Genomic DNA, 72,089 nt, shown 5'->3' on the forward strand with positions numbered 1-72,089 from the left:
ATTACTGAGCTCTGATTCGTTTTGGATAAATTCTATTATGTCTAGTTCTTTTATATATGTATTAAATTGTATTACCTTATGTTTATGTTCGTAAGGGAAAATAACTTCGTCTTTGTCTAAGTGGATTTCTACTTTATTTTTCTTTAAAAAATCAATTCCTAGTATGCAACCCCGAATCAGTTTTGGTATTATAAGAAAGTCAATTTCTAAATGAATATTTTTTATTTTTACTTCTGCTCTGAACTGTTTTTTAACTTTAAGTGATTTTTCACCGATAAAACCGCATGCTTGGAATCCAATTACTGGAAGGGTAGGGAAAATTTTCCATGCATCGTTATATTTTTCATAAGTGTCTTCGGATATACATGTGAGTTTACTCCCCGTATTTATTAAGGCCTCTAGTTCAACGCCTTTTATCTCAATATTGATTTTTGGGCATAAAAAAGCTTTATTGGTTAACTGATTTTCGCTGTGTGGTTCTTCTAGCAGTGTTTGTCTTAAATCTTCGAATACTGTATGTATTTCTGGTTTGACTACTGAATGACTTTTTATTTGATTTTTATGGCAAATTGAGTAGGAATGGCATGCATTTGTAACAATGTTAGACTTATTCTCATTAGTTACTTTTTTTTCAAGCTGGTTATCAAATGGAACCAAAACTGTATATGTACGGGGTATCAAACATTCTTGAGCCTTGATAAGTAGATTCCCTTGATTAATGTTAATTTTCGACATTATTTTTAAATTTTTATTTCCATGTGGTAGCATGGTAGTGTGTAAGGTGTTTATGTTATTTTTTTGTTCGGGCTTGGATTCATAATTTTTTAATATACTTGTCTTTGTAATGCCCCCTCTGATCGTTGTATCCCATAAACTATAGGTTTGATAAGCCTTAGGGGTTTGGGATACAACGTCTATTCGTTTTCCTGATTTGGGATCTCTTCAATTAAATTTATTTGAGTTCCCTGGGTCCCTCGATTGTATGAGCTACTTTGTGGTCTTTCTACGTATGGTCGATTGGAACTATTATTGTTGTTGTTGGTTTGTTGGCCTGAGTTCGTATTTCGGTTTATGGTGGTATTACTTGTATTGTTACCGCGGTCACGCCAATTGCTATTGGGAGGGTTTGGTGTTGAGGCTCAGAAGTTGCTATGATTCCGCGTAGGGCTTGAGTTTATTTGTCTCCCGGAATCTATGTATGAATTTTCTCGAATCAAAATTAAGCTATTTAACGCGCCTACTGCATCCATAGAATCTAAGAGTTTTATGAGATCGTCAATTTTGTTAATTCCCCGAAGAATTATAGACTGCTGTATGACTTCGTCAAAATGATTTGCGAATTTCTCAACGGCCTCCGCTTCAGTGGGTGGTGCTGATAACATTCTCACGTAACTATACAAATTTAAAACGTATTCACTACAGCTCGTATTATTTGTGGCTTCGTATGTATTCCATTCGAGCGCTCGACGAACTTTAGCTTGTACCGTCGCGTTCCAATATTTATTCAAAAATAAAGTTTCAAAATCATTCATGGAATTTATTCTTTCTTCGGTGTGCTCAAACCAATCAAGTGCCGGGCCTTTTAATGCTTGAGATAATACTAATTTAATCGTGTCAGTTTCTATGGAAGTTATTTCAATGTAAGTTTTTAAGGCTTTAAGGAATTTGATTGGTCGATCACTTGCAGCTGCGCTAAAAGTGGGTAAATCTACTTTTAATTGAGAAACTCCTCTGCCTTGTACGTTATTTAATTTTCGGGTGATGATCGATTCCACGTCTTTTTTGTGTTGGGCGATAGCCTCGTATATGCGATCATCTTCCTGTTCTAAATTGACTATGGCTTGTGTTTGTGCCGTGACTGTTTGATTGAGTTTTTGGAATGTTTGTGTTGTTTTCCCTATGTTTAGTGCGAGTTGATCGAATTGTTTATTTAAGTTATCGAGTATTTCTGATTGTCTAATAAGTTCTGCCTGACGTTGTGCGTTTTTAGTACGTATTTGATTTTGTGTTTGTGTGAGTCGTTCTATATGGGTCTCCAGTGCATCGTACGTATGTGTAAGTCACATCGATTGTTCTTTCAGTGTGTTCGTTTGTGTGATGACTTTATTTACTTTGTCAATAATTTGTTCCGAATTATTCTCGAGGTTGAGAGGTAGGATTTCAGCCATTAGCTGCTTTTGGACCCCTATGACCTCGAAAATATTTCCATCATTTCCACCCACTGTATTTGGCTAAGGTGACTCCTCTAATGGAAAAATTCCACTAAAGTTATCTTCGTTTTCCCCGTGGATCTGAGCCGTTACTTGTTGTGTTTCTTTATTACTGCCCCCTCGTCGTGTTTTAACCATTTTAAAGGGGAACAAATAATACAAAACTTTTAATAAAATTTAATAATGTGTTTATTTATAATATAATACAAGCCAAAGTGGTACTAAACTTTTCTGTGACTTTATGATCACTTTTCAAATTCTCTCCCGATTCAAATTCGTTTATAAAATCCCGTAGTGCTCGATAATTCGGGAGTTTTTTATAAATATGTGTAATTTCCAAATCAAGGAAGGTAAAGTATCTGTTAAAATTACAATCAGTTAAATAAAATTTGTTGAGTTCGTTGGTTATTTGGGTAAGGTCTTTTTGTCGGACTGATTTTAATTTATTTATTTTTCTGTTAATAGTATCTATTACTGGCTCTAGGGAATATATGTGTGTGATTTGTGCTTCGAGTTCTAGTAGTTGTTGTTTTTGTGAAGCGTTTTCTCTCTCGAGCTCCTCAATTCGTCGCACTATTGCCTGATAATGGAGCCCAGAGTACGCAGTTGGCTTATTATTAGCCTTGGATTTTGGCATCTATAACATATTGCAGGGAAACTAATGTAAAATTTTTTTTTTTTTTGCACTTATTTAAACACTCCCTCTTACAATTGCGAGTCCCACCAGGGGTACCATTTATGACTTTCCTTTCTTCGAGTATAACCCTGGTTGATATGTGGTGTTAACAATCGGCTAAGAATATTATCTGTACCGAGGAAACTCTAAGATTAGGAACTAACATACAAACAATGATTGTGTTTATATGTCGGAAGGTGGGTTCATTGCCCTGTGTAAAAGAGCAAAATTGCTCAAATTGCCGATTATATACAATACTTACAAATATTTATTATCAAGTTTCAAAATTTATCTGTTAAATAATCAATGAATTTCTGCACCATATACAGCAATTGTTTATTGATTATTACTTTATTGAGTTCTCCTGAATATTCCCTTAATTTAATCAATAAAATAATTTAATATCTGTTTCAACTTATTCAATATTTTTCTAATCTAATATCTTTTTTATTTTATTCCTGTCCCTTTTTGGGGTTCAGATAATATTCTCAGTTTATTGAACGATTTTAAATCTTAACAGCTATTTTTCTAGTTTTTATCTTAAACTATAAAAAGGAACTCGCAATCTTATGTGGAGGGGAAGGTTTGCTTGAATAAGTACAATCAATTTATTTTTAATTATCTTATATTTATTCAATCATATGATTCTAAGGAAATTATATCTTAAATTTTTACATGTATTAATTTTATTTGAGTGATCGCAATTTTTTACGTTAATAATAAAAAACAATATATAATATACTCGACAATTCGCTTAAAATTTATCCGCCTTTTTAATAGAAAATTTTACAAAAATGACAATTTGAATTTTCCCTCCTTAGTTTCTCTGCTTGAACACGTTAGGTTAGACTAATGCGAAATTTTATTACAACCGCGGAAAGTTAGTGTTAGGTAACTACGTATCCGACCAAGTCACGTAAGGTTAGGTCGTTCTCAGGGCCCTTGGGTGTCTTGAGCACTGCTCAAATCATCAACCCAGGAACTTCGCCTAAGAACGTGGTCGCTAACCCTAGTGCCTCGACTACTTGGAGATGCGTCGTCTCCACGCTTAAAGCGGTCGAGCACCGAAAGTCCAAGTAGGTACTGGTTAGTGGAAGTGTTACCTTGTTGGTGGTGGACACACTTACTTTTCAGCTATCGGCCTTCGTAATTCGTCTCCTTCTCTCCCTTCGTGCTCGTCGCGGTATTGTACCGGTGCACGGGAAAGTTCCAGGTCTGGGTGAGCAACGGATATACCGCGTCCCAGGCTCGCTGGAAGATGAACTGCCTTTGCATTGCGCAATGGTGCCTTTTATGCTAACGTTATTTCCTTTTAAGTAGCAGGTTTTCCCGCGCTCTAGCATTTTCTTAACGTACTAGACGCACATTCCCCGCGCGCGGCGTTCAAATTTGAAAAGGAATTTTTTATAAAATGAAATATATGTATGTACAAAAAAAAATTGAATTGTCTATTAGACGGATTTTTTATTATTAGAAAATATAATAAATAAAAGAATATAAGTATAAATGTAAAGCTCGTATTATAAATTCTAGATAGTAGAAGTGCCCCCTTGCAATGTTAAAGTAATCTGTTGGTTTAAAACAGTGCAGCCAGTAACAAGAAGAGAGAAATTTTTAACGAAATCTCAGCGTATAACCAACAAACAACTATTTGACAGCATCGTTTATCTTGCATCAGACTCATCTTTAAATGCTTATCCAGGCTCATGGCTTATCTATAACATGTCACCTTGTAATACATTACGTATATACACACAAAGCATCCAACCACTTACATACATTTCGATGCTCTTTATTGAGGTAAATCAATTATTGACATCTTCTTATCTTAAAAGCTAACGTTGAAGAATATGTAGAGAGCTATGACAAAAGAGGCTTTTGCACTACAGAACTATTAGGACGATTTTACAGAAAGGTGAAGGATACTTTTTTTATGAGGTTATTAGGTAATGGTTTTTTTTTTCTCAAATCTTAGACGTAAGAACCAAGCAAAACAGTTGCTAATTGACAACAAAACAATTCTCAAATATTGTTGGAAGCATGCTTGTGACTGATAAACTCTCACTACGCCGTATCAGTAGTGCCAGCAGAAGACTAGTTTAAAAATGTAAACACTTCCGTGCGTTTCATGGCTATGCTTTTTTTTTTTTTTCTTTCACTTCTTTATGGCAGGATTCTGGCTGCTATTTAGAGCTAACGCCATCTCTGGTCACCCAAAAAAAAGCAACGTGCGATGTTGCCATTCAGGGTATGTACCTCCGTACGTGGAATAAATCACTTATACTTGGGTTCACATACTTTTACTTTTCCACATAATACACTTTTGTGGCCAAAAATACTTCTGATGGTACACGGTACCTAAATTTTCAAAGTTTTTTTAATACGTTATCTTTCAACGATACGTGTTCGTTGAAAGAGTATGTTACTTTTCTACGTTGACACCCTTGCTAGCATACATTGATCCTAATGCTAATTCTAACCTTAATATGTTTATTTGTCCACATACGTATATGTAGTAATTAAATCTACATATAGGTCCTATAGGTGCAGTATATAAAATATATTTCCATGCAATTTTAAGAAATTTTCAAAAACGAAAGGAAGCAATCAGTAATTGTAGAAAAAATTATTTAGTTATGTTATTTTACTTTAGAATTTTTATTAACCATGAAACTATAATAGATGTTTCATTCTTAATAAATTAATAGTCATTTTTTACCAATTTTTTTTTTCGTATTTTTACACTTAATATCAGTTGCGACGAAACTGTTCTAGATTAAAGCTTACTCTTAGACAGGAGCTAATACAATTTAAAAATTAGTTCTAGTTCATGATATAGGGAATATTAAGGTCGCATTTGCAGTTAAAACTTGATTTAAGCACTAATTTCACAAAACTGTTATTCTTGACGCCTGATCCCAACACTACCCACTCTAAATCATCATAGAAATTACATTATCTAATAAGCCCATCACTTTCATATTGTAGTAGGATACACTAAATTTTAAAGTTTGTTTTAGTCATTTTGTGCTTTATATAACGTCTGGTTTGAATTTCTAAAGCTGCTTATTTCTATGCTTGATTTGGAAGATATGTCAAGTTTTAGTATTTTTTTTTATTGTAAAATCATGTGTATTACTACTGACATTTATAAATTTTGAAAAAAATGCTTCTGAATAAGCACTCTTCATGACAGAGGTCTCAGCACACTTTAAAAAAAACTGGAAGTTGTTGGTGATTCTTGCCTATTATAGAGTGATCAAACCTTTTATAGCGAAATATTCGGTTAATTTAGACGTGCACTATATATTGTTGTCTTCTTTAACGAGATAATAGATATGCATGTATAGATCATATTTAGTAGCTACAGTTTTAAAATTATTCGTTCAACAAATAATAATACTACATCAATTTTGTTTATCCAGGATACCTTAATTTATCTCCTGAGAAGTGGAAAGTAACATGTCTTAATAGTTTTTTTAACTGTTTGTACATCCTTTACAGACACACAGAGTGACTTGCAGGTGGTATTGTTGCTTTTAATCAACACGCAAATAAAAAAAAATAATCGAATACCTGTATGTAACAACGATTGTTCTTATAAATAAGACTTTTAACGAAAAAAATAATAATGTCTTACACTTTTTACGTTATCGTATTCTTTTTTTTTTTTTTTTTTTCTTAAATAAATACCTACTTACGTAGTATATTTATTTCTTAGGCTTTATTGTAAACGAGTACATACAGCCTTGGTACAGTAAGGCACATTTTACATTATAATAGTTACATATTACAAGTAATTGGTCACATATTACATTATTAAATACACATTATTGGATACACTTTATATTTTGTTGGTTCGGTGATGATGTCACATAGACCACCTCGAGAGCAAAGGATCTATGTGGTAGGCAATTTTTGCTTCGAGAAAGTCGCTCAAACCCTTCACGAGGAGTATTGCGTGGTGAAAAAGCACATGTGAAAATTTACAGAAGTACTTGCTTGGGAGAGTCGAACTGGCCGGGAAACGAACCCGCAGTCTCCCGCGTGCCGTCCCACAAACCAGCCGACCGAGCCACCGCGCGCTCGTTATCTTATTCTTAAAATGATCTCTCGCAGGCTTTCAGGCTTTGCATACATAAACCATAAAGTATTTGTTTGCTATAATTTTTTCGCCTCAAGTTGTACATATAGTAGTCAAAGAGTAACAGAGAAGCAATTGTGGGGCAGGTCTACATATGATTGGTGCATCAATTTACACGAAGTTGAAAGTTGCTTACAAGTTAAGTTGAATAGGTGGCAGCCATCAATGTATTAGCTGTATTAAATGCTGCTGGATTTTTAGGCAAGTGACGTTACATCATGAGAGTACAAAAAAGACAAATGATATGACAACACGTGACAATTATACGTATATTTTTCTGGTGTTCTATAATGTCACGTCACTTCACTAAAAATCTCGTTATTGAATACACCTATAACAGGTCAGATTTTTGATATAGAAGTTTTTTTTCCAGATGTACAATTACTATGACTTTGACATTATTAAATTAGAGAAAAAATCAATTCTTTCAAATTTTATGAGTATAGAGACGTCGTAGTAAAAATAAGCAGAAGATAAAAATAGTAATTAAGAGGGGGTTAACTCAAGGTTGCCTTTAACAAAAGCTAACTTAAATTTTCTTCAAGAAAGAGCTAACTTAGATACACAGAGCATACGAGTTTGCGCATTTGTAAAGATTATTTTAAATCAGTACTTTTATTAAAACATGTTTTAGTTAAACCTGTTTTGAACACCGTTTTGAGTTAAATTTTTTGTGTCTGTGGTGTCGTTGTATTAAAATTTGGATTAGTGGTCGTAAAAAAAAAAAAAAATTAAAAAAAATTTTCACTCATGTTACTTAAGTCAAGTGTTCCGTAAATGAAGCTATGTCATAAGTTAATCTCTAAAGTTTTGTTGAGTCATATTTATACATAAAACGATATGACATTTCAAAACTACAAGTGTAAACTAGTAGTAAATACTAGAAATAAGAGCTACTAAGCCTATGATTAAGAAATATAATATTTTTTCTTTTAGGCAACTAAGTAAATATTATACTTTAATATTTTATTACTCGTATTTACTAAGATACTTAATTTTATATTTTAAAAACAATAATTCGTATCGTGCATTACAAGATCTCAATAAATAAAAAAGATACCAATAGAACTGCACAAGAACCTTATACTGACACACAGACGCTACAGTAAAGTTACAGTTTCGTGGATTAAATGAGTAGATAGACTAGGCCAATACGAGCACAAACCGAGTCCAGCACACGTCCCCCTCCCTGCCCACGTTTCTGAGCGTGCGTGGACAGCCACGACTCTACACGAAGCGCTAGGGGTTGTGCACAGCTTCCTTCTCTCTAATTAGCCTGTAGTAGAGAGCGTTGTTTTGTATGTATGGATAAAAGAGTCCCAACCACACGTTCATATCTGTGAGGTATGACAAATAAGTGTTATCTTTTCAAAGTAATACGTGTACACATCTACATGTTCATCTACACACATAAACAAATACTTACGTACGATGCGTGTATGTATATATTTTTAAAAAGATTTTTTTATTTAAAAAGTACAGGGTAGGACTAGAGTTACAAATGTAGCACTGTATCTTTAGATCGAGTGGTCCTTGGCTTTAATTTGACTATGTATAGACTTTTTTAATGGGTGGACTGTTTATGCACAGCAGAAATGGACTGTTTACACTCAGCAGAAATGTAATCTGCAAATAGCAGTAGCAGCAGTAAAATCAGCAGTAGGAGTTATTTTGTATTATTACCTTTCTACGTATAACTAAAAGATCCAACGATACACTTACCTGTAGGGTACATCAGCAGCCAGAACTATCTTTTATTTTAAACTGAAGTGCCTCAGCCATACGCTTTTTGAGGTGCTTCACAACCAATACTATTTCTAAGAGAGGGTTCATCTGAATAGATACGAACACGAATGGGACAAAGATGGAATTTTTAAATTATAAGGTAATAAGTTTCGTTAAAAACAAATTTTATAAAACTTTTCCACCATTTGTTTTTTAAGCAATAAAAATATTTATCTTACGATATTTTGATAAAATTTAATTTGTATATAATACTTGGACATACTTTTTTTGTATAATACTTCGACATACTGTTTTTTTCTTCTTCCCTCCATTGATGCTACTCTTCCTCTTTCTTTTTTTGTTGACAGTTATCGAGTTTTTAAATTCAACTGGTGGTGGTAGTGGTGGAAGTGGTGGCATATTATCCTGCTGACTGAGGTTTTTAGTTGATAAATCCAGAGCCTGCAATACATCACTATTCAGGCCAACTATTTGCGACGCTGCCTCGGACATCATCAATTGTTTGACCGGTGACAATGTAAAATCAATTATTGGTGGTGATGCAGATGGCGGTGACAGTGATGTTGCCCGATGATTAGTATGCTGCTTTTCAAAGATCTCCGTAAAAGAAAGAGTTGGGCTTGATGGTGACATCAACGGCAAAAGTGTATTTAGTATCACTGGTGGTATAGGGTCAACATTCGGCAACGTTGCCTTTGATACTATTGTTTTTTTTATCGGTGACCACGTAAGGTCAATTATGGGCGGCAGTTTAGGAGGTGATAGTGATATCTGACGTCTAGCGATTTCATGCTGCTCATCGAACTCCACCGTAAATGAAGGGGTAGGACTTACAGGTGTTATCGGTGGAAAGGGTCCATCGAGTAATAACGGTGATATTGGGTGAGTGACCAATCTCTGTCAAAACAAATAATCGTCGTTGCGGTCATCCCTTTGCAAATATTCAACTAACTTACCCAGCTCTTCTTTAACTAGCAGTGATGCAAAAAGGCGATCAGCGATGAACAGCCCTGCATCCTGGAAGTTATGTGGTTGCAGCAGCAATAGATGGTCAGCGACGACATATCCTGCATCCTAAGAGTTAGTGCTTGGTGAAGACTCAAAAAACTGCTTGCAGACTTCTATTTCCAAACGCTCCGTCAGGGTAAAAGATACTTGGCGAGAATCCATGTCGATGAATGAATGAATTTCTGAGGGACTGACACCTCATTTAAATAGACAGTCGAACAGCTACGCCGAAAAATTACAGTATTAGAAAAGAATGCAATTATGTCTGCTACTATCTCTCTTCTTCAAATCCAAATAGCATTATACATATGGAAATTTATGAGAAGAGGAAAACTGCGTCTTGCATCTATTGGACCATCATTGAGCAAAAATTCATAAGCAAAGGAAAATTTTATTAGAAAAAGATACAATTATGACTGTATCTATCACTCTTCTTTAAATGTAAACAGCATTATACATGGAAAACCTAATGAGTAGGGAAGAACTGCATTTTGCAGCCATTCAACTATCATTGTCCAAAAATTCATGCGTAGGGGAAATCGCACATCCAAAATACACCCTCCTCCCCCACCTAATACATACATGTGTATGTACGCAAGTTAGTCAATCACTTGATTTTCTTCGAGTAGCAAAATTAATTTACCCACTTCTACAACAGCATTCAAGGAAGCAACAAGTCTGGAAGAGAAAAACAGCAAACAAGGAGCTCAATTCCAGAAGGAAAAGAAATATCCACGGTAGCCGAAACAGAAGCAACAGTAAAGGAAGTGGTCCATAAATTTTATGCAGCAAAAGTAAGAGTGCCTCGATTTTAGAATCATGAAATGTACTTCTTGTTTTCCCTTACATAGTTGGCTAAATCTGTATTCCTAAAGCTGTTTTTACTTTTCCCCAAACTCTCTTGGCTAAAAGTATCTCTCTGAAAAACTTTTCCTAGAAAAAATATTTTTCATAATTTTTTTCTGACACATACTGAAGCTACTAAAATTTTTTTTTTTTCAAACTAAAAATATTTTTCTGTCGCAGTTTATTTTATCCATCTATGTACGTTTCATACAAACTGCCTTTCATAAATTATTTTTACTTTTCTTGTACGTGATTTAACGCAACAAAGGTGAGAGTGCTTCGATTTTAAAATCCTAAAATATTTTTCTCTTACACAGTCAACCAAATCTGCTCTTCTAAAATTATTTCTACTTTTTTTTCATACTTGCTTGACTAAAACTCTTCGTAGTGAAAATATTTTTTTCTGACACATTTTACTGTAGCTACTAAAATTATCTTTTTTTTTCAAACTAAAACTGTTTTTTTCTCACAGTTTATTACATCCATCTAAATATGTTTAATACAAACTGCCTTTCATAAATTATTTTTACTTTTCTTATACGTGATTTGTCGCAGCAAAGGTAAGAGTGCTTTGATATTAAAACTCTAAAATATTTTTCTCTTGCAAAGTTAACCAAATCGGTACTTCTAAAATTATTTTTACTTTTTTTCATACTCGCTTGACTAAAACTTTTCGTAATGAAAATATTTTTTTCCGACACATTTTACTGTAGTTACTAAAATTTTTTTTTAAACTAAAAATATTTTTTCTCATAGTTTATTATATCAATCTACATACGTTTGATACCAACTGCTTTTTATAAATTGTTTTCTACTTTTTCTTATACGCGCTCAACTAGTACTATATTCCTAAAAAAAAGTTTCCTAGTAAATATATTTTTTCTGGCACATTCATCGTTTACTTATTTTTATTCTCAAAGTGAAAATTACTTTTTCTTTCACGTAATTAATTATATCAACTACATATGTTTTATTCACACTGCCTTTAAATTTTTTTTTTATTTTGCAAACATAAATTTTTTTTGTTCGTTTTAGCTCGACGCAACTCTTATACCTTTTCATTAGCAAGAAAATAGCTACGATAAAAAGCAGTAGCAAGCAGTGTGCCATAAAGTTACAAGGACTAAAGTATCCCACGAAACCTATCCAGCAGCAGTAAAGGTAAGTTATCTGTATTACAATCATTGCTTTTATTTTCTCTTTCTAAGACGTATTGTAAAAGAATACTTTTACTTTCTACTGCAGCCATGATTATCCTACGATAAATTTCAACCATTTCTCAGATATAAAAAAAGTATTTTTGTTTTTTAAGTAATACATAATGCAGTGTTCATTCACGTACTCCTACTGTTTTTTTTTTTTTTTTACAGCATTATGATGATCGAGACAACATCAAATTATCATTCAGGACAAAATTCAACATCAAGGTCTAAAGATTGATCAGCAGAAGAAAAAGGAACAAAAAAGATAGAAAAAAAGTATCTTTTAATATTTTCAAGTTTTTCCAATTTTACTTGCTCATAATGTAACATCACTTTTAAACTCAAACATTTTTTTACAGATCAGATGCCAGTATTATTTAATGATGTCTATGATCAAGTTTGCAAAAATTTCATCCCGCTGCCACCACCAGTATGACCAATTCAATCAGATAGACCTTTATGGTGGCTCTTTGATGAAGAGGAAGAGGACGAATTACCTTATCAAAATTGAACACAATCAGAAGAAAAATTAGAAGTGCCAGAAACAAGAGAAGACGATGTCCCTCTAATACCACCTACAATTGAAGAAATAGAAGTAAAAAATATACCACTACCATTTCCTATATCATGGAGCGAGAAAGTAGAGCTGTAAAAGCAACTACCACCATCTCCTCCATCATCAATACCACCATTACCACCAGCTCCGACACTACCATCACCATTTAAAGAATCACCGCCACTACCATTATCACCAACACTACCACCAACATCATCATATCAGCAGCAGCATCAGCAGTCTCCATTATCGATTCAACCGCTGCCAGAGAATATTGAGGAATGAACAGAAGATTATTTAAAAAAAATATATATTTATAAGAAACCAAATCTTGCTTAAGCAGCAGGAGTTAAAAATAAGGGCTGGTGATATCATAAAAATGATGAAGGTACGGTTAAAAATAATCGAAAATAATTGAAAAAAATTAGAAGAAAAAAAGAAGCATCAAGCTGCCCAGCTAAAAAAACGATAGAGTCGAAAGAAAAGAAAAAAAAAAGAGAAACTTTTGAAAATAAAGAAAAAAATATGAATTAAAAAAAAAGTGATAGTTGAATAATGAACATTATATTTGTAATTTTGTAAGAATATAACTGTATTATTAAACGTAATAAGTATATTTTTCAATGTTTTTAAATATTGAGTCTTTTGCTTCAACATAAGGTTTACCGCAATTATTAATTATCTTTTTGTTGGATGTTAATACTTTTTTAATATCTATAATATTATCATAGCTGTAATACTGACATCTTGTAAGGTATTTACCACCATCCTAAGTCATCTCTTTCTATCATTGACACACACTCATACGCACATACATACACACATACTTTCCTCCCCTATTTAAATATGCTTTTTGATAAACTCTGAAGGCATTTAAAGAAGTTTAAGTTGACAGAGCAGCTCATTTAAACCCAGTGACTCGATTACTAAACTTCCTCCTGCAAGAAGTCATGGCTACTGTACAGCATTTCAAGGATTCGGCTACCTGCCTGTGGCAATTATACCAACAAGTTGTTGAAAGTAAAGTCAATGCTGCTCGAGTTCAAAGACTGTTAGATTGTCATCTCGTAACATTGAAGGATACTGATACTTTTAGTAGGAGTTGCACTTGCAACAAAGTTAACAACCTCTGAAAAACCTAAATTTCAGGCAGCTGTGGCATTACTCAAAACTACCGTACCATTTCCTTATGACCATTTGGAAATAGTAGTAGCAGAGAGAATATTTATAGAAGAACCTCAAGTTTTTGTGTCAGACAGTCAGCAAGAAGTGACAGCAGCAGTCAAAGCATTCGAAAATGAACCTGCAATTTTTGTACCAGAAAGTATACAAAAAGCAGGCCTTGTCATAAGCGTCCAAGGTGAAGGTGTGACAGAAGCGGGCCCTACAACAAGCATTCAAGATGAACGTATGATAGAAGTGACAGCAGCTCCCGTTCTTCAGGATGATAGATCAGTAAATTTAAATGACGTTAATAGTGCATTTGAAAAACGCAATACGATAGCTTTGATCGTAAATTTAAAACACCTAGATCTGAAAAAGTTTTTCAAAGACGCTAAACATCAGTTTGTAAAACGGATCCATCGATCTCTTAGTGAATATGAAGCGTTAAAAGTAAATACAGTGTTGGCAGCTGAATATATAACAGTTAAAGATAATTTTGAAAATGTAGATTTAAAATACTTTAACACAAAGTCGCAAGCTATATCCCAGACAACAGACTTGAATGAGTGGTTTGATGTGAATGTACAACAGCCAATAGAAAAAAATATGGATGATTTTAGTGACAAAGAATCAGGCTGGTCTTTGCTTTCAATTTTGAATTTAGTTGTGAATATTAATAAACTTAATCCTATGCGAAGTAGTTCTTTTATAGATTTGCCAGGTTACATAAAAAACAGAAATGCTTGTGTGAATGTAGTGAGCAGAGACGTTCAGTGTTTTAAATAATATTCTGTCACCAATACATTCCACAAAAAGAAATCCAAATCGGGTCTCGAACTATGTTCAGTATGAAAACAGGTTAAACTTTGATGGAATTAATTTTCCTGTTAACCCAAAGCACATAAGAAAATTCGAAAACCAAAACAAAGTATCGGTGAATTTATATTTTTTTAAAAAGAGGAGTGATGTATACAATGTTTTTCCCAGTCACTAAATAATAAATAAAAAAGAAGTCCATGTAAATTTTTTACTTCTTGAAAGCTTCTATGTAGATCATAAAGAAGATGATAATATGAATGAAGGTAATAATTATTTAAACGAAGAATTTCAATATCATTACGTTTGGATAAAAAATTTATCCCACTTGGTATGTAAACAATTATCTAAACATGGACATGCAGAACATATATGTGATCGTTGCTTTCACTATTTTTCGTCAAAACAAAAGTTAAAAAAGCATGAGGTCAATCGCAAAATTCTAAATAAGTGCAAAATTACACTGCCCAATAGAAATCAGAAAGATGATATACTACAATTCAAAAATTTTACGTATAAAAACAAAGTACCTTTTGTTGTATGTGCAGACTTTAAGTGTTTGCTAGAGCCTACAAAGAGCAGTCGTGCTTATCAAAGTCATAGAGCATTCAGTATTGGTTATTTTGTTAAGTGCTCTTACGACGATAGCAAATCAGAATATAAGAGTTATAGAAAAAGTGACGGAAGCGATGATGAAACACCTGCTAAGTAGTTTGTTCGTTCTCTGTATCTTCTTGCTCTTAAACTAGAAGAATTATACAAAAATCCTATAAAAATGACAAATTTGACACTTGAAGAACAGTTTAAATATAATGAAGCTTCTTTGTGTCACATATGCAACCAACCACTTAGCTTAGATGACATAAGAGTTAAAGATCACTGTCATCTCACTGGGAAGTAAGTGTACTTTTTTAAACATATTATATCATGAAGCGTACAATATTTTTTTATCTTAGATACCGTGGTCCTGCTCATAACAAATGCAATCTTAATCATCAAGACTCAAGAATGATACTCGTAATTTTTCACAACTTGAGAAGATATGATTCGCATTTGTTTGTAAAAGAACTTGCTACATGCTGCTCGGAAAGAATCCAGCTTCTACCACAAACAAAAGAAAAATACATTTCATTTACAAAATATGTGGAAGGGACTGATGTCAGTCTTCGATTCATTGATTCCTTAAAGCTTATGACTTTATCTCTTGATAAATTGTCATCTTATTAAAGGAATTAAGAATATTGGAAACAGTATTTTCAAATGATGGTCATTACTTTACAGATCAAACAAATTTATTTTAAAAAAAAGGTGTGTACCCTTACGATTCTACATCTTCTTTTCACAAACTTAAGGAACGTAGGCTGCCATCAAAAGAAAGTTTCTACAGCAGCTTACTCGAAGCCCATATCAGTGATGAAGAATATGAACATGCTATAAATATTTGGAATACTTTTAACATACAAACACTTTGGCAGTATTCTGACTTATATTTAAAAACAGATGTATTGTTACTAGTTGAATTATTTGAAAACTTTAGAAATAATTGTCTTGAGGCATATCATTTAGATCCAGCTCATTATTACACAACGCCTGGCCTAACATGGGACGCGATGTTAAAATTTACGAATGTGAGTAATATGTGCAAAGTATTAGGATCGTTACACATATGTAATTTACATAAATAAAATTATAATTACAGGGAAAATTGGGACTGTTGACTGACATAGATATGGTTATGTTCATCGAGCGTGGAATTCGTGGTGGTAAAAGCCAATGTTGCAATTGGTATGCCAAGGCCAATAATTCGTACAAGAAAGAAGGCTATGAAGCTAATAAAAGTGATAAATATTTGATGTATTATGATGTTAATAATTTGTATGGATGGGCTATGACCAAACCATTGCCTTATGGAGGCTTTAAATGGATTCCAAATGTTAGTCCAGTTGGTATTTTGAACGTGGCAGATAATGGAGAAATAGGTTACATACTTGAAGTGGACCTTAAATATCCTTAGACTCTTTATGATGCTTATAAGGATCTACTTTTTTGTGCTGAGCACATCGTACCTCCAGCGTTTAAGCAAAGAAAGTTGATGACTACACTATACGATAAACAACGATATGTGATCTACTATCGCGTGCTCAAACAAGCCGTTAGCCATGGTCTTCGCATAAAAAAAGTTCATAGAGTTTTACAGTGCAATCAAAGTCCATGGTTATAGAAATATATAGACTTAAACAGTGAAAAGCGTAAAAATGCAACGAATGACTTTGAGAAAATGATATATAAATTATTTAATAATGCTGTGTATAGAAAAACGATGGAGAATGAGCGCAAACGTATTAATGTCAAGCTTATTAATAAATGGGAAGGACGTTACGGTGCTGAGAGTTATATCGCTCGACCAAATTTCCACAGCTGTTACATATTTAATGAGCAGTTAGTGGCTATACAGTTATTACGCACTGAAATCACCATCAAGAAGCCATTATATGTTGGATTGAATTTCTTGGACCTATCTAAAACACTTGTATATCAATTTCATTATGACTTTATGAAAAGTCAAATGGCAGATCAATGCAAACTTTTATACACAGACACCAACAGTCTTCTGTATGAAATATCAAATAACAATATCTACAATGTGATGCGTGAAAATATCATAGAATTCGACACATGGGACTATCCTATCAATAATGATTTTAACATGCCTCGTGGTAATAAAAAAATTGTTGGCTTTATGAAGGATGAGTGCAATGGGACAGTCATGTTGGAATTCGTAGGATTGAGGAGCAAAATGTATAGTGTAAGAATTCAAGACCAAAAGCCATTGAAAAAAGCCAAGGGTGTCAAGAGCTCAGTAGTAAATGCTATGATAGACTCTGATGATTACATCAAGTACTTATGTGAAAATTCTAGTATGACTCGAGAGAAAAAAAGTATCAAGTCACGACATCATCAGCTCTTTACAGAAAAAAAAACAAAAATTGCGCTCAGTGCGCACGATGACAAACGCTATTTTTAATCTGGTTTTACTGACACCCCACCATGAAGTCATTACAGCATAGTGGAGAGGGGATTAGTAAACCAAGGTAAAGAGCTAGAAGGAGGAAAGACAGCTTATCTGATCAAAAATAAAGAAGTAGGAATCAAAACAGCAAATCAGAATAAAGAAACAGGAAGAGAGAAGACTGCTCATCTAAAGCCATCTAAAATAGAGGGGGAAGATGCAGTTGAGGGGCAAGCCACAGTAAAGGAGCTAGCTCCATATAAGGGAGTGTTACAGTCAGCAGAGCGCATTATACTACAAGCCAGAGGTTCAAATAGGACTGGACTGAAAAGACAACAAGAGCCCCTATCGCCATCAGTAGTCGTTTCAGACAACATTACACCAAATAAAAAGTCTAGACTTGATACAGGTTAGCATGATTTTTCTTAAATTTTTTTCTTAAAAAGCAAAAAAAAAAAAAAAAAATCATGAAAAAACTGTTACAGATGAATCTTGCACAACTTAATAACATCGCTAACACAGGTTTTCTGCCGAAGAAAAAAATTTCCAACATGATTCCACACAAGAAATATATGGTGACCAAACTGAGGAATGTCAACACTAGATTTAGGCCAACAGTAGAAGCTGAGTTGGCTGACGATTTTCAAATATTTTTACCGTTTAAAATATGCATGGCTCTGTATGATAATGATGACTTTTATAACGAACTACTGGATGCTGTTAATAGGCTTATATTATATTTAATGTACAATGGAAAACATATTGTATTTTATTATAATTAAGAATAAGTAAATAAAATTACAATTTCTCTCAAATTTGAAGTATTTATTTCTCGAATACACTTCCTGTTACAGTTAGAACGATTTTTTTCTTAACATAATATTCCATTTTAATACATTATATTGAACAAAGTTTTCTAAACATATTTTTTTTTAATTGAAAAAGTTTCATTGTAATAATTTATTTGATCAATTATATAAAAAATATTCTTTTACTTACTGTGGACAAAAATTTTTTCATAAAATACGCTTATAATTCAAACTATTGTAATTGTTGTTGAAACCCAACCACTTTACAAAAACTTTCTGTCCACGTCTTCGAAGAATTTTTTCCACGAGGTACATATCAGGGTTTTTTGTTTTTTGCAGTTCCTGCTCATTAAAACCTCCGGAGATAAGTTGATCTCGATAATCTTTGAGACGATACGTAGTTGGATTTGTTTCTGCTACATGAGTGATTGTAAATAATTCTGTTGACCAATGAGGAGTATAGCCTTTTTCAAATACTTGTTTTATTTTGCTCACGCGTACTTTATTACCAACTTTGAATTTTGGTTTCGGTTTGCTGCTACGTTTGCATCTTTTTTTAAATTTTCTTAGGACTTGAATTTCGTTTTCAGTAATAACATCTTTTGGTTTCATACCAATAGCTTGATGTTTTCTATGATTATTCAATTCAATCAACAATTGTGAAACATGAAACCATTTGTTATCACCTTATGAGCTTAATTGTTTCCACATAATGTCTTTGAAAGTACGAGTGAATCGCTTGCATATAGATGCTTTGAGGTTGCTGTAGGTTGAGTATAAGTTTATTTTGTATTTTTGCATTAGATTTCGACACTTAAAATTGTAGAATTCCTTGCCGTGATCAGTTTGCAAGTTTACTGGCACCCTTCTGTCCTTTAATATAGACTGCATCGCTGTTAACACTATTTCACCTGTTTTTTTCTTCATCGGTACAGCCCATGGATACTTTGAAAAAACATTTATTACAGTAAGTATATACCTGTAACCTTTGTTTTTACTAGCGTAAGGCTGCATCTTGACAAGGTCTACTTGCCAAGTCTCATGTAAGCCACGCACGTCAAATTTTCGACGAGGATAATTACGTCTTGCGGCATTGTAAAGTTCCTTGACAACTCGTTCCATGTGTTAAATGTCTAAATTTATTTTTGTGAATCAGCTTGCATAAATGTTAATTTTTTTATTAAATTGTATACGAAAATTCAAATGATATCAATTTCTTTTACAATACTTATAATTTTTTTAGTTAAGTAAGCACGATTTCTAGCATCTCGAGGTTGTTTCGATGCTGCAACATTGCACAATCTTTTATTATTTAAGTCATACTGTCCATCTGCAGTAAGTTTGTATCTGACACCTGGAGGACCTTCGGTAACACCTTTACTCCTACCTAGTTTACGAAAAAATACATCAACACTCATTGTGATACTAAAAAAAAATGACTGCTCACCTTAATATATGTACACTGCCTCACGTAGCTCTTCAATAATTAATATTATTTCATTGTCATGACTTGGATTTCCTACCAATCTTTCAGCTGTCAGTAATTGTAAGCAATCTACAAGTTTGTTGGGATTGTCCCAGTGCACGTAATCTACATGCTGCATTTTTTGAGCGATTTTGTACTGTGGTAATAATGATCGTCCGTTTTTACTTGGAATGCCATCGAACATAAGAGCAGTGATTTTATTAAATTTATGACTATTATGTTGCCTAATAGGGTCATTTTTATCAAATCCTCTTCTATGAACACTCGAAATTTTTAAAAGCATGTAATATTTTTGCATATTCTCTTTCGTTGTAAGATTTGTATTCGGGTTTTTTTTTATCAATAGCTCCATTAATCCGTCAGTCATTGGAAATTCGAGTTTGTCCATTGTAATTTTGTTATTATCAAAATATATTGGTAAATTCTCAAGTTTATATGTTTTTTTTTCTTTTCGTACCCCATACATCAAATCCAATAACTTTTTTTGATCATTATCAAGCATTTGCAAATATGAGTTCCACGATAAGTTTTCATTGATTTCAACATTGTTAGACATATATTAAATAGTTTTATTCATTTTATCAGTATCTTCATTCATATTATCATCACTAACACTGACAGCAGACTCGAACATCGTGCTATTATTTTCGTTGGGTGGTTCTTTAGTTCTTGCTTTCGAAACATTTTTATTTTTATTGTTATTTAAATAGTTATAGATTACAGATAAATTTCTTTCATTTTTCTTGGTTGTAGTCACAATTTCCTGTAAAGGATCTGTTATTGGTTTAAAAGTTTTGCTTGGGAACTTTTCAACTACATCTTTTTCAAACTTTTACTATCTGTACTTTTTTTTCACGGTGTCTTTTGCCTGTACTAATTGATTAAGTACGTATTCTTTTCCTTCATACATATTGATGCTTTAAAGGCTTTTGTTGGACTACAAATTTTTGCTATGTATCTCTTATATTTGAAGCAAAATTGTAAAAATTTTCTCTATATCGACCATTTTTTATCTGTACATCCTTGTTTATAACAACAAAACCGTACCGATCATTATTCCAACAGCTAGAGCATAACTTTTTAAATTTAGTATGTGGCATATCTGAATTTACATGATCATTGTACACATGTCTCAAATTAACTTCATCCTGATGAAATAATACTTAAAAATTTACGTTGTTTCTTACAAGATGTTTTAATACTTGAGCACATGACTGACAAAGATAGAAATAGTCTACATTTTTATGTTTTTCCATGCAGAAAAAGTAAATGCAGAAAAAGGCTTTTCCATAATCTTGTTTTTCACAAGCTATATCATCAAAATCGTAAAAGAGTTTGGTAAGGCATTATCTGGTGAGACCATTGCTTCGCGTTCACTGAACGGTAAGTACTTCACATCATCTGTAGGTTCTAATAGCTTTTTTAAAAATTTATATTTGGGTTGATTCAATGACTTTGAACATACGTATATATTTTCGAATATCAGTCCATTAGGATGTAATATTAATGCTAATAAGCTATTGATTTCATCACAGTTAGATGGACCAGAAAAAACAGCATAAATACTATCTGGAAGGAGCTCACCATATCGATTTACACGCTTTTCTTGTTTTACAATAGCATGAAAATTTTGAACTTGCAATGTTACAGACTACTCTTTAAATTTCATGTCTGTCCTGTATAACGCAATAGTTACAACTGAACTGTGAGATAAAATGATATTGCCCTTTATTTTCTTGCATTTTTATGTTATACTATGGCTACATTACGACTGGTCTGATGAGTATAAGTATACATATTTTTTTCGCAATACTCAGTCACAACCGAACCTTGAAAGTAAAATGATCATACATTGGAAGTGAGAATATGGTCTTGTTAATAAAATCATAAATTCTTCACCTATAGAAATTCATTTATCAGGTTATCAGTACTGTGATCAAGGTACTAAACTTACGGAACGCCTTGCTAGAGGTGATCTTGGAGTAAATCTTCTGGATGTGGCGTGCAAAGAGCATGATACAGCTTATTCAAATAACCGATACGATCTTTAGACCAAAAACAAAGCAGATAATATTTTAGCTGAGCGAGCTTGGCAAAGAGTTAAGGTTTCAGATTTGAGTATTGAAGAAAAAAACAGCTGCTGTTCTGGTAACAGGTTTAATAAAGCTTAAGAGTAAATTAGGCATGGGTTTGGAACAGAAAAAGAAAAAGAAAAGAGATTCAAAAAAGAAATGCAGTTTAAAAAAGAGACTAAAAACTACATGAACACAGTTATTAAGGATGCCACGCATCAAATGAATACTAAGAGCAAAATGCTCGTAAAGTAATCAGTAGTGCTTTAAAAGGTGCTTACAATGCAGTTAAAATGTGTGGTGGTAAAAAAAGTATTAAAATTTCTTGTATTTTACGCATTCCTGCCTGAATCGGTGGAGCCTTACCTATGATTTCTTTACTTGCTGGCTTGAGATCATCTGGCGCTTTGGCAAATGGTATTGCAGGAATTTTAAAGAGCGTTAACGTGGCTAAGTCTGCAAAAAAACAACTAGAAAAAAATCAAAGACATTATAAAACTATGGAAGTAATTGCATTAGGAAAAGGTCTGTATCCTAATATAACTGGATTGGGAGTATATTTAAAACCATTTGGTAAAGGTCTAAGAAAAAAAAAAAAAAATTTACTATAGATTTAATAAAATTCTCTAAGAGTTTAAAAATTTCTTTTTTTTTCGTGGAGTATTTATGTGAAATGACTTACCCGGTGATGGGCCATGGTATCGTGAAACTACTACAGTAAATCTTTACGACAAGAATGGACCTGAAACTCACTGGGTGGCGTATCGAAAATATGGCCAGAATGTTGTTTATTATGACAGTCTTAGAGATTTGCTGCCACCAATTGATTTAATGTTGTATTGGGGTGTTAATACAGTTCAGTATAATTACAAGAGATATCAAAAATTTGACTCTTTTAATTGCGGTTATTTGTGCTTAAAGTTTTTGTCAAAACATACATAAACACTTAAAATAGTGAAAAAAACCTCAGTTTTACATAAACAGTCATGGAAGAAACTTTAACACTTAGTTTGTCTGGTACTTCTGCTACCCTAGAGGCGCAATATTTTCCACCTATTGAATTATCACCAAAACATAAATATGTTCTTGGCTTAGTAGAACTCCTAACGTTTAGTTCAATTCCTAACATTGACGTAAATAACAATAAATTTTACGTGAGTGATCAAGTGGTAGTTATTCCAACTGGTAGTTAATAAATTGCAGATATTCATTCATTTTTAGTCAATGTGTTGCAACCGAAAGATATAAGTATCAGTATCAAGCCAAATAATAATACGCTTCGTACTGTTGTTAGGTATAGTCATACTATTGATTTCAGACCAAAAGATTATACAGGGCGACTACTAGATTTTACTGAGCGATCACTACAAGATAACTTAACTCATGACTCTGACTAATCCGTATCCATTCTCAAGATTAACGCATGACGAGTTGAGTGCAGCACTACTAGTGGAGCTCATATAAACAGAAAAAAGTTCATACAATTCATAAATTTTTTTTGCAGCACCACCAGGATATAAAATTATTGAAGTTTCATCACAAATAATCTACTTACCTGTTATTGGACGAGTCATAGAGCACTTATAACTACAAGTAGTTGATTAAGATGGTAATTTAATCAATTTTCGTGGAGAAGTCATTACGATAAGATTACACATTTAACCTTCGTCGTAATGGGTATCATTTATAATCACAAAAAGTATATAAGCAGCTTGACATGTTCTTCTGCGCTCAGTCAACGGCAAGCTTTTAAATCGTCGAAACGTTAGAAAGGACAACGGGAGCATTTAAAATTGACAAATCAAAACATACAGTTTCTTAAAAGTCTTGGCTTAAAAATAAAAGGTGTGAAATAACGTTTGAATTTTTTACCTTAAATATGAATGACATTTTAAGCATTCAGTCCCCCATTGCGTTTTATGAGTCTATCGCGCACTATAAAATTAATGCTTATCAACCATATGCATTATCAACATATAATAATAGTGATGAAATTCGTATATCAATTCAACATCAAGACCTATGCCTGCTATAATGCCGCAGTTCTTTACATATTCATGGAAGGGTAGTCAAAGCAGATCGTACTACGATGGTTGCAAAAACTAAATTAGTAAACAATACTATCCTTCATCTATTTAAAGAAATAAGATATGAGATTAACACTATAGAGATAGATAAGCGTAAAAATGTAAGTTTGACAACTCTCATTAAAAACTGGCTAACGCGCAATCCTAATCAAGACGTATTAACTGAAAACTTTGGTTGGCTTAGTACTTCAAATGAACTTAATCTAACAAACAATAATGGCTTCTTTGATCTTTTGATTCCTCGCAGTATAATTTTTGGTTTTGCTAAAGACTATCGTAAAATAGTTATTAATGTAAAGCATGAACTTATACTTATAAGATCTAGAAATGATTTGAATGCAGTTTTACAAAGTGAAATTCCTGCTACAGAACCTAATGGACTGGCAACTTGGAAAGACTTCAAGATATTAATATTAAAACAAGAATGGCTCATGCCTTACATCGTAATGTCAGATGCACATAAGATTCGTCTACTTAATTTTTTGCAAAAAGATAAATTTGTATCTGTAAGCTATCGAACTTGGGAACTTTATGAATATCTACTTTCACCTTCTACATTGAAACAAATATGGAAGGTCAAGACTTCCAATCAGTTGGAAAAGCCGCGCTTTAATACCTGCCTTTTAGACAAATCGTATAAATCAGAGAGGTATTAATGCTAGCCAGTTTGATCATTGTAATATAAGAAATGTAAAACTGTATTTTAATTCGCAATATTATCCTTATGGGGATCTCAATATCAATATAACGAACAATATTTTTGCGTTTTTACATGACATGTATGCAAACTTTCAAAATTCATATCATGGTAAAGATCGTGCACCTCTGTTAAGCGAGCATGTATTTCAACATACTGTACCTTTGATTGTTCTTGGCTGTTCCAAACAAAATGAGTCGTTAAAGAATGCTTTCGTGGATATGCGATTACAATTCGAATCTCACGATAATTTTTCTAATAATACATCAGCTTACAGCTTAATTTTACATGATCGTATCCTTCATTTCAGTCCCATGAGTGGGGATGTCAAAAAACTTATATGAGGCTTTAAAACCTGATGCATGACACTACAAACCTTATTAATCTGTTAACCACCATGGAAAAAGGTCAAAGCAGTTGGAATAAAGAATAAAAAGAGAATAGGCGAAGGCAAGAAGAGTGAAAAAAATTTGAGAAGAGAATCGTTGAGGAATAGAAAGAAAAAGAAGCTAGGCAAAAATCGAAAGATCTTAAATTTTGTAAAATCCTTAAAAATAAGAAAATTAACTCGCTAAAAAAGATATTTATTATTCAACATGTCTCAGAAGCCAATCATTAGCAAATTCACTACTGATGTTAAATATCAAAAACTTTCAACCAAGGATGATGGTGACAACAGAAATAGAAGATCTTGGCTGAAAAATTTAACAGGAAAAGTTCTCAACTAATAAATCATCATTTTTTAAACGTGGACATTATGAACGATTGAAACAATAATTTGCGGTTTTATATGGAAAAAAGGTTAAAATAGAATACATTGCAGACATGCAAGGCTTTAAAAAGCTGGGCAATAATTACGTGCTTAAAGAATTAGCCATTCTACCGATACATCCGAACGATGCTGAAGTACAAATATATTTTTTCAAAGCACCCTTTGCTTGGCGTAAGTTATCACAGAAATATAAAAATAAAAATTCATATTTTAAACATAACTATCATGGACTAGACTGGGATTCAGACAATATAAAGTACACTGAGATAGGGAATATTCTACGAGAGAATCTTAAAAATGCTACCAAAATTTTTGTAAATGCAGAACTAAAACAAAAGTGGCTTAAAAGATTTGGATTTAAAGTCTCTGATATGGCAGATTATCCTTTGTTTGAGCTCCCAAAACAGGTTACCAGTTGCCCTCATCATAATGGAGCTTTTAAAACCATGTGTGCTCTTCACAATGTCAAACGCATGAAAAAGTTATACTTATATACAGAATGGGAAGATAAAAGTGATAATAATAAAGAGCTGTACACATAAATATTTTACAATATCATTCGTACTTCGTAAATTTTAATACAAAATAAATTTTCTAAAAAATAAGAATAAGTGTCTTGAGATTTACTATTATTCTCCTAAAAAAGAAAAATCCACTCCTTGTCCTACCCACTCTCATCATGCATTATACTTTTAAAATTAAAAATCTTTATAAAAATATATACATGTACGCATCGTACGTAAGTATTTATCTATGTATGTAGATGAACATGTAGATGTGTGCACGTATTACCTTGAAAAGGTAACACTCATTTGTTTTACCTCACAGATATGGGTGTGTGGTTAAGATTCTCATCCATACATACAAAATAACATTCCCTTCTACAGGCTAATTAGAGAGAAGGAAGCTGTGCACAACCTCTGGCGCTTCGTATAGAGTCATGGCTGTCGACGCACGCTCACGCACGTGGGCAGAGAGGAGGACGTGTGCTTGATTCGGTGTGTGCTCGTATCGGCCTAGTCTATCTTCTTACATGGTTTCAAAGTGTCAACAAGAGTTAGCAGTTAAATGAATGACTATCTGCATTTTGTTAGTTACTAAATGACAATTTTATCTTTTTATTATGCTGCGCCAACGTAATCAAATATCAGGAAATACACCGATAAGCTGGAACTGTTAGTCTACCAGTAGAGTATCTTATCCTTCTTTACTTCTTATTTTCAAGTGCTGGGTGCACTGAAATATGCCTGTTGGAAATATCCAAATATGTAGTACTAAAGTTAAAAAAAAAATGATGTTCTAATAAACTTGATGATATAAACTGCTCTTAATAATTACGTGCAACTGAATACTGTTAAAATAGAATGAAGTAAGTCATTGCAGAGAGCTTTCCCATCGATTAAATGTATAAGTATCACATTTATGTAAACAGCTTGTATGGAAGAACGAGGACTACATAGCGAACATCTAGCAGAAAAACAACCTTCCACTTTACCAGCAGTCGATTGACCTTACTTAAATAATTAAGGGTCAATTTAATATCAAATAATGAAATTTGCCAGCAGATAATGTTTAAGGACTTTAAAAAAATGATAAACAGTGGTAAATAAGTAATTAACTTATAAATTACTCATGTACAAAAGGCTGCTATTATAATTTAAATGGAATGTTTATACGATCTTCAATAAATAAAATAAAAAAATAAAACCATCATCATCATTATCATCTTCATTGTTATCATTATTATCCTTATCGTTATTATTATAATTATAATCTTTACTATCATTATCGTTAAATTAATCATTAAAATCATTATTATTATAACTATGATCATCATTGTTATTATCAATGTCATCATGACCACCATTTTCTTACCTGAATTATCATACTCATTATAATTATTCCTATAGCAATAATTAATGCTGTTGTCATCACTATAAGCATCATTATTTAAACTTTTTATGAGAAAAAAAGATTTAAAATAGCATATGCATCATAAATTATTTTTGTAATTACATTTATTGATATTGGAATCACCATTTACATAAAATATTTGACTACAAGAACGATTAAAATCACTATCAACATCATAGATATTATCAGCGATGTTTTTTTTCAGAATAGTGTTTTGATCTATAAAGGCATGAATATAACTCTTTTATGAATATTATAAGTGGTGAAACTACTTTTTTCTTTATGTGAATTAACATGTAAATAACAATGTCTTAAACCTCTAAAAATTAACGTAACATGATAAACACTATTTTTATCATGATTAGCAAAAATATTATATTTATTTATTTACAAATTTATAGATAATTTAATTGTAACTATCTTCGATTAAAAGATAATTTTTACTCTTATCATCATGATTACTACTATTTTTATTATCTCAATTACTAGTAAAATACTCAATGTTACGATTGTTACTACCATTGATATTATTATCATAGATATCATTATCTTCTGTATCATGATTGTTAGGTTAACTATTAAGGCATTTTCCATATTGTAATATTTTAACTAATTACAAATATTATTGTATTTTATATTATAATTATTATTATATACAATACAATTATAGTTGTCTTCGTCATTACAAAAATAAGGAATTGTATTATCAGTATTATTATTATTATTTTTAAAATTGTAATTATTGACACAATTTCAAGCATCATTACCATAATTTATATCATTCTATAAAAACCTGTTATGATGACAACTATCGGCATCATCATTATAATTATTATTACTGGCATTATCATTCACATCAAAATAATTATTATCATTATCGTCATTATCATTATTCTTATTGTTAAAATCATTATTCTTATTATTATTACTGTTATCGTTATCATCGTCGTCATAATAAACATCATTTCTCTACTTGAAATCTTGAAATTATAAAACTCGTTGACATCATTCTTATTACAATAAACAATGTTATCATCAGTATTATAAGCAATTTTATGATTACTTTTTGTTGAAAAGGAAGAATTAGTAATAGCATATGCTTTAAATGTTATCTTTATTATTACATATAGTGATATTATCCTCATTATTGACATTAATTATTTGACTACAAACACAATAAGAATGACTTATAACGCCATGGTTACTATAATTAGTGATTCTGTCTTTCTAAAAATTTTTATTTTAATCAATAGAAGTGTTAATATTACTCTACTATAATCATTTTTGTTGGTAATACTACTGTTTTTCTTACTATTATTAACATAACTATAACCATTTTTCATACCTTTAGAATTATTTGCAACATGATTGTCATTATTAGAAGCATGATTAACAATCAAATTTAATAAATTTAATAACATTAAAGTTTATTATAATTAACGTCTTATAAAACGTGGTAAAGATAGAAACATTGATCATTATCATCGTCAATATTAGTATTATCGTTTCCATTTCTATTATAAACAAAATTATCAATGTTATTATTATGACCATCATGAAAGTCAGTATCTTTTGTATCATGATTATTAGGTCAACCACTTAGTCATTACTCTTATCCTTATATTTGTAATTACTATAAATAACAAAATAATTTATGTTGTTATTATACTATTCTATCGAATAATATTGACTTTCGTCATTATAGTAATAAAGAACTTTGCTTTCAGCTTTTTATGATTAATAACATTGTGATTATTGACAAGAGTATGAGCAATATAACTATAATTTTTGTCATTCTACTAAAATCTACTATAACGCAGCTTCACAAAAAAGATGAAAAAATTGTCCATGAGACCTGACCTTTGTCACTATATGTAATTGACCACACTAAAACTAAATCTGACATCTAAATAGACGCATAATGTCTAGTTTGTTTCCTAACCTTAAAAAACGAGCCAAAAATGACAAAATTAAAAAAATAATAGATAAAAAAATCACCTATGAGATCTGACCTTTGTCGCTATACGTAATCGACCACGATGAAACCGAATCTGGCATCTGAATTGACAATAAACTTCTATAAAAAGCTAAGAATAACAAAAATAAAAAAACAAATAAAAAAAATCAGCTCTAAGACCTGACCTATGAAAATACTTATACTCGATCACGCTGAAATTAAATCTGACATCTTAATTTACTTATTATTTTCAGTTACTTCTTGTACATTGTCCAACCTTGAAAAATGGTCAAAAAATAGTGATAGTTACGAAAAAAACTTAAATCCAGCTATAAGACCATAATAAATAAAACTATATCAAATATACCGCACTGAAACTAAAAATCATATTTAAATTAACTTATAACGTTAGTTTTTTTAAGAATTTCAATTAATGGGCCAAAAATAACAAGACGCCACAAAAAAAATTGTATTTGTATGCCTGCATCCAGGGTTTCTCTTCGTGATGACAGCGGGCAACGAAGTTGTCACGTTATTTGGCGACGTCCCTGGATAACGGCTTAGATGCCGTCATAACAGGCAAACAAAAAAATTTTTCAATGCAGAGGGTTGGGTCCCCAGTATCGGTGGTTGGTCAGAGTGGAAAAGTGGGCTGGCAGGCTTCGTCATCATACGACCGCATCTTTGTAGAGGTGGGTGCCTTAGCCTCTGCGAAATCCAAATCGACGAGACGTAAAATAACAGGAAAATGTTCGAGCCCACACATCTATGATGATTCGTCTAAACCTGATACATTCTGCTACGTTTGTGGTAAATATCAACCAACAAAAAATCGAAGAAAATAAATCAACAAGTTATTGCATATAGGTACTGTTACACTTTAGAAATAAAAAATCAGACAGCAAATTGGGTACCACATACTATCTGCAAAACATGTCATAAGATGTTGATGATATGTCACAACAAAAAAGATCGATTGCACTTGAAGTATACAGCACCAGTTACATGGAGTGAGCCAATTTCACGAGAGAATTGTTATTTTTGCATGACGAATACTTTTGCTTTTAACTTCAAATCTCTTTTAAGTATTAAATATGCCGATACTTCTACCGTTATGCATGCAGTCATGGTTTTAAACAAATCCGGCCGTCCAAAGAGATACTATGAGAGCAATCGTAGTAATATGGAAGGTACTTAAACGGTGGAGGCTACTAAAGTAGTAGAAAAGCGAAGAGGATAAAAGAATTAATGGAAGTGAGAGTAAAAGTGAGAGTGAAAGTGATAGTTGGAGTTATTGTAAGCATGAAAAGAAAAGCAGAGGCCCACGACGATTTAATCAAGCTGATTCAAGTGATTTCGGCAGAGAGTGGGGCTTATCAAAAGAGGCCCATGAACTTGTGGCATCAAGGTTAAAGCAGAGAAGTCTATTAGAAAAAGGGACGAAAATAACAATGTATAGAAATAGGGAGCAAAAATTTAGACCGTTTCTCACTAAGGACAACGCGAATGAGCTGCTTTTTTGCAACGATATTCATGGGCTTATTAATAGTTTGAAAAAAAATGTTTACGGACCACAGTTAACAGAAAACTGGCATCTATTTATGGATTCATCCATTCGAAGTTTGGAGGCTGTTGTTCTCCACAATACCAACATTTTAGCTCCTATATCTCACTCTACCTCTTTAAAAGAATCGTACGAAAACATGAAAATGGTTCTGCAAAAACTGAAGTATTCAGATCATCAGTGGCAGATATGTGGAGATCTAAGAATCACAGGTATTGTTCTTGGAATGCAAGGTGGGTATGTGAAATTTCCATGCCTCCTGTGTCTTTTTGACAGCAGAGACCATGGCCCAAACGAGATTCTCTAAAGCCAGGATCTGAAAATATATTGAAACCACCTTTTGTTTATGAAAACAAAATTATAATTTCTCCACTTCATATAAAAGTAGGCCTAATGAAACAATTTGTGACGGTTCTTGACAAAGAAAGTAATTATTTCAAATATATAGCGAGAAAAATGACTAAGCTAAGTGACGCTAAGCTAGAAGCAGGTATTTTTGATGGTCTTCAAATCAGGGCACTGTTCAAAGATGAGAATTTTCCGAAGCAGATAACAGATGTAGAGTAAGTCGCATGGACAAGTTTTAACAATGTTTCACATAATTTCTTAGGGAACCACAAAAGTACAGACCATAAGACTTTAGTCAGTAACATGGTTGAGAACTATAGAATCTGAGACTGTAACGTGAGCGTAAAACTATATTTTTTAGATTCCCATATCGATTAATTTCTAGAAAGACTTGGAGATTTCAGTGAAGAACAGGGTGAGTGATGTCATCAAGATACAAAAGATATGAAAAAGCGTTACCAGGGAGTCTGACGAGTTAATATAATGACGAGAGACCTAAACCGCGTTCATTGTGCAGATCTTTCAAAGAAAAACAAGTGCGTCACCATAAATGAACAAAATATGAGAACTAAATTGTATTTTAAACTGCCGATTTTGTCATTCGTAAGTGGTAAGGAAACTCACTGTAAACAAGCACCCTGAAAAGAGAGAGGCAAGGGGACTCGCTTTGAACAAGCATCCCAAAGGGAACAAAAGCCTGCTACGTTCATGTTGTTGTTCCTGGGTATAAGCCAAATGTAGGCAGCTGCATACCTAAATCATATTGGAATGCAAGGAAGTATGTTAATAAATTAAGATCAACTTATTTTTATGTAATAAATCTTCTATTTAATAATGGAGAAGATACAAAGCTTTAGTGCAAATGAAGTTCAAGAGTGAACATAACCATTAGAGTACTGACAAAAATGATTCAACATCTTGGACCTGTTTTATACGTTTAAAAAGAAATCTTAAGGTGGTAAAACTAAACAACCCTTACATTTAAATTAAGCGTTGTCAGAAATATACAGCAAGGGTTGTAAGGGTAAATGGGTCATTTATTAGCTTTTTTTGTAGAGTGACGTTGAATAAGGCACGTTTCTTAAGGTTTGATGCAAAGATTGACATTATAAGTTGATTAAAATTTGAATATCAATTATATAATAATCAAAAACATACAGCAATTAAGATAAGACGTCATGGTCGAACTATTTCTAAATTGACTTTTCATCAATTTTACCATTTTTGGTTTGATTCTTAGGTTACAAGAGTGACTGACCGTAATAGATCAATTTAAAAGTAAAATTTAGTTTCAGCGTAATTAAGTACGAACATTCTTACAGGTCAGGTCTTTTAGCTGATTTTTTATTTTTTTTTTGAAGTTTTGTCATTTTTTGGTCGTTTTTAAGGTGAGAAAACAAACTAGACGTAACGGGTCGGATAAGATATCAGATTCAGTCTCAGCGAGGTGGTTTACGTATAGTTACATGGGTCAGAGATCGTGGGAATTTTTTTTTTTTTTTTTTTAGTTTTGCCTTTTCTGGCTTTTTTTTTTAAGTTAGAAAACAAACTGAACTTGACGGATCAATTTGGATGTCAGATTCAGCTTCAGCGTAGTCAGTTTCGTAGAGTTACATAGGTCAGGTCTCATGGGTAGTTTTTTCATCTTTTATTTTAGAGTTTTGTCATTTTTAATCTTGTTTTAAAGAGTTAGAGAACAAACTAGACGTGATGGGTCGAGTAAGATATCGGATTCAGTTTCAGTTTGGTCAATTATATATAGTCACATAAGTCGGGTCTCATGGAAAATTTTTTTATATTTTAATTTTTGAGTTTTGTCATATTTGGCTCGTTTTTATAGGTAAAAACAAACTAGAAGCAATGAGTCAAATTAAATGTCAGATTTTGTTTCAGCGTGGTCAATTACACATTGTGCCATAGGTAAGGTCTTATGGGTAATTTTTTTATTTTTTTCAAAGAGCTGTAACATCAAAACTATTAGTATTAGTATCATGATCATTATTACTGAAATCGTCATCATCATTATTATCATCAAAATCATCATCGTCTATATTATTGTAATCGTAATTATCGTCATCATCACGACAATAATTTTCCTACACATCAGTAACATACTTAATATTATCTTTTTCGTTACAATAACTCATGTTATTTTCCTAATAATAAGCTTTTTTATAATAAGGAATATTTTATAATAAAAATTTAATGAAAACATATGTATTAAAAGCCTGTTTTGTGTTAACATATGTGAATATTGAAAGTATCGTTCACATAAATTATTTCACTACAAAAATAATAAGAATGCCTATCATCGCAATATTGTTCATTATTATAGATTCTGTCTTTTCAAAAACTATTATTTTAATCTACTGAAACGTTCATATAAATTTACTATAAACATTGATATTTGTAAAATGACCATTACTCTTACTTTAATAACATTACGAGTTACTATTCTTTAACCCTCTTGAAATATCTGTAATAGTCTCAACATTATTTTATGCAAAATAAACAATCAAATTATGTAAATTATTTACTATGACGTTATCATCATATATGTCCCCACCACCTCTATCAATATGTTTATTATGATCATCAGTATTATCGATCTTATTATTTTTAAAATATTGAGAATTACTCAGAAAATAATTTTCTAACTACTATTCATGATAAAGTTTAGATAACAACCATTGATATCATCATCATTTAATTATAATTAAAGACGCTTGGTCATTATCCTCATTAATATATCTAAATTAAATCAATATAACAAGAATATTTATATAACTATTATAAAATCGTACATCGTCATACATATTATCAACAACAAGCCAATCAGAAATTTAATAATCACCATTATTATAATTATAAACAATCTGATTGTTGACAAGATTATAAGTACAACACAGACTATTACTATAATTTTACTGAAAACTGTAATAATTATTGTATTCATCATCAGACGTATCAACATCATCAACATCCTCCTCATTATCATCATCATGATAATCATCATGATTGTCATCATCATCATTGTCATTATTATCAAAATCGTCATTATTATTATTATTATTATCACAATCATTATCATCATTATCATCATCGTCATCATCATCATTCTAGTCATTACCATCATCGTCATGATTAACATTATTATCATTATCATCGATATTACCATCACTATTATCGTAATCATCATAATTGATACAATCGCCATCATGATCATCATCAACATCATAATAATCATCTTTATCATTATCATAATCATCATAATCTTTATCATTATCATTAATGTCATCACCATCATCAGCATAATCATCATTATCATTATCACTATCATCATTATTATCGTTATTATAATGATCATCGTCATGAATATCATCGTCGTAATTATTGTTATTATTATTATTATCATCATCATCATAATCATAATTATCATCGGCATTATCATCATCATTACCATCATCATCATCGTTATCATTATCGTCATTGATTTTATTAATATTACAATCATTATCATCATTATCATCATCGTCATCATCGTCATTCTAGTTATTACCATCATGGTCATCGTTAACATTATTATTATCGTCATCAATATTACCATCTATGTTATCATAATCATCATAATTGCTACTATCGTCAGCATTTTATCATCGACATCATAATCATCATCATCAACATCATCTTCATCATCATCATCATGATCATCATCATCATCATCATCATGATCATCATCATAATTATAATCATCATCATCATCGGCATAATCATCATCATCATTATCAATGTCATTATAATTATCGTCGTCATTATTATCTTTATTGTCATTATTGTTATTATTATTATTATTATTATAATCATCGTTATCATTGACATAACAATTATCAATATCATCGTCGTCATCATCATTACCATTTTTATCATCATTAACACCATCATTTATATTATCACCATTTTCTTCATAATATTTATCATTAACATCATTATTATCATTATCAACATTATCTTATTTATCATTATTATTTTCAGTATTATAATTATTGGCATTATTATCACCATCACCATTATTATTACTGTTATTATTATCGTCATTATTATTATTGTTATCATGATTACCATCATCGTAATTGTCATCGTCATTGTCGAAATCAATACCATCATCGTCATTATTAACATTATGATCATTATCATCGATATTATCATCATTATTATCAATATCATTATGATTGTCACTATCATCATTATTATCATTATTTACATCATAAACATTATCATCGTCATTTTAATCATTATGTTTATCATTATCATTATTATTATTAACAATATTATTCTCATCATCATCATCATTATCATCATTATTATTATTATTATTATCATTATTACTATTATTATAATCATCGTCATCTATACCATCATCATCATAATCTCTATTACCATCTCCGACCTAAACTTCATCATCGTCATCACCATCATCATCTTTATAATCATCATTGTTGTCCTCATTATTATTTTTATCATCATCATTACTATTATTAGTATTATCAACATAATTATTATTATTATTAATCTTATGATTATTGTTATCATTATTATAATCATCATTATTACTATTATAAACATTATCAACATTATTGTTATCATTTATTTATATCATCATTATCGTAATTTTTATCATCATCATCATTATCATTATTATTATTAACAAAATCATATTCATTATCCTTAAAAAAAATTATCATTATTATCACCATCAACTTTATTATTCTCATTATCACTATCATCATAGTTATTATCATCATTATCATCTTTTTTATCATTATCATAATTATAATTTTTATTATGGTATTCTTTATTGTTTTTGTTATTATAATCATTATTATCACTGTTATTATAAATATTTTCATCATTTTCACTATCTCTATTATCATCATAATTATCATTATCATGACTATCATAATTATCATTATTATTATCATTATTGTTGTCACCATTATTATTATCATCATAAATATAATTATCATCATTATTGTTTAAAGATCATTATTATCATGATCATCATCGTCATTATTTTTACTATCGTCACTATTATTATTATTATTATTATTATTATCGTCAAAATTAACTTAACTATTACTTTTTTAACTATTATAATCATTATTATTATTGTTTTCCGAATTATCAGTATCATCATGATCAGTATTATTATTATAGACTTTTAAATAGTTATTATTGTTATTATTATTATTAATAATAACTTTGTTATCATCAATATTGGCATTATAATTATTGTCATTATCATTATCATCTTCATCATTAATATTGATAGCAACATTATAACCACAACTATTATTATTATCATTATAATTGTAATAAGTATTATGATTATCATCGTAATCATCTACATTATTGTCATTATAATAATTTTTATTATTATCATTATCATTATTATTATCATTATTATCATGATCGTCATCAATGTCATCTTTGACATAATCGTTATTGTAAACAATACCATTGTAATCACTGTTATTAATATTATCATCATTATTGTCATAATCATGATTATTATTTCTATCGTTATCATTGTCATCATAATTGTCATAATTATCAACATTATCATTGTCTACTAAATTATCATCATTGTTATCATAATTATCATTATAATTAATATTATTAGTACCGTCATTATCATTATTATGATAATCATTATTGTCATTACTATCTTTATTATTATTAAGATTATTATCCTTATTATCATCATTATCATTAACTCTCGACTTATTATCATTATCATTATCATTGTAACTATCATTATCATCACTAACACCATTACTTTAACTATCAGCATTATAATAATTATTATTTTTGTCAATATTTCAATTATTATTATTATTATCGACATAAGTTTTATCGTTTCGTTATTATTACTATTATTGTTATCACTATAATTTTATTATTATTATTATTAATTTTGTCATTGTTATCAACATCGTTGTTATCATTATTATCATCAACACCAGTAACTTTAATATCATAACTATAAATATCATCATCGTCATTATCATTATTGATAAAATTATTATTATCACTACTATTTTTATTAATATTCTTGTCTTTCTTATAATTATTATTATAAGAATCATTAATTTTATCAACGTCATAATCATTATCATCATTATCAACATTATCATCATCATTATCATTATCATCTTAATCATCATCATTATCATCATTATCATCATCATCATTATTATTATTAACATTATAATCATTATTATTATGATCATTGTCGTCCTGATTATCAAAATTTTCATTATTTTTATTTATATGATAATAAACTTAATAATTATCATCATTATCATTATTAACATCATTATTATTATTATTGTTTCTTTTATCATAAGCATTGTATTTATTATCATTATAAATATTATATAATTTATCATAACCATTATTGTCAATGTTATTACCTTTATTATCATCTTATTATTGTTATTGTAATAATTAGCATTATTATTATTAACAATATTGACATAATTATTTATATCATTATCGATAACCATCATTATCATTGTCATAATCATCAGTATCATCGACATCATTATTTTCATCATTCCCGTAACCATTGACATTATTATGATCATCTCCAGAATTATCATTTTTATTAACACCTCCAACTTCATTATGTTTATTATAATAATTATCATTATTACTGTTATTGTTACCATTATCAACATTATTATTTTTATCATAACTATCATGATTATTTAAAACATCGTGATCATTATTGTCAATTTTATTATTATCGTCATCATTATCATTATTTTCTTTAGTATCCTTATTAAAACCATTATTATTATTATTATTATTATTATTATTATTATTATTATTATTATTATTATAACTATCCTCATTATCATTATGATCATTATAAATATTATCGTAATTATTATTATCATCGCCATCATTAAAATTATGATTATTCTTATCAATATTATCAGTATGTTAATCATTGTCTCCATTTTACTCATCATTGTCATCATTATCATTGATATTATCTTTACTATTTCTATTTTTCTTACGATTATGAACATCATTGTCGTTATAATTATTACAATTACTTTCATAATTATTAGTAGTATCGTCATTATGATAATTATTATTTTTAATATTATTATAATTATTATCATCATTTTCATCAACGTCATCGTTTATTATTATTATTATCGACACTATCTCTGTCGTTATTATTTATATCGTTATAATTTTGATCATTATTGCTATCGTCATCGTCATCACTATTTGTTTAAATTTTATTATTATCATTATTTTTATCATTACCATCATCATCATTAGTATTATTATTAATATAATCATTATTTAAATTATTGTAGTAATCATTATTATCATCATAATTGTCATCATTATCATCAGTTCTATTATTGTTATAATAATTATTATCATCGTCACTATCAACTTTAATATCACTTTTTTGACTATTGTCATCATCATTATTTTTGTTTTTATAATTATTAGTATCATGACAAAAAGTATTACTATTATTGACATTAAAATTGTTATTTTCATTATAATTATCGATAACATCGGTATCATCAGTATCGTCATCAAAATGATTATCATTATCATTATTATCATCATCGTTATCAATAACATCTTTGACTTAAACGTTATCGTTAACATAACCATTGTTATTATTATTATAGATATTATGAGCCTTTCGTCATAATTATAATTATTTTTACTATCGTTATTATTGCCATTATAAATATTATAATTATCGATATTCTTATTAACTTCTGAATCATTATCATTATTATCATAAGAATCATTATTATCGTTATCATTAGCACTATCAATTTTATTATTATTATAATTATCATTGTTATTACTTTTGTTATTATTATTATTACTATCCTTGTTATCATTATTGTCATCAAATCATCGCTTTTCATCATTATCATCATCATTATTACCATCATCATAATTGTAATCATAATCATCATAATTACCATTATTATAATTATCGACATCGTTATCATCGTCAAATTATTATAATGATTATCATAATCATTACTATTATTCTTATTAATATCGTCATTATTATTAACATCCTCGTAATAATTGATATCATCATCACCAGTAACTACAATATCATCATCAGAGACATTATTATCATCATCATTATCATGATAATCGTAATCATTATCATTATGATTATAATCATTATCATTACCATTATTATAATCATTATCATTATAACTATTATCATTATCATCAAAATCAATATATTTATTATCATCGTCATTATCATCATCATTATCATCATCAGTAGCATCATCACCATCATCATTATTATTATAATTATCACAATTATTATCCTTATCAATATGATTATCATAATTATTATTAGTATTATTGTTATTATCATGATAATTGTCGTCATAATTATAAAAATACTCATTATTGTTATTATTATTGTTTGGATTCGTGTTTGCCTTTTTTGAAATTTAAATTGCGCGACATCCGGGCTGCTATTGTACGATTGAGGGAATAAGTAAATATAGTTTTGTTATTAGTATTGTCATTGGAACGAAATTCTCCCCCCTTAGCGGCGGCTAGATCGCGGCTTCGACGGCACTTACGAGGCGTTGCTGGCTCTCTCGCTTTTGAGACTTCGACCTGTTAACATCGCTTGAGTAAATTGAGATCGTTGTATAAGTCAACTAATTGCTCGTTTTTTCGATGTCGTTTTTCTAAATTCTAATCGTCTTGGTTGGCTTCTATATGGTCACAGGTATTTTGTATCAACTCTTATTTTTGTTCGTTCTCGCTCGCTTTACATAAGACAGAACTTATTCGTTTTTACTTTTCACGTTTATCTATTGTTCATTAAATCTAAATTATATTCAAATTGCTCTGTAAATATTGTAAATATCCGTTGATTCAATAAATATTATTAACACCAAAACAATTCGCTTCCACTGCTGATTTCATTTGGTTAGTCAATTTTTTAGTTTAGTGCTACGTCTCAATGACCTTTTTTTTGTCAATAAAAAATTGGTCGAGATGCCACTAACATTTTTGGTAGCAGAGCGTGGTTGATTGCACACATTGCATATTATGAATTTTTGTTACATGTTATTTCTCTTAAATTCACGTTTCTGCCTTGTTTTCGTACGATTTGCTTTTAGTATCAAGTGTTGCTCGAGGAAGGGAGAGGTAGCTGAAACCATCGAGAAGTTGGTGTTTACATCGAGAGCCACTGTCGCGCAGCCTTGACAGAGCGGCTCCCACTCTCGACGCTCGGAAGACGGTTTCGGGCTTTTCTTCTGCCGCTTTCCTGCCGGGCGGAGAGGGGTGTGGGGTCATGTGTTGATAGCCTTTTCTTCGTCTTCTCACTGTAACGCACAGCTTGCGTTCATCAAAAGCTAAAAGGCTGAGCGGGAGGTGAGAGGGGGGCTTATGACGGCGACTACAAACCAGGTATACACAGTCTAGAGGTATCAGCTAATCTTTCTCGTTGAATCGTCGAACTTTGCAAGGTGATATTGGTATTTGTCTGGTTTGTCTTGATTTTTCTGTGACTGTTGAAATAATTTTGAAGAGAATGTCCGAAAAGTGGTACACTGATAAGGTCACGCTTGGAAAAAAGATAAAAAATGCCTTCGCGAATTTCAAAAAGAAAGGGAGAGCCAATATGACGTTGGGGCAAACTCGTGCACGCGTCACACAGTTAGATATGGATCTTGCCGATTTCAAAAAGAAACACGCAATTATACAAGCAGATGAGAAAATCTTGCTTTCTCATGAGTATTATGAAAAGCAAATAGCTGAACAAGTGTTTGAAGCATATACTGACGCGTTGGGTGAGTTCAATGATCACATAATTGATTTAGAAAGTTCACCTCGTGTTGATCATAGACCGAGTAATACCGAAAAAGTAAATTTTCCTCCTCTGTCGCTACCAACGTTTTCTGGTAAACACGAGGAGTGGGAATCGTTTAAGCAGCTGTTTACATCGCTCGTAATAAAACGCGAAATGCCCAAGGCTGTCAAATTGCAACACTTGTTATCGGTAGTACAGGGCTCAGCGCAGCAAAGATTAAAAGGCATTGATATAACGGATTCAAATTTTGACATTGCATGGGAAAAATTAGTACGTAGATTCGACAATACTCAAATACGTTTATTTAATCATCTTGAAAATTTAATAAATTTACCTGTTGTTAAACCCGGAAATTTGCCTGATTTGATTCAAATTTTGGATAAAACTGAAGAATCAGTTCGTGCATTAAAAGATCTCGAATGTCCAGTTAATCATTACGATAATTGGATTATACATTGCGTGATTCGGAAGTTGGATCCATTGAGTCGAGAAGGTTGGGAGATATCGCGTGAGAGCAGTGCTGCGAGCCCTACCTACACGGAGCTCGTTGCCTTTATCGAGAGGCGCACTCAGTCTTTAGAACAGGCTCACGTATCGATTGATTGTGCTCCGGCTCGCAGGGGCGAAAAAAGTATACAACCTTCAAAAGGACAAAATAAACAAATATCGGCGAATGTATCTACTGAAAAGGTCGGGAAGTCTCAAAGCGAATCGAAAACAAAAAAACGATCGGTAGTATCGTGTGTTCTTTGTAAAGAGAGTCATTTGTTGCATAAGTGTCCTCAATTTGAGAGACTGTCTCAGCCGGAAAGATTTAACGTATGCAAAAGGTCAAGATTATGTTTGAACTGTCTTTATGACTCACATTTTTTAAAAAACTGCCCTTCTGAGAAAAGATGCTTGTCTTGTGGAGCGAAGCATAATACACTGCTACATTCAGAGCCTACAAAATCAGATGATATCGGGTCTTTTGGTGCACATAAGCCGGGTGGTGGTGGTCGTGATTTCGGATCAAGCGGGATGTCGAACTCGATTTCGGTTAACGTCGCTCCTGTAAGTGCTTCTATATTGTGGGCAACGGCTCGAGTCGTTCTTGTCGCGGAGCACGGAAGCACAATTGAAGTTCGAGCTCTAATCGATCCCGGGGCTCAGAGAAGCTTTGTTATAGAGTCGGTTATCGCGGATCTTGGTCTTAGAGGACTGCCGTCGTCGTGCTCAGTCGTTGGTTTTGGGGAAAGTGAAACGAAACCAATAGGTGAATCGACGGTAGCGATTCGTCCAGTCACAAGTAGAGCCTCTTTCGATGTTCGCATGCTAGTTATGAGGTCGCTTACTCGATACAGTCCTGGTAGATGTACTGTGCGAGCTGAGTGGCCGCATATAAAAGGGCTCGTGTTGGCGGATCCGTATTTTTATAAACAACAAAGGATAGATTGTATAATTGGGGCAGACATATATGCGTCAATAATGTTGAATGGATTGATAAAGGGACCTCGAGGTACACCACTAGCACAAAACACTATATTCGGTTGGATTTTGACCGGTGAATCATCGGGGCCGCTCTCTGTTAGCAAAGAAACTGTGCGCGTGCTAAACGTTTCGGTAGAGCACAGCCTGTCGAGTTTGTTATCCAAGTTTTGGGAGATCGAAGAGATTGACGCGCCTAAGCCGTTGTCTCCTGAAAATCTTTACTGTGAGGAATTGTTTGTGTCTACTCACACTCGAAACATAGAGGGTCGATATATTGTTCGATTGCCTTTTTCGAAAAAACCACTTTCGTTGAACTCTCGCGATATTGCAATTGCGTGCTTGGCGCGATCCGAGGTCAGACGTGACAAAAATCCTTGTCTCGCGAAAGCATATCGAGAATTCATTGGCGAATACATTAGTTTAGGGCATATGGAGCCAGTTCCAAAGCATGATAGTAATAAATCGTCGTACTACATGCCACACCATGCCGTTTTTCGCCAAGGGAACCCGGATAAAATTCGTGTAGTTTTTAACGCCTCACAGCGGGCATCGTCGGGTCAGTCTTTAAATGACTTTCTCTTGCCAGGGCCGAAGCTCCAATCGGATATAACAGTCGTCATTAGTAACTGGAGATTTTTTAAATGTGTTTTTGTGACTGATATAACAAAAATGTATCGTCAAATTTTAGTGCATCACGATGATATCGATTGGCAGCGAATAGTTTGGAGGCCGGATCGCTCTCAACCTATTCAAGACTACAGGGCAACAACCGTGACGTATGGCACCGCTTCGGCGCCGTATTTGGCTCTCAGAGTTCTCCAGCAGCTGGCTCATGACGAGGGTGGTGCATATCCGGAAGCGGCAATGATCCTGCGTCATCAGATGTATGTCGACGATGCATTCGGCGGAGCTGACGACATGGGGTCTGCTCTACGCTGCAGGGATCAGCTCATCACGGTTTTGAAATCGGCTGGCATGTTGTTGAGTAAGTGGGCGGCCAACGATGCTGCGCTGTTGGGAGGCTTGGACTCGCTGGCTGACTCTGAAATTGCGTTCAAAGTCGAGGAGAGTGTATCTGCGCTGGGACTTTTGTGGCAGCCAAGGGACGACGTCTTTGGTTTTAGAATTGAATGGGCATCAGCTAGATCGGAGCTGACCAAAAGAGGAATTCTTTCAGATATTTCACGATTATTTGATCCTATGGGTTGGCTGGCCCCTGTATTGATTACAGCGAAAATTGTGTTACAGGATGTTTGGCTTTCAGGGGTCGATTGGGACGATCGCGTGCCTGGAGAGCTGTGTAAGAAATGGTCTGGTTTTCGATCGTTGCTCGGAGATCTTACTAAGATCAAAATACAGAGGTGGATTGGAGGGGCCGAAACAGATGGATGGACTTTGCATGGCTTTGCAGACGCTTCCAAGCGCGCATATGCGGCAGCAATCTATGCTGTACTACCCGGATGCTCGTCGACTTTATTAATAGCAAAGACAAAGATTGCACCAGTCAAGGTGCAATCACTTCCTAGGCTTGAACTATGTGGTGCTCATCTGCTGGCTCGCTTAATTGGAGGTACCCTGGCCCGGTTGAGAAGACCGCCGGACGAAATTCACTTATGGACAGATTCAAGGGTGGTTTTGGATTGGCTGGCCTCGCACCCGTCTCGCTGGCAGACATTTGTTGCCAACCGTGTTAGTGAGATAGTATCATCGCTTCCCCAGGCACAATGGCATCACGTCCGTTCTGCTCAGAATCCTGCAGACTGCGCTACTCGAGGAGTCACGCCGGCTCAGCTCTCAACGCATGATCTCTGGTGGAGGGGACCTGCTTGGTTGGTTCTATCAAGTTCAGAATGGCCAATGCTCGACGTCGGTGTTCGTGCGGAATCGTTATTGGTGGAGCAGAGAGAGGCTGAAGTTGCTGTATGTGTGGCGCACTCCGACGAGGGGTTGAATGTGGTAACCAAGCTTGAGAAACATTCAAGTTTCTCACGAATACTTAGAATTTTGGGGTATTGTGGACGTTGGTTACATACCGGGGGGAAAAGAGGCCTTGGTAAGCTGACAGCTGGAGAGTATACTTGGGCTCGTCTTGCTTGTTATCGCGCAATTCAATCGTACTGGTTTGCTAATGAAAAAAAAATTTTGTTGCGGAATCAGGTGCTTCCGAGATCGTCACCCTTGGCACGTCTGACACCTTTCGTATGTCATCAGGGCCTTATTAGAGTCGGGGGCAGGCTCCAGGAATCGTCACTATCATTTCAAGAGAAGCATCCAGTGATCTTGCCAGGTAGAAGTTTGTTAGTGAGACGACTCATCGAAGAGGTCCACGCTCTTACACTTCATGGAGGCACTCAACTGATGTTGTCTCATATTGGCCGTTCGCTGTGGATAATTCAGGGTCGACGGGTGGTGTCCGGCGTTTTTCATCGCTGTGTGAGGTGTCTGCGGTTTTCTCAGCAACGCACTCAGCAGCAGATGGCCCCTTTGCCAGCAATACGACTGGAGCCGCAGCGTCCTTTTGCATCTGCAGGCGTAGATTACGCGGGCCCTGTACCGGTGTTATTTTCGAGAGGTCGAGGAGCAAAAGCTACAAAGGGCTATATCGCAATTTTTGTTTGTCTTGTGACTAGAGCGGTCCACATCGAGATTGTGTCGGATCTATCAACGGGGGCATTTTTGGCAGCCTATTCAAGGTTCGTGGCTCGTAGAGGATGCTGTTCTGTGATCTACTCCGACAACGCAACGAATTTCCGAGGGGCGGCGGTGGAGCTCAATAGAATGTTTTCAGTTTCTTCAAAGTTTATCGGAGAAGTCGCAAGTCATCTAGCACTGAAAGGCACGTCATGGAAATTCATCCCTCCCCGCGCCCCGCATTTCGGGGGCTTGTGGGAAGCAGCAGTGCGCAGCTTCAAATTTCATCTTCGACGTGCAATGGGAAGCGCCACTTTGACCTTCGAGGAGCTATCAACGCTTGCAGCTCGTATAGAGGCGTGTTTAAATTCACGTCCTCTCTGTACTCTTAGTGGAGACGCTTTGGATCATCTGGCGTTGACTCCTGGACATTTTTTGGTCGGATCTGCCTTGCTGTCGTATCCTGAGCCGTACGATGAGTCACATTGTTCCACTAGTTTGAATCATCGCTGGAAGCAGATTGTTAATATCCGAAACTCATTTTGGTCTCGTTGGCGAAAAGAGGTGTTGAATCAGCTTCAACAGCGCAATAAGTGGCTTAAGCAGGCTCCAAACATCGAACAGGGGGACGTCGTATTGGTTAAGGACGAGCTTGCTCCACCAGCTCAGTGGCCATTGGCACGAGTACTGCAGGTTCATCCAGGAAAAGATGGTTTGGTACGAGTGGTTACCTTAAAGACATCAAAATCGGTTTTCGTACGCCCGGTGGTCAAGCTTATTCGATTACCTACCGAGTCGCAGGCTGAAGAATATTTAAGTAAAATTAAATCAGGACAAGAAAAGTGATGGTGAAGTGAATTGATGGAATAGGCATTATGGACTGTAAAATCAAAAATTGTAGTGATTCATGGACTGTGAGTGTTGGATTTATTGTTATGTTGTATATGGACCTATTTAGCATAGAATTATATGATTAGATTTTGATTTAAAATTTTAGTTAAGTCAAAAATGAAAATGCATTGTTTTTATATTGTTCGTTTCGATTGTAATTGCGGCTCAGAGCTACTACCTGTTTGCTTTTTGTTGTTTGATAAATTTGCTTTTTTTTTTTTAAACACTCCAAATTAATGAAATTTGTAAGCAAAAAAAAAAAAAAAAAAAAAAAAAAAACAAGCAAAGGGGGATTTCAATCTAATTCAATGTGAATTTTAATAAAAATTCTAATGTTAAGGCTCTTAATGTGAAGCGAGTTTGAGTTAAAATTTTTGTTATAAAGCATTGTAATTTGCTGACTGAGAGACAGCAAGGCGGGCAGTATGTTTGGATTCGTGTTTGCCTTTTTTGAAATTTAAATTGCGCGACATCCGGGCTGCTATTGTACGATTGAGGGAATAAGTAAATATAGTTTTGTTATTAGTATTGTCATTGGAACGAAATTCTCCCCCCTTAGCGGCGGCTAGATCGCGGCTTCGACGGCACTTACGAGGCGTTGCTGGCTCTCTCGCTTTTGAGACTTCGACCTGTTAACATCGCTTGAGTAAATTGAGATCGTTGTATAAGTCAACTAATTGCTCGTTTTTTCGATGTCGTTTTTCTAAATTCTAATCGTCTTGGTTGGCTTCTATATGGTCACAGGTATTTTGTATCAACTCTTATTTTTGTTCGTTCTCGCTCGCTTTACATAAGACAGAACTTATTCGTTTTTACTTTTCACGTTTATCTATTGTTCATTAAATCTAAATTATATTCAAATTGCTCTGTAAATATTGTAAATATCCGTTGATTCAATAAATATTATTAACACCAAAACAATTCGCTTCCACTGCTGATTTCATTTGGTTAGTCAATTTTTTAGTTTAGTGCTACGTCTCAATGACCTTTTTTTTGTCAATAAAAAATTGGTCGAGATGCCACTAACATTTTTGAAATTTAAAAGCGAATCGAAAACAAAAAAAAACGATCGGTAGTATCGTGTGTTCTTTGTAAAGAGAGTCATTTGTTGCATAAGTGTCCTCAATTTGAGAGACTGTCTCAGCCGGAAAGATTTAACGTATGCAAAAGGTCAAGATTATGTTTGAACTGTCTTTATGACTCACATTTTTTAAAAAACTGCCCTTCTGAGAAAAGATGCTTGTCTTGTGGAGCGAAGCATAATACACTGCTACATTCAGAGCCTACAAAATCAGATGATATCGGGTCTTTTGGTGCACATAAGCCGGGTGGTGGTGGTCGTGATTTCGGATCAAGCGGGATGTCGAACTCGATTTCGGTTAACGTCGCTCCTGTAAGTGCTTCTATATTGTTGGCAACGGCTCGAGTCGTTCTTGTCGCGGAGCACGGAAGCACAATTGAAGTTCGAGCTCTAATCGATCCCGGGGCTCAGAGAAGCTTTGTTATAGAGTCGGTTATCGCGGATCTTGGTCTTAGAGGACTGCCGTCGTCGTGCTCAGTCGTTGGTTTTGGGGAAAGTGAAACGAAACCAATAGGTGAATCGACGGTAGCGATTCGTCCAGTCACAAGTAGAGCCTCTTTCGATGTTCGCATGCTAGTTATGAGGTCGCTTACTCGATACAGTCCTGGTAGATGTACTGTGCGAGCTGAGTGGCCGCATATAAAAGGGCTCGTGTTGGCGGATCCGTATTTTTATAAACAACAAAGGATAGATTGTATAATTGGGGCAGACATATATGCGTCAATAATGTTGAATGGATTGATAAAGGGACCTCGAGGTACACCACTAGCACAAAACACTATATTCGGTTGGATTTTGACCGGTGAATCATCGGGGCCGCTCTCTGTTAGCAAAGAAACTGTGCGCGTGCTAAACGTTTCGGTAGAGCACAGCCTGTCGAGTTTGTTATCCAAGTTTTGGGAGATCGAAGAGATTGACGCGCCTAAGCCGTTGTCTCCTGAAAATCTTTACTGTGAGGAATTGTTTGTGTCTACTCACACTCGAAACATAGAGGGTCGATATATTGTTCGATTGCCTTTTTCGAAAAAACCACTTTCGTTGAACTCTCGCGATATTGCAATTGCGTGCTTGGCGCGATCCGAGGTCAGACGTGACAAAAATCCTTGTCTCGCGAAAGCATATCGAGAATTCATTGGCGAATACATTAGTTTAGGGCATATGGAGCCAGTTCCAAAGCATGATAGTAATAAATCGTCGTACTACATGCCACACCATGCCGTTTTTCGCCAAGGGAACCCGGATAAAATTCGTGTAGTTTTTAACGCCTCACAGCGGGCATCGTCGGGTCAGTCTTTAAATGACTTTCTCTTGCCAGGGCCGAAGCTCCAATCGGATATAACAGTCGTCATTAGTAACTGGAGATTTTTTAAATGTGTTTTTGTGACTGATATAACAAAAATGTATCGTCAAATTTTAGTGCATCACGATGATATCGATTGGCAGCGAATAGTTTGGAGGCCGGATCGCTCTCAACCTATTCAAGACTACAGGGCAACAACCGTGACGTATGGCACCGCTTCGGCGCCGTATTTGGCTCTCAGAGTTCTCCAGCAGCTGGCTCATGACGAGGGTGGTGCATATCCGGAAGCGGCAATGATCCTGCGTCATCAGATGTATGTCGACGATGCATTCGGCGGAGCTGACGACATGGGGTCTGCTCTACGCTGCAGGGATCAGCTCATCACGGTTTTGAAATCGGCTGGCATGTTGTTGAGTAAGTGGGCGGCCAACGATGCTGCGCTGTTGGGAGGCTTGGACTCGCTGGCTGACTCTGAAATTGCGTTCAAAGTCGAGGAGAGTGTATCTGCGCTGGGACTTTTGTGGCAGCCAAGGGACGACGTCTTTGGTTTTAGAATTGAATGGGCATCAGCTAGATCGGAGCTGACCAAAAGAGGAATTCTTTCAGATATTTCACGATTATTTGATCCTATGGGTTGGCTGGCCCCTGTATTGATTACAGCGAAAATTGTGTTACAGGATGTTTGGCTTTCAGGGGTCGATTGGGACGATCGCGTGCCTGGAGAGCTGTGTAAGAAATGGTCTGGTTTTCGATCGTTGCTCGGAGATCTTACTAAGATCAAAATACAGAGGTGGATTGGAGGGGCCGAAACAGATGGATGGACTTTGCATGGCTTTGCAGACGCTTCCAAGCGCGCATATGCGGCAGCAATCTATGCTGTACTACCCGGATGCTCGTCGACTTTATTAATAGCAAAGACAAAGATTGCACCAGTCAAGGTGCAATCACTTCCTAGGCTTGAACTATGTGGTGCTCATCTGCTGGCTCGCTTAATTGGAGGTACCCTGGCCCGGTTGAGAAGACCGCCGGACGAAATTCACTTATGGACAGATTCAAGGGTGGTTTTGGATTGGCTGGCCTCGCACCCGTCTCGCTGGCAGACATTTGTTGCCAACCGTGTTAGTGAGATAGTATCATCGCTTCCCCAGGCACAATGGCATCACGTCCGTTCTGCTCAGAATCCTGCAGACTGCGCTACTCGAGGAGTCACGCCGGCTCAGCTCTCAACGCATGATCTCTGGTGGAGGGGACCTGCTTGGTTGGTTCTATCAAGTTCAGAATGGCCAATGCTCGACGTCGGTGTTCGTGCGGAATCGTTATTGGTGGAGCAGAGAGAGGCTGAAGTTGCTGTATGTGTGGCGCACTCCGACGAGGGGTTGAATGTGGTAACCAAGCTTGAGAAACATTCAAGTTTCTCACGAATACTTAGAATTTTGGGGTATTGTGGACGTTGGTTACATACCGGGGGGAAAAGAGGCCTTGGTAAGCTGACAGCTGGAGAGTATACTTGGGCTCGTCTTGCTTGTTATCGCGCAATTCAATCGTACTGGTTTGCTAATGAAAAAAAAATTTTGTTGCGGAATCAGGTGCTTCCGAGATCGTCACCCTTGGCACGTCTGACACCTTTCGTATGTCATCAGGGCCTTATTAGAGTCGGGGGCAGGCTCCAGGAATCGTCACTATCATTTCAAGAGAAGCATCCAGTGATCTTGCCAGGTAGAAGTTTGTTAGTGAGACGACTCATCGAAGAGGTCCACGCTCTTACACTTCATGGAGGCACTCAACTGATGTTGTCTCATATTGGCCGTTCGCTGTGGATAATTCAGGGTCGACGGGTGGTGTCCGGCGTTTTTCATCGCTGTGTGAGGTGTCTGCGGTTTTCTCAGCAACGCACTCAGCAGCAGATGGCCCCTTTGCCAGCAATACGACTGGAGCCGCAGCGTCCTTTTGCATCTGCAGGCGTAGATTACGCGGGCCCTGTACCGGTGTTATTTTCGAGAGGTCGAGGAGCAAAAGCTACAAAGGGCTATATCGCAATTTTTGTTTGTCTTGTGACTAGAGCGGTCCACATCGAGATTGTGTCGGATCTATCAACGGGGGCATTTTTGGCAGCCTATTCAAGGTTCGTGGCTCGTAGAGGATGCTGTTCTGTGATCTACTCCGACAACGCAACGAATTTCCGAGGGGCGGCGGTGGAGCTCAATAGAATGTTTTCAGTTTCTTCAAAGTTTATCGGAGAAGTCGCAAGTCATCTAGCACTGAAAGGCACGTCATGGAAATTCATCCCTCCCCGCGCCCCGCATTTCGGGGGCTTGTGGGAAGCAGCAGTGCGCAGCTTCAAATTTCATCTTCGACGTGCAATGGGAAGCGCCACTTTGACCTTCGAGGAGCTATCAACGCTTGCAGCTCGTATAGAGGCGTGTTTAAATTCACGTCCTCTCTGTACTCTTAGTGGAGACGCTTTGGATCATCTGGCGTTGACTCCTGGACATTTTTTGGTCGGATCTGCCTTGCTGTCGTATCCTGAGCCGTACGATGAGTCACATTGTTCCACTAGTTTGAATCATCGCTGGAAGCAGATTGTTAATATCCGAAACTCATTTTGGTCTCGTTGGCGAAAAGAGGTGTTGAATCAGCTTCAACAGCGCAATAAGTGGCTTAAGCAGGCTCCAAACATCGAACAGGGGGACGTCGTATTGGTTATTATTTTAATAAACTTTGACATTATTATTATCCATATAAAAATTAGTTGTATCATCACCATTAACTTTATTACCACATTTTTCACTATTATTGTCATCATTATCATTGTTTTCATTATTATCATATTTATTATATACATTTTCATTATTATTAACTTTTGAATTATCATTATTATCATTATTATTATCATTATTATTACTGTAAGCATCATTATCATTATAAGAATTATTATCATTATTACTACCATCATCGTCATCATTGTCGTATTTTTTATCGTTATAATTAACATTGTTATTATTATACATATATTGTAATTATTATTATATCTATGATCATTCTTATAACTATCGTTATCATTATTAGCATTATAATTATTTTTACCACTATTGTCATCCTTAACTTCATGATTATCATCATCAATTTTATCATCGTATTCATCATCATCATTATGATTAATATTATTATCATCATTATTATCCATACCATTATCATTTTAACTGATAGATACATTGTAATTTTTATCATTACTTTTATCATTATCATTAAAATCAGTATCATAATTTTTGCCATTATTATAATTATCTCTAGAAACATCATCATTATCAACAGCTTTATTTTTTTTATTTTTATCATTATTATTACCATTTCTACTATTATTTTTATTATTATTTAGAATATTATTATTATAATTATCACTATCATAATTATCACCATCATAATTATTAACAGCATCATGATCATCATTATCAATTTTATTATTATTGTCATTGTTATCAAACTTTTATCAGTATCGTCAATATGACTATCATCGTTATTATTATTTTAATCATTAGAATTATTATTATTATAACTATTATTATTATTATAATAATCATTATTATTATTATCACAATTATACTTATCATTATTATCATCATAATTATTTTTATTATCATCGTCATTATCATTATCAATATCGTCATCAGTATTATCATCAATATTATCATCATTATCATCATTATCACAATTATCTCAATTATCAATATCATTATTATCATTATTATTATTAGTATTATTATCATTATTATGATTATCGTCGTCATAATTATTGATACTGTCATTATTATTCTTTATATTACAGGAAACATCATCATTACTTTTATTATTATTCTTAATAATATTATAATTATTATTTTTATCATTAAAAACATCATGATCATCAGGATCAATTTTATCACTATCATCATCATTATCAACAACTTTTTTTTTAATCGTCATTATTACTGTTACTATTATTATTGTTATTATTATCATAACTATTAATATTATCATCATCATTTTTATCATTTTCACAATCATTAACATCATCATTGTTGTTATTATTATTATCATTTTTACTATCATCGTTATCATCATAATTATCATGATCTTTATTATCATCATTATCATCATTAGTATTTTTATCACTCGTATTTTGATTATTGTCTTTATTGTTTTTAGTATCATCGTCATTATGATTGATATTTTCATCATCAGAACCATTATTATTATCATAATTATTATTATTGTCACCATCATTATTTTTATTATAATCATTATTATTATCATTATCCTTATCCTTGTCGTTATTATTACTATTATTACAATTATTATTTTTTATTATCCATGTCATCATTATTATTTTTATTTTTTATCTTATCATAATCATTTACATTATTATGATAATTATGATATGTTTCATTATCGTCCTCATTTACACTATCATTCGCGTCATAACTATCTTCTTCATTATCATGAATATTATTTTAATGATTATTATTATTGTTATCGTCATCATCATCACTTTTTTTTTAAGTTTTATTATCATCATTGTTTTCAACATAATTATCGTTATTATGATCATAATTATCATCATAACTAACATTATTATTATTATTATTAGTATCATCATCATTATGATAATTATCATTGTCTCTAAAATGAGCATTATTATGATTATTTATGTATTAATCATTATTATTATTATTTTCATCATAATCATAATTGACATTATCATCACTATCATTATTATAGTTATTATTAGAAATGTTATTATCATTCAGTAACTTTATCACCGCAATTATCATTATTATAATTATTATTAGAAAAGTTATTATCATTAGTAAATTTATCATCGCAGTTATTACTATTATCGTTATCTATTTTAATTATTATCATGATTATCATCATTATAATAATCGCAATTATCATTATCGTTAACATGATAATATTTATTATTTTTATTGGTATCATCATAATCACCATAATTACTTTCATTATTGTTCCTGTCATCATTATTATTATCATTGTTATTATTATTATTATTATTATTGACGTAATTATTATCATTTTTACTATAATTATTATCAATATTTTTACAATTGTTTATATCATTATTACTTTTATTATTATTGTTATAATCATTTTTGTCATTTTTATTATTTTTATTCTTATCGCTTTTTACACTTTTAATATGTTAATTACTTTTAATTTTTTTTTTTATTATTACTAGAATTATTATTATAATTATCTTTATTATTATTAATAATATTATAACTGGTATGTTTATGTTTATTATCATTATTATCAACGTTATTATTATCACCTATATTATCATCATTAAAATAAACATTATCGTTTTTATTATTAGAATTGTAACCGTCAATATAACTTTTATATTTCGTATTTTTCTATTGACGTTATCATCATTAATATTACTATTATTATTCTAATTAGTATTTGCATTGTTTTAATTATAATTAATATTAATATTTTTTATTACTATTATCACTATTATCATTATTATCATTATCATCATCATCATCGTCATTATCAACATTATTATTATTAACAACATCATAATAATCACTGGTAATTTTATTATTATCGTCATTATTATTAATATTTTTATCAGTATCGTCATTATAACCATCATTATCATAATTATTATTATTATCAAAACTATTATTATTATTAAAATCAAAACCATTTTTAGTATCAGCATTATCAATATCATTATTACAACAATAACTATCATTATTATTTTCATCCTCATGACCATTTTTTAACTATTAGTATTATAAACATTATGGTTATTATCATCATTTTTGTCATTATAATTATAATTATTATCGTCAGCATTATAATAACTGTCGTAGCGTTATCGTCATCATTACTATTGTTATCATTATTATAAATATTGTAATTATCATTATTCGAATCATTATTACTATAACTATCATTATTATTATTATCATTATCATCGTCATTACCATTATTATTAACATCATTAACATTATCATTTTTATTTCATCATTATTAACAGTAGTATTATAAACATTATCGTCATTATCAATAATTTTTTCATCATTATTATTATTATTATAATCCTTGTTATCATTATCATCGTCATCGTCATCATTTTCGTAATTGTTATCGTCATTATTACTGTTGTTATGAATATTATAAGTTATGTGTGTATCATTATTATAATTATCGTTATTATTTAATCCGTTATTATTATTATCCTTATAATTATCATGACCATTATCATCATTCTTAACTTTATATGTATAAACTTTATCATTATCGGTATTATGTTAATGATTACTATTATGATAATTAATATTAATATCATTATCGTTATCACCATTATGAGTATCGTCATTTTTGCTATTATTATTATTATTATTATTATTATTACTTTTGTAATAATCAATGTCATTATTATACACATCGTTGATATCATCATCATTGTCATCATCAATATCATGATTGTTGTCGTCGTTATTATTACTATTGTCATGAATATCATCAATATTATAATCAACATTATCTTTATTATTAACTTTAATATTAATATCATTATAATCTTTATCATAGTCTTTAACAACACCATGATAATCATTATTAATTTAATTATTGTCGACATTTATTATTATTATTATTATTATCATATTCATTGATCCACACTATTCCCAATATCAATATAAGTATTATTTTATTATCATTATAACTATTATTATTATCATTATTATCATTATTATTATTATTATTATTATTATTATCATGATTATTTTGATCTCTATAGCAATTATTGTCATTTTTATTATTTTCATTATTATTGTCATCATTATTATCATTATTATTATCGTTATTTGTATTATGATCATTGCTATCAATCTTATCATTATTATTATTATTTTTATTGATATAATCATCATCATTACTATTTTTATTATTTTAATTATTATTATTATCGCCGTCATTATTATTACCATAATTAATATTATTATTAGAATTTATACTATTATTTTCATCGTCATCATCATTATTATAATTTTAATTATTGCAATAATTATTATTGTTATTATAATCATCATCAAAATTTGCATCATTGCCATCGTTATCATTATAACAGTAATTCTAATCGTCATTATTATTGTAATCATTAAAATTACCATCATTATTATCGTGATCATCATTATCATCGTTATCACCATAATCATTAACATCACCATCAACAATATCATTATTGACATCATTATTATCAACTCTACTGTAATAATCGTCATCATAATAATTTTTTTCGTCCTCATTATTATCATTTCCATCATCATTATCATTACTATAATTGTTATTTCTAATATTATTAATATTATAATCATTGCTAATTTTATTATCTGTATTACCTTTATTATTATTGTTATGATAATTATTAATATGATTATTTTTATTATCATATATAGTTTTAGTATCAGTATATGTATCTTTATTATCATGAGTATTACCATTGTTATTATCACTATCATCATCATCATTAGTATACATACATTATTATTCTTCTCGTCATTATAATTATCATAATCGCCAACATAATTGTTTTTATAATCGTTAATATTATTATTAAAATAAGTATTATTATATTTATCATCGTATTAATTGTCGTCATTATTATCAATATCATAATCATTATTATCACCATCATTATTATCATTGTAATTATCATTGTCATTATCATCATTATCATCATTATCATCATCATTACATAGTTTTTATTATTATTTTCATCATACTTATTATCATTTTTATTATTATTAACATTATTATTATTATTAACATTATCATCATTATCATAATTTTCAATATGATCGTTGCCATCATTCTCCTTATTATTATTCTTATCATCATTGTTATCGGTTTTATCATCATCATTATTATTAATATCTTTGTAATTCTTATTTATATTGTTATATTTAGCTTCATTCTTATCATTTTCGTAATTATCTAAATTATTTTCATTATTATTATTGTCATTATTATTATTTTAACCATTATTATTGTCATCATTATCATTATTATACATATTATAATTATCGTAACCATGACTTTTTTCATTATCATTATTATTCTGATTATTATTAGTATTATTATTATCAAAATTATCATTTTTATAACTGTCATCGTAATCATGATTACCACTATCATTTTCATCATCATTGTTTATCATAACCATTGTCATCGTTATAATCATCATTTTCATCATTATCATCATCATTATTTTCACCATTATCATTTTCATCATTATTATCATCATCATTATTATTGTTATCGTCATTATTATTTTTTAATGATAATTGTAACCATCATTTTCATCAATATTAAAAGCATTATTGTTATTAGAATTATCATTATCATCATTATTATCAATATAATCTTATTTATTTTTATTTAAATTGTTTTTATCGTTATCATAATAATGATTATATTATTACCATTAGTCTCATTATCATTTTTGTTATTATGACCATTATTATTATTATCATTATTAAAATAAAAATTATTATAGTAACTATTGCAACTATTATTATAAGTATTATCATTATCATTATTAGTATCATCATTATTATTATTATAATCATTACGAAAATCAACAACATTATTATCATAATCTAATATAACAGTAACATTGTCATAATTATCATTCATATTATCATTATTATTAATATTACCTTCTTTAACATAGTCTTAACGCTTTTGCTATCATCGACATCCACATTATTTTATTTACTGTCTTTAATATTATCATTATTATCTTTATTATGATTATTATTACTATTATCACTTTTATTATTGTTATTGACACATTGGTAACTATAATAATAAAAAACATAATCGTCATTATCACCATTTTTATCATCGTTATTATTATTATAGTTGTCACTATTATTACCATCACCGCTATCATTATCTTTGTCATCATTATCATCAATTTAATAATAATGTTTACCATTTAACTATCGTGACCATTGTTAACTTTGGCTTGATTATCATTGCCATTATTTACATAATTATCATTATTATTATTACCATCATCATCATCAGCATGGTTATTTGTATTGTTAATTTCGTCAACATTATTATAATCTCCGTCATTGTCATGATAACCATAAGCATTATAACTATTATTAGCGTCAGCATAATTATTTTTTTTATTATCATTATTATCATTATCATTAGCATAATCGTTATCTTTGTTATTTAAATTGTCATTATTATCATCATTGTCACCATCATTATTATCATTATCAATATTGTCTTTATTATTATCAATATTATTAATATTATTATCATCATCGTTATTATTATCATCATCATTATCATTTTTACCATCTTCGTCATTTTTATTAATATTATCATAATCATTTGTCAACATCATTAATATTTTGTTTGTTTTTATTATTATTATTATCATCATTATCAATATTGTTAACATTATTTTTATCTTCGTTATGATAATCACCATCATTATTTTTATAATAATTATCTTTTGTATTGTAAATATCATTATTTTGATCATTATGATCATTATCATTATTATTATCATTTTCTCAGTCTATATCATCCACATCATTACCATCTTTATCATTCTCATTATTATTATAACGACAATTATTACTATCATTGTTATCACCATCATTATCATTACAATCGTTATCATTATTATTATTTCTATCATTACTGTCATTATCATCATTATTATCATTATCATCGTAACCATTATTATCATCAACATTTTTATCATTATCATTATTATCATTACCATTATCATTATCATTATAATTTTAATTTTCTACATTATAATCACCTTTATCATCTTTTTGTTTATTATTATTATCATCATTATAATCATTATCATTATAATTGTCATTATTATTAATATCATAGTGATCATAATTATTATAGTCATTAACGACATCACTACTATCATTGTCATGATTATCATCGTTTGTATGATTATCATTATTATAACTATCGTTATTATCATTCTTGTTTCTTATATTATTATAATTAATATTATTTTATTTATTACTACTATAATTACTATCACAATCCTTATTATTATTATCATCATCATCGTCACTATGATTGTTATTATCATTATTATTATAATAATCATTATTACCATTATTATATATATCATTATAATTATTAATATTATTGTATTGATTATTATTATTATTATCATTATTATTATTATCACTATCATTATTATTCTTATTACTGACATTTTCATTATCATCGTCATTATAATGCATATAATCATCATCATCAATCTTTTTTTAGTGATTATCATTATTATATTTATTATCATCATTATTACCATTATTGTCATTATTACTATTATTTTTATTATCATCATACTAACCATTGTCATTATTTTTATTATTATCTTTTTTATCAGCATTATTATTTTTACTATAGTTATTATCATTATCATTATTATGATTACCGTCATTATCATTATTATCATTACAATCATCATTATAATTATTTTTATCGTCATGATTATTATTCTAATTATCATCATTATTTTACTATTAGTGTCGTTAATATTATTTATATCATGATTATTATTTTTATTATTATTTCTATCATTGTCATTATTATCATTATTTTTGTCTTTATTCTAATCATCTTCGTCATTTTCATCAATATTATTTTAATCATTATCATTATTATAATAATTATTATTATTAGTTTCAGAATTCTGTCATCATTATCATCAATTTTATTATTATTATTATTATTATTTCTATTATTATTATTATCATCATCACCGTCATTATTATCATCACCATCACTGTCATCATTCGTAGTATGGTTTATTTTATTTATAATATTTATCTTATTACTTTTTCAGTTATTTTCAGATTTGTGATTGTTATTTGTCTACGTCATTATTGTACCTGTTAAAATTTTTCTAATTATAATCAATGTTATTGCTTTTATTATTAGTATCGTTAGTATAACATTTAATAAAAAAAAAAATTTTTAGCAACAGTTTAGGTATCAAAAATTTTTTTTGTCATTTTATGTAATAGTATCGTTATTATTTTTCTTATCAAATACTACACTACAAAATCGATAAGAACATTATGTTTATTTGTATTATATAATTTGTCTTCCACAAATATATTATAATAATCTAATAGAATGTCAACATTACTCCACTATAAACATTCCTATTTGTTATTCTATGTTATTACTTTGTTTCCTTTTTTTTATAGAAGTATCACAATTTCCTGAATCACTTAAAACATTTATATGATGTTATTAACTTTTTAAACTTGATTATTAGGTAAACCACTTTGTCGTCATTCTTAGTGTTATATTTAAATTCATGACAAATATTAATTTAACTTATACTTATATCATAGTATTTTACATCGTTGTCAGTACTATCGGTAGTACGAAAATAAAAGATTTTATAATTAGCACTATTGTCATTATGTTCGTTGTTATTATTAACATGGTTAGAAATTTTTTTACTATATTTTTTATCATTTCACTTAAATTTATTATGCTTATACCTTCTAGCCTTTTTATTATAGTAATTATCACTCACACCATCATCATTATTATTATTTTTATCATTATTGTGTTTGTTCACATTATTAAAATCATCATTATCATTATCATTATCATCGTAAATATCACTATTATCATCATTGACATCATAATTATGACCATCATCATTATTATTATGGTCATCATCATAATAATTATTGTTATTATTATTATCATTATTATCATCTTCATTATGGTTTTTATTATTTTTATTTTTATCGTCGTTATTATCCTCTTTATTATCATTACTATCATTATTATTACTATCATTATTATTGTTTTCTTTTTTATTGTTTCCATTATTATTACCACTATTATCATGTTTGGTATAATTATTTTTATCATTATTGTTATTACCATTACGATCATGCTTAATCTTGTTAATTTTATTTGCACTTTTGTTATTATTATTATTGTCGTCATTATCCTCGGTATTTCTACCATCATTTTCATCACTATTGTCGTTATCATTGTTGCCGTCGTTGTTGACGGACGACAAAGTGCTAGGTTAGATGGCAGAGATCCCACAAAGTTATAAATAAGTATTAGGTAGGCAGCTTTATGTAAGTAAGGATGTCAAGGAAGGCTGAGTTTACTTAGGCTAAAACTGAAAGATATGGATAGTAGTGAGATTTTGTAAGTCCTTACTAAGAACCAGAATTTTGTTTGAGTGATGAAACAGATGCCTGGGCTTTGCACGCATGAGATACGACTATAGAAGTCTTGACCAATTGCCTTTGTTGGAGATGGGGCATGATTAGCACAGAGCTTAGAACAGCAAAGCCTCACTAAAAGGTGTTGTATAAATTGAATCTTAACATAGAGAAAAAGGCATAAAACATGTTTTTGGACCTGTGCAGGATTAAGTTTTTTATAGAAAAAAGTGAAAACTAACATTATGCCAAGAACTCTTTGATTAAATATAAATGGGGAAATTTTTGCAGATGTACTCTTGCCAGAAATATTTTGCAAAAAAAGGTTAGTCATAGTGCTCGTGAGTTAACAGTATAGGAACTATAATTTATTAAAATGGCTTTTAGTGACAAGACTAATATGTTGGTTATTTCAGTTTCTAGACCATATAAGATTTGCCAAGACGTGAGCAGATCAAAAAGATATCTTATCTGGTTGAGATGCAGATGCATAGTTTAATTTAACTGCTGTGTCTTACTTAACATCAACATTGAGGAATCTAGCAGAAAAATTAGTTACCTCATAGATACTATCAGAGATGCCATCGAAGGTAACCTTAAGTCTCTGGAGACTTTAATGCAAGAGTAGTAGAGTATGGTATGCTTGCAACAAACACTGAAGTTCAAGCAGTCCTAAGCAAGGCTAGGACTAGTTATTGTAAGCAAAAGAGGGATTACAAATTTTTAAAGGCAGAGATTTCTTGAGTCAGTTCCAGACATTACACTGAGTTTGGAGAGCCTTGCACTAAAAGTGAAGATAGGACAGATGATTGTAGACGAAAATGGTAGCAATCACAAATATATTGTCTTTAAGGTCACTGATATAATAGACAGAAAAGGTATTGTAAAAAAACATGAAGAAACGTTAGAAAACTCAGTGCAGAATAGCTAGCAAAAATGACCGAGAACGGCCTTACTGCTTTTTTATCCAACGAACCAAACTAAAAAGTCTAGAAGAAGTGCGGATGCTTATTTAAGAAACCATGTAACTTATAAAAAGCATGCAAGGCTTTTATGACCAAAAAAAAGGTGGAACAGTAAACGCTTTACTTACTGGTAAAACCAGATGATTTAAGAAGAGCTATTAAGAAGAGCAAGAAACAGAGCTGAAAGATTCTATGCCAGAATGTAAATAATAAGCTCCAGGGCAGAGCATACCAGATAGTGATGAAAAAACTGGGAAGACTGACGCAAACTGCAAACAAAGACGTGTATACCATAAGGCGTATCACAGATACCCTATTTCCAGTGCTTTTAGAGCTAAAATATCTATCAGACTTGAAACTCATAGAAGATGTCGCTTTAGTTACTTAAAAGGAACTTGAGCTAGCAGAAGAATCGCTTAAAAATAGAAAACCCATCAGATCAGATGGTATACCAGCAGAAATCATTAAGTTAGTTGAAGTTAAGCACCAAGAACTGCTCTTAAATCCATACAATGCATGTCTGCATAATCAGTTGTTCCAAACTCTCTGGAAAAATTGACAGGTTGTACTCATTGATAAAGACACAGGTAAACCTAAAGGTAACTTACCGTGATGTGTCAGGCTGTTATGCATACTAGACACGTTTCAAAAAACACAACATGTAGTATGGATTCAGAAACAGAAGGTCTACTATAGGAGAAGTATAAAAAGTAGTTTAAGCAGTCCACGGCACCATAAGTATATGCCAGGAAGTAAGACCCTTTGTTCTTCTGGTGACCATGAATGTTCAGAACACTTTCATTTCATTAAGTTGGAAGGGCATGCTTTACGCTTTTAAATATGTATTAAAAACATGAGACCTTTATCTATTAACGGTACCTGAGAAATTATCAAAAGGACCACTTTTTGACTTATACAACAACAAAAGGCGAAATAATGGAGAAAAACTTTGCACGATTGATTCAGGGATTCATACCTGGACCCGATTTCTGGAACATTACATACGACAGACTGTTCTCCAGGTAATGCCAAAGCTAAAGTTGATGGTTAAATCCGCAGATGATGCTCCTGTAGTGATTGTCAAACGTACACCAAAAGTTGCCCAGATACGACTCAACCAGTTTATGCAGAGAGTACCCCCATAGATGGAGAACCACGGGCTTAGAGTTTCAACAAGCACGATAGAGTATTGCTATTGACGTAAAAAGAAATTAATACCATTCTTTTCCTCGAGGTGTAAGAAGAGAAAATAATGAGGAAGGATGTAGTGAGATATCTAGGGGTGATACCGAATTGAAAGCTCAATTTTTTCAATCACCTCAGACAAGCAGTAGACATGGCAGCGGTACAGGTAGTGGTCTCAAGCTCAATTATGCAAAATTTCAAAGTTCCAAGATCTGCAAAACGCTGGCCTCTCATGTCTACTATGCGGCCTATTATGTTGTATAGGGCTGAGATATGAGAAGAAGTGAACGCTTAAGGAAAAAAATAAGAATTTCCTAAGTTCAAAGAATAGCAATCCAAAAGATAGCCTGTGCCTGTTGAATAGTCTTTGATGCTGTGATGATGGTAAATGCAGGTCTACTTCCTGTCGATCTCCTTGGAAGGAGATAGTGGTTAAAACACCTCATGGAGCAAGATCTAGAAAAATAGAGGCAGAAAAAAACGCTAGGAAAAGGATCTGAAAAAATTGGCACTATAGATGGCAAGAGAATAATACTAGAAATAGATGGACAGAATGCCTGGTAAAAGATGTCAAGAAATGGACTAAGCCAAAACATAAACAGATAAATTTCTGTTCTATCCAACTTCTCTTAAATTACGGGTATTCCTACTCTTACCTAAACAGGATACGAAAAACGTAGACTGCGTACAAGTATTGCAGATATGATAAGGATGATAAAAAACATTCGTTCTTTGTACGTTCTCAGTGGCCAACCAACCAAAATGTAATGCAAAGGAATATCGAGATGTTTGGTGTTGCCAACGTTATAGAGAAAACGCTATTCAACGAGGAAAAGTGAACTGCAGTAGTTCAATATATACACACAGTTCTTAATGCCAAAAAAAAGACAATTTTATGGATGACCAAGGGGAACCAGTGTATGCTTAAAGCCAGTCACTCTGTCAAGAGCGCATAGTAGTGCCCCTGCTGTTGTTCTTATAATTTTCGGAAGGGTATGGGTAGAGCTTCTGGGGTGGGGCTGCATGGCGGTTGGTATGCAGTATAAGGACATACGTAGGTGCTTAAATGGGAGCAGACTCTTGCGGACCACTTTGCTTTTAATGTCCTACCGATGAGCAACTGCGACGTGATGGCTTTTATTTTTGCTTTACGGGCTCTGCGGGGAGTACGTATCTCACGCTTTGGGCTGGGGTGCCTAGGCCTCGGCTTTGGTCAGGAAAATAACTTCTTTTTTTATTAAATAAAATAGGAAACAGTTGCTCCGATAAATGACAGCAAGTAGTAAGTGCTCAAGCAGATGAAAAAAGTAATAAGACAATAAAACACTTTGGTAATAAAATATCAGAGAAACCCCGCAACAAGGATTAAATTTCCGTGTGTAAGTTAATAAAAAAGTCAATCTCACCTTTATTCACTTTTAAGAAATAGTACTAGAGTTTTCGTATCACAGTACCTTATTCAGACGTATGTACAATAAGACTAAGCGATATATAACATTTATATTCAAAATATATGCACTAATCGTTAAAATTCTGCAACAAAGGAGAATTACATACGAATATGTACATACTCAATGTAAGCAGAATAACATTCGATACAAATGTAGTAAATGTGAACTGTTGAGATTCAACACATCATACAATAAAATGTCTGAACTTTCCAATTTGTTACTCTCTAATGCTTTCAATAAATTTAACTTTTAATTCTTATTACATGTGTGTAGAATTTTTAAATTTTCATGATAAATCTGTTTGCATTCTGTTTTTTCAATCTACATTTTAAGGCTCTTCCTATGTATCCCTTATATTTCTTATCACAAGATCCACAAGTAAGTTCATAAGCACCTGATTTATTTTCTATTTTTCTTACATCTTTGTTATTTTTTTATAATTAATTGCAAACGTTGATTTGGTTCGAACGCTATTTTGATACTGTTTTTTTTAAATTGCTGTCGTACTTTTTATGATGGTTTTCTAGTTTATGACATAACAAAATACTTATTTTCTATTACGGGTGAGGAGAAAACATTTTTTATAGCTATTTTATGATTTAGTCATTTAACCATATAATTCAACTATCCAAATAAATCCACTTACATAAAAGTTATATTTCCTACTAAAAATATATTAAACAAATTTGCCTACAAGACCCGTGGTCTCATTCAATAGTTTCTCCCCGTATGAATTACCGAAAAAATTTATAGAACCAATGACATACAACACTTAATTTGTATCTACTTTAAGTATTAAAAATTTTATAGAACTTATTAATAAAATTCAAAATTTTTAAATACCTTACAACTTAATCTTTACTTCTCTTCATGTAACGAGCTTCTTTTCAAGTGGACTGGTACTTAATGTACAAAACATTATAAAAGCTCTACTAAAGGAATTTATTTCTAATGAAACAATTTCAGAGAAAATTTGATAGATACTTTAGACTTGCTTGAAACAGAATTACTTTCTATTCTATAATGAGACTTTTTCTGCTATAGACGAACTAAAAATAGGTAATTCTATTAGCCCACTTTTTAGCCAAAATTTTTATAAACCATTTGGAAAGAAATTATATAAAACACAATCTTAGCAGTAGATTATTGTTTTGGTACCGTACGTAGACAATCTAATTTGCTGTTGGACTGGCTAAATTTATAATATGAAACTGAAGCAATAAGAAAATTTATATTCAGGATTTAATAGTACACAAAGTAAATAATTAACTAAAACACAGTATTTTTCATAGACCCATCCACATATACACTACAATACATGATAATCTAATTAACTCGCATTCACATAAAACATCTACCTACTATAGTTACATCTATAAAATCCTCTTTATACCTTTAAGCACTAAAAATTACAATAAAGAGTTAAATATCATCCAACAAATAGCATTATTAATAACTACAATTCTTTAATTATAGATGATATGGTTGAAGAAATAAAGTGTAAAATAGCTATTGAAAACGTTTTTCCCTCACACGTAATAGAAAATAAGTATTATGATATTACATACTCTGGGAGACTATCACGAACAATACAACAACAAATAAAAAGGACAGTATTAAAGTATTGTTCAAATCTAATAAAACTTTGTAAACAATCATAAAAAACAACAAAGAGGAAACAGAAGAGAAAAATGAATCAGGTATTTATAAGCTTACCTGCAGATCTTGCAATAAAAAATAGATGTGATGAACAGGGAGAGCTATTTAATGTGGATTTAAAGAACACAAAAGTGTTGAGAAAAAAGTTAAGATATTTTCAGTTGTGCAAACCATTTTATAGAATGTCAACATCTTTATCATAAAAATTTCAAAATTCCTTACACATGTGATAAAAATAAAAGAATTAGATTCATTAGGAGCATAAGAGAGTAATAAAGTGTAAGATTTAGCCATTTTATTAGATAATATGTTAAATGTCAATGGTTTACCTTTACTTAATTTGTATTGTAGGTAATTGTGCCTACGTTAACTACGTACGTATTTGTATATAATTTTTCGTTTTTGTAGAACTTTGACGATGAGTGTATATATTTTAAATATCAGTGTAATATACCACTTAGTCTTATTGCACACACGTCTGAAGAAGGTACTGTGATTCCAAAATGGCAGTAACGTTTTTTAAAAAAAAATAATGTAAGGATCGACTTTTTCATTGATAGTCAATTAATTTAATGATCCTGACGTGGATTTTCATCAAGAGACAATATGTTTCTAATTCCTGGAAAGCCTTATCTAAACCACATTGCAAGACATAATATGTGCCTGTTATGCCCGAGAAAGTTAATTTATTGGTTTGTATCCCTATTTTAGTTCTATTCGTACAAACATAGATATTTATCGATATTTATAGAGAAAACTGAGATAAAAGTAATATTTAAGTTTAATTTTAAAATACTTTGTAATAATATTTCCCATTAGAGACATTTTTAAGAGGTTCACAACGTCCTTTATTAAAAAAATATAATTTACCATACAAACATTATCTAAGTGATTCTATCTGAACAGATAGCTACTTCTGCAAAACAGTCCAAGTGATAATAACACTTACATCGACTAGTACAGTGTTGTTATTTTTTTTTTAAGTGATTACAGTCAGATTTCTACCAGTACAATTACTTAAAATTAGTCAAAATGTTGACATTAAAAATATTCGATACATGAATTTTTAAACTCGTGCTTTGATTTAACAGATAATCGTAAGTAAAGAATTTACTTTATTTTATTTTAACTGACTCTTCTTATGGTTCCTGAAAGCGTTAAAAACCCTTAAAAAATCTAATACCTTATTTTAGATTTTTACTGTATTTACATTTTTTTAAAAACTTTACCGTATTAAAATGCATAGAAATTGTAATATATGTCACAACAAATCGTAAAAAAACAAATTTTTATTGGATACTTTCAAACCTTACTTCACAAATTCTATACTTTTTCATTAATTCCTCACAATATGTAAAGTTACATAAAAACAAGTTTTGGATTTCTGATGATGTTTTTCAAGTTCTTTCTACGTAAATATAATCTCACGAATATGTAAAGAAAAGTCCTAAAAACCATTGTAATTCTTAGTCACAAGAACTACTTAACCGATTTTGCTCAAATTTTTCACACTGATTTCTTATACTTCCAAGATCGTTTTCGTATAGTTTATATTTTTTAAAAATTATTGTTAATAGGAATAAACAAACTTTAAGTTTTGAAAAAATATGCTAGCTTTCTACTTTACTTCAATAGGATCCACTAGGTGTTGTAGAGTTGAAATCGAAGCTAGCTGCAATAGATACAAGTGTTTCTGGTTATAATATTACCGAGAAAATTGCTAAATACCACTGTGGATGACCACCAAGCTATGAAGTCTAGAGTTGTGATCTGTGCAGCTGAGTATCCTGGCTACAGACGATACTCTTCTATAATGAACAAGCGACTTACGTCAGGTTTTATCCCAAATCATTAAGATTATTGAATGCCACTAGTTAGTAGGCGTTCTGAACGCCTATGTCTCTAACATAATACCAAGAGACGTTTAATCAAACCAATATATACTCTATTACTTTAAGAATTTGTGGCCATTATTCTTATTAACTTGGTGCATTAAGAGCAGTTTTTTCTATGACAGGAAAAAAACCGTAAGGAGTTTGGGCAGTCACAACAGCCTTGTTCTTAGTGGTTTATCCCAATGGCATATCCACAGAGAAGTTATTCACTAGGTAAACTTTTAAAACCAACGGAAACAGTTGGTTATCCAGGAAACTACCTAAAGATAAGATATTCTTCGTCCAGCAGCCTATCTTCCTCCAGCACAGTCTTTGTACACAGATATTCCGACGGTAAGAGTCAAGCTATCTACAGCTGAGTGTCTATCATCGAGAATTATAAGGAATGACTGGAAGTATTATCACTAGCCCTTATCGGGGCCATCATAGGTATCTTCGTTCCCTTATTTATCATCAATTTTTTCGGTTTTTTTTAAAGTCATCGAACGTTTAACTACCTTGACAACAAATATATTTTTACAACCGTTCTCGGCAACAATTCGTTAACTTAAAGACTATTTTACATACCAGGCTACTATTAAACCAAGTCAGTCATTTTTTGGCAGATGCCACAAGCAGAGATTTTTGGCACGGGGATGGATATCCTGACTACCGCTAACCCTGCTGTATCCTCTCCACTCTAAGTATTTAACCAGGAATCACCGATCCTCTATAAGGTCTGTGCTGAGCGAACCTAGCGTGATGCTATAAAGGAAAAAAAAGCTTGCCCAAGCGGGACAATCTTAAATAGGCAAGCATTACAAACCAATCTTTTCACGTTGGATTACCAAAACGATTGAGCTCAGCGAAGAAAAGTATTTTAGACACAAAAATCTCCAGTGTAGCAGCAGAAGACGTAAGAAAGGAGCACTACAACTAGCTTCAACGCTTTAGAGCGTTTTAGTTTTCCTTTTAATCAGTCTGGTGCTTCAACAGCAGGCCAGAGAAGATCACTCTTAGATCTTGAGCCTACCACGTTTGCTGGAAACTTCAGTCAAGAACAAGTCTCACCGGTCGTTTTTAGGGGCATCGAACGTAGAACTGTCTTGCCAGAAAATGTGTTAGAACTTAGAGACGCTAACAAGAAACGGCTTTAAGGGCTCATGAACGTTGTAACAATACCTTCAGTTGAAAAAGAGTGAACTAGAGGAAAAACTTCCAATGCCTTCAATTTACAGAATTTTAGGAGTCAAGAAATTGACGCCAGACATTTATCGAGATTAAAATAGCATCGTCAAAACTGACTAATATAGAATCTATCAAGTAAGTTATCAGTTGTGTACTATAACTCTAAGAGTAGTCACTTAATTTTTTCATGTTCTTAAATAGGTAGAAAAATTTGTATTTGTATTCATCGAGGCAATTTAAAATAAAGAGATTAAGCTACAGGAATTTGTTCCTCCAGTAATAAAGTTGTGTCATTGGAAAAAAATATTTTAATTATATGTTCTTTGTTAGTTTTAAATCTGTTTAAGGGTAACAAATAGCCGTTTTCATTTATTGTAACGTGTAAATTATTTATTTATTATAACGTTTTATTTATTAAAAGTACAAATTAACGGCCTTTTTGGCCTAACGGCTATTCTTATACGTAAAGAACGCAGGGTACTTTTTAGCTTAAATATATTCTTCTTACTTCTTACAGCTTATTATTTAACTAAATAACTTGCACAGCTTCCAGACTTGAATTTTTATAATAAGTAGCTCTTTACTTCAAGAAGTGTTAAGAATAAACGCAAAATTTTTAACTTAAGGCATTTGACATTTTGTATCAACACTCCAAGGTATTAAATTAAGTGAGTCTCGGGTAAATCTGAGACGTGGAGGCCGCTAGTATTGTATAAAGCATTACGATTTAACGCAAATACACTTAAGTTTTAGTAAGCTTAGTTCTAATTAAAATATTTTTTTAAAGTTTTTTAAGTATTCCAAATTTTTGACGGAAGAAAGTACTACAAGATTAATTTTTTTTTTTGTATTTGAAGATACTTTCAGTAACAATTAATGTTTCAACACATCATCAAATAAGTAATTATTATTCTGTGTAAATAACATATAGATTAAAAGTGTAACACCTAGAAATTTACTCACTAATTAAGTTCAAAAATCATGAACTTATTTTTGCTGATGATAACTAAGGTTGTTATGGACACCATGGACCATACTTTTATAGAACTTGGCTGATTTATAGTATATAGTTGCAATCAACTTACTAGTTCTAAGAAAGACGTTAGCAAGAAAGTTCTAAGGATGAAAAATATATCCTTGTCCTTGGATTTTAATAGTGTTCGTGAAAATTACTCCTCTTTTTTATTACTGTTGAAATTAGAGCTTATATAGATCACCACCTGCACATGCGTATATGTAGTATGTTAGTGCATGTTCGACGCTGTGCATTCTCCTGTTAGTTAAATATGAGCTATAAGCCAGTCAACGTTTTTATTCGACAGTTTTTCTATGACGGTGAGCCTTTTGCTCAACGGCAGCACGACTAAGTAGAATAAGCACTTTGTTCCGTTCTTTAGAAAACGTACAGTATGTTAGTTATTTTATGTCCTGGCAATATTTTGAGTTCCAAGAGTATTGTGCAGTAGAATTAGTTAGGCTTATAGGTTATAGACTCAGCATGCTTCCACTGCACAGGGCTTTTTTTGTGACAAGGCTCCTTGAGCCAGGGACTTTGTGTTTCCGGTCTCTCTCTCTCTCTCTCTCTCTCTCTATCTATCTCCCTCTCTCTTCTAATTGTGTCAACTGGGAAGGAAGTGTTTTTTTTTAGTTTCTGTTGTTTCAAACCACAAATGGCTAAAAAGGGTATGCCTTCTGACATTGAGATCGAAGTCGAGATGTTGACGCAAGTATGTGACCTATGTTCTATGTGTGCACCAGGATGATTCGACCCAGCTATTATTTTCACACATATTTGGCACATATATAGTGTACGTAGACAATTTTTCTTCGATGTTTGCACATGCTTGTATAATTTTTTCTTTTTCGTGGAAGCAGACAGAGATACTCAAGTAACAATCGTTCTATTTTTAAATGAGGATCTGATCGATGCGTAAATGTGACATTTTTAACTTGTTGTGGATATTTGCGGAGGAGATCTCATGAGTGACTTATTCGTAAAAATAGATAATGAAATAGTAATATTATTAACTGATCACAGCTTTCTCAAAGAGTGATATTATACTACTAGAAATCGATAAAAAATCACGTGCGATGAAAAATTCTGGTGGTGTAATATTTCTGTCTGCAAAAATACAAAAAGCTTAAAAACACAAAAAGTTTTACAAGATTAAACCGGATAACACAGTTATACCAAGAAAGCTAAAGATTGTAAGAGATGAAAAGGTTGCTTTGAAATTTTTCAGGGAATGGCAGCTTGTTACTTAACTGCCTGTTAATAATAATAACTGAAGACGGACAACTAATAACAATGAGTCTTTAGCTAAAAACAGTCCAGCTAAATAGGAGCAGATGAGCCATCGATACCATATATCTTGGCAGAAGGAGAGGCAGAGGACAGAAAAACTAAGGACGCTGCCGACTTTAACCAAAAACCGGAATTGAATAAGTAGTTTGCAGTAAGCAGTATTGAACATCTATACCCCATCCAAAAGACTGGGTCCATTTATAACTACACAAGAGGTGGGAAAATAAAATTCTACAGCAGATGCTTTTCATTCTACTGCTTTTTTTCTATTGAAACGAGATCCCTTGTGGGAAAGAATTTGACTCTATCCTGCATGACAATACGGCTGACCTTTATCGAAGTAAGTGGTTTTAACTGTAACTACTAAATGAAAATTCATTTTCCCGTTAAGACTATAAGTTAACTTCTAAAACCAAGATGAAATGGTTCCTTCGTAAACTCTTTTCAAAACTGAAAATCGAAAGACTGTTATACGTATTAGATGATACCATCGAGTGTTCCCTACTTTTATCTGCTAAAAAGTTAGATGATCATAAAAAAATAGTACAACATATAATAAATAATGAATCAAATTGATGATTCTTATCATTTGCAGACAGATCTTTTTTCAAACACTTAGGAACTGCTAAATAAATCGAAGGAAATGATTAGAAATAAAAACGTTTTTCATTAAATAAAATCAAGCGAAAACTAAATAATTTTTGGTGTTTCCTTAATAAAACGATGGTGATGAACTTCATTGATGAGTAAAAAGAACTTCTGAGAAGCTAAAAAAATTTACAAGGAAAAAAATCGCTGTCAGAGGAAGAGA

This window comes from Copidosoma floridanum, unplaced genomic scaffold (assembly GCF_036245765.1).
Source record: "Copidosoma floridanum isolate Cflo_tuat_1 unplaced genomic scaffold, Cflo_Japanese_pri ptg000027l, whole genome shotgun sequence".
Taxonomy (NCBI): Eukaryota; Metazoa; Arthropoda; class Insecta; order Hymenoptera; family Encyrtidae; genus Copidosoma; species Copidosoma floridanum.